The 68,011-nt window shown below is 53.4% G+C and overlaps 6 protein-coding genes and 1 pseudogene across 6 annotated transcripts; 5 read left to right on the forward strand and 2 right to left on the reverse strand.

The window, feature by feature from the left end:
- The first annotated feature begins 2,502 nt into the window (after window positions 1-2,502).
- Window positions 2,503-7,549, forward strand: ACY3 (aminoacylase 3). The gene is given in 8 exon segments (XM_033206562.1): window positions 2,503-2,614; window positions 3,066-3,321; window positions 4,238-4,433; window positions 4,737-4,830; window positions 4,964-5,071; window positions 5,246-5,334; window positions 5,337-5,360; window positions 7,166-7,549. Coding segments are annotated over 7 exon segments (963 nt in total). The 5' UTR covers window positions 2,503-2,614; window positions 3,066-3,085; the 3' UTR covers window positions 7,382-7,549.
- A 2,937-nt stretch (window positions 7,550-10,486) lies between these two features.
- On the forward strand, window positions 10,487-19,060 carry TBX10 (T-box transcription factor 10). Its single transcript, XM_033206563.1, has 8 exons — window positions 10,487-10,680; window positions 15,067-15,334; window positions 15,417-15,518; window positions 16,009-16,180; window positions 17,247-17,402; window positions 17,681-17,748; window positions 17,943-18,037; window positions 18,469-19,060. Exons 1-8 carry the CDS (start codon window positions 10,674-10,676, stop codon window positions 18,756-18,758), a joined length of 1,158 nt encoding a protein of 385 aa, XP_033062454.1. The 5' UTR covers window positions 10,487-10,673; the 3' UTR covers window positions 18,759-19,060.
- Window positions 19,061-20,313: 1,253 nt separating this feature from the next.
- NUDT8 (nudix hydrolase 8) lies at window positions 20,314-22,348 on the forward strand. Its single transcript, XM_033206566.1, has 4 exons — window positions 20,314-20,579; window positions 21,240-21,372; window positions 21,893-21,970; window positions 22,042-22,348. Exons 1-4 carry the CDS (start codon window positions 20,386-20,388, stop codon window positions 22,336-22,338), a joined length of 702 nt encoding a protein of 233 aa, XP_033062457.1. The 5' UTR covers window positions 20,314-20,385; the 3' UTR covers window positions 22,339-22,348.
- Window positions 22,349-22,488: 140 nt separating this feature from the next.
- On the forward strand, window positions 22,489-29,418 carry LOC117081007 (double C2-like domain-containing protein gamma). The gene is given in 10 exon segments (XM_033206565.1): window positions 22,489-26,056; window positions 26,224-26,303; window positions 26,380-26,451; window positions 26,656-26,765; window positions 26,848-26,983; window positions 27,113-27,163; window positions 28,428-28,585; window positions 28,682-28,763; window positions 28,899-28,995; window positions 29,071-29,418. Coding segments are annotated over 10 exon segments (1,164 nt in total). The 5' UTR covers window positions 22,489-25,809; the 3' UTR covers window positions 29,202-29,418.
- An 82-nt stretch (window positions 29,419-29,500) lies between these two features.
- Window positions 29,501-35,456, reverse strand: NDUFV1 (NADH:ubiquinone oxidoreductase core subunit V1). The gene is made up of 10 exons (XM_033206564.1): window positions 35,237-35,456; window positions 33,854-33,936; window positions 33,610-33,780; window positions 32,698-32,881; window positions 31,460-31,649; window positions 30,822-31,034; window positions 30,473-30,639; window positions 30,064-30,145; window positions 29,777-29,922; window positions 29,501-29,670 (listed from the first exon to the last, which is right to left on the reverse strand). Exons 1-10 carry the CDS (start codon window positions 35,306-35,308, stop codon window positions 29,584-29,586), a joined length of 1,395 nt encoding a protein of 464 aa, XP_033062455.1. The 5' UTR covers window positions 35,309-35,456; the 3' UTR covers window positions 29,501-29,583.
- A 2,809-nt stretch (window positions 35,457-38,265) lies between these two features.
- Window positions 38,266-39,021, forward strand: LOC117081009 (annotated as a pseudogene).
- Window positions 39,022-54,092: 15,071 nt separating this feature from the next.
- GSTP1 (glutathione S-transferase pi 1) lies at window positions 54,093-57,178 on the reverse strand. The gene is made up of 7 exons (XM_033206568.1): window positions 56,890-57,178; window positions 56,570-56,605; window positions 56,166-56,272; window positions 55,964-56,051; window positions 55,495-55,598; window positions 54,539-54,646; window positions 54,093-54,360 (listed from the first exon to the last, which is right to left on the reverse strand). Coding segments are annotated over exons 1-7 (633 nt in total). The 5' UTR covers window positions 56,891-57,178; the 3' UTR covers window positions 54,093-54,171.
- Between the last annotated feature and the right edge of the window lie 10,833 nt (window positions 57,179-68,011).

Raw genomic sequence — 68,011 nt, forward strand, 5'->3', positions numbered from 1 at the left:
TTAGCCAGGACTTTCACAGCGTGGAACCAAGGCCCAGAGAGGGCACTGAACCTCTCCAGGTCACACAGCCTGTCAGGGAGGTGGGGTCAAATCCAGGTCACACGTGTGCACACACACACATGCATATATGCTCACATACATGCACACACACTCTCAAGCACATGCACACATGCGCACACACATGCACACACATTCTCATACATGCACACATGTATACACGCGCACGTACACACATGCACACACATTCTCATACATGCACACATGTATACACGCGCACGTACACACATGCACACACATTCTCATACATGCACACATGTATACACGCGCACGTACACACATGCACACACATTCTCATACATGCACACATGTATACACACGCACGTACACAATGCACATATGCTCACACACATGCACACACTCTCAAGCACATGCACACATACACGCACACACGTTCTCATGCACACATGTACACGCACGCACACGCACACACATGCACAAACACAATACTCTCTTGCACATGCACACACAGGTACAGACTCATGCACACATGCATGCTGTCACACACGTGCACGCACACATGCTCTCATGCACACGCACACATTTACAGATGCACACATGCATGCACCCGCATGCACACATGCACACACACTGCTGGGACTGGGGGCTGCTGTTTCTGAGGGCTCCTGCAGGGGCTCCTGGCCCCCTTTCTGTTCCATAAACAGTCACTGAAATGCAGAAGCTGGACCCCAGCCAAGGGAAGTGAAACTTTCCAGCATCCCTACTGCTGTCCTCCCCAAAGTTGGGGACCCAGCACCTCGTGGCAGGAAGCACCCTGGCCCCCAGCAGCCCCCAAAGTAGCTAGGTCTGCCAAGCAGGCCCTTCCTTCCTGAGAGGCACCACACCGAGTCAGCAGGATCCCAGCCTCTGTGGGGGCTGGGGGGGCCTTCCAACAAAGACCATGGCCTGGGACTCGTGAAGCAGCTTGGGAGTCCCTGAGACCCCTACCCCAAGCAAGGAGGGACCAGACCCAGGCCGACAGGCTCCTCTGCTGACTCCCTCTCCCACCACCTGCCAAGGACTCAGTCGAGTCACCCAACCCCTAGAGCTTCAGTCCACACCTGCAAAATGAAGCCAGTGACAGCTGCCCCCAGGGCTGGGTCGGATACAGGAGTCGATGGCATGGCATGGCCCCCTAATGGCAGTCTCTGCCCTCCCTTTGCTGAGGCTCCAGGTGCCAGGAGGAGTGGTCCCTGGAGGGGGCTCATAGGGAGCCCCGGCCCGCTGGGGGCTCAGCCTCACACTCCATCCACCCCTCTTAACACCCTGTCAAGGTCCCAGCTGCCCTGATGGAAGCCAGGATGACAAATCCCCTGTCCCCACAATCCGTGTGCTCTGAGCGCACGAGCCCTGGGTATGGAGGGCAGGAGAGCCCGGGCCACAGAGTTGAGTGTCATCTGGGGCAGCTTCTGAGAGGGTGTCACTTAAGAGGGTCCTGGCCACTCAGAGCCCCCCAGGCTGGTGGGCCTGGCATCTGGAGCAGGGCTGGACTGGCCCGGGGAGACCAGTGTGGTGGTAAAGAAGGCCTGGGATTGGATGCCTGGGGGAGGCTCCAGCTCGGGGTCCCAGCACCTGGCATCCAGCAGGCCCTGGCAAAGCGGCTTGCCTCACTCCCCAGTGACTTCTGAACTGGCCTCAGCTCCTCCCAGCAGATAGCTGAGCCTGGTGGGAGGGAGAGGCCCCAGGGCTGAGTACAGGGGACCTCACCTTCATCCTTCCCCACTTTGCTCTTGAGAGGCATCAGGAGGGGATGGAGCCAGATTGGACGCCCTGAGTGCCACCTGCAGCCCGCCTCTAGGGCTCTGTGTGCCCATGGGCAGTCTACCTCTACCACCTCTAGGGTTCTGTGTGCCTGTGGACATCTGTCTGAACCTCAGTTTTCACATCTATAAAATGAGCCTGAGGGTCGTTTCCAAAACAGAGCAAACCGAGTCATCTGAGTTACACTGTCCTTGAAAATGACTGAAATTCCGGATCAAACATTTTGAAATTTTGCTTAAAGCAACAAAGAGCTGTAAAACTGGGGCTCCCCTTGGCACCTTTGGGTAAGGGCGACTCAGGAGTGACCACAGCCCTCTGGGGGCTGCAAGGACAGAGGCATGCTGCCGAGGTGGCGAAGGAGGAGCAGCTTGTCATCTTGGTGGCCATCAAGGTGACACCTCTACAGTAACTTTCAATAGCCTGCTCTGGTGGTGACCAAACCCGAGTCACCACCCCACTGCGGGTGTACCTCTTAGTGGTGTTAAGGAAGGTGGCCCCTCTGGGGACCAGCAGAAGGACAAAGGGCAGGGGCAGGAACTTGCCTGCAGGACCTGGACTCAATGGACCGTGGCAGCACAAGTAACAGAGTGGGGAGGGCGGGGCAGGGGCAGTGGAACAGACCCCAGCACTCTGACCTTTGGCTGCGTGAACCTCAGCCCGTCCCACCCGCCAGCTGCTCTCTGCTAACTTGCCACAAAACTTCCTGTCTGTGGATCTCCAGGCCCGTAAATACCAGCCTGTCTGCGAGTTAGACGCCAGTCCTGGTGGCCCGGGAAGCCCAGATTCGCATCAGCAGGCAAGTACCCCCTGCCCTAAGACCCCTGCACCAGCTTGGAGGAGCAAACAGGAGGGTCAGGAAGGCGAAGTTGTTGCCTAGAACCCAGACACTCCACAGCTAACTCCGGTGATGCTTTCCACTCCCCACGCTGTGCCTCAGTTTCCCTGTCTATAAAAAGGAGCACAGTCCTCTTTCTATAGGGAGTGTGCCTTGGTGAGCCCATCTTCCCGAAGAGTTGGGCCCTTCTTCTCAATTTAGGAAAAATAAACTTTTTTTCTCCAAAGGAGCAGGAAAATTGTCTCCTCAGAGAAAAAGCCCCTGGGGGTGCAGGGGGGACACAGCTGAGACACTCCCGGCCAGTCACACCTCTTGACAGGTGGTTGCCCTGAGGGGCCTCCCACCGCCATCCCCACTCTGTGCCCAGGGCCCTGCATCAGGGCCGGGGTCTCCTAAGTATGCCCACCCCCAGGTGCTGCACCCCACACCAGCATGTGCTCACTGCCTGTGCCCCGGGAGCCCCTGCGTCGCGTGGCTGTGACCGGGGGCACGCATGGCAACGAGATGTCAGGTGTCTACCTGGCCCGGCACTGGCTGCAGTCCCCTGCGGAGCTACAGAGACTCAGCTTCTCCACTGTGCCTGTGCTGGCCAACCCGGCAGCCACAGCCGCCTGCCGCCGCTACGTGGACCGTGACCTCAACCGCACCTTCACCAGCAGCTTTCTCAAGTGAGTGCTCTTGCCTCCAGGCTGGCCCAGGCAGTCAGGCACCAAGTCCCCACCACAAACCTTCCCTCCAGCCACCAGCAGGGACCTCCCTGTCTTCACTCCTGCTTCCCCTCTGCCTGTGTGACCCATTCCACCACGGGGACAAACTGAACATTTAGAGAAACCCAGATTGATGTCACCTCCTCCAGGAAGCCCTTCCTGACTGCAGGTTGGGTCAGGACCTCTTCTGGGGATCCCAGACCCGGTGCTTCCCTCAGATTAGCCCCACAGGCCATGTTTACTTGTGTGCCCTGACCACTGTTTATGCCTTCTTCCAATGAATAGTCACTGAGTCCTATCTCCAGGCCAGACTCTGGCCAGCTCAGGTGAGAGAATGGGGAATAGGGCCAAGGTGTTGGCTTCAACCTTAATGGGGAGACAGAGAAAGAACCGGGCAACCATAACCCAGGAGGCTAAAGGCAGGGCCAGTGGCTACACAAGGCAGCTAACCTGGCTGAGAGCAGTCAGGAAAGACTTCCTGGAGGCAATGGTCTATCAGCCAAGCCCCAAAGGCTGAGTAAAAGCTAGCCAGGGGAAGAGAGGTGAGAGGGAGTTTCCAGTGGAGGGCCAAGCACAGCACAGGCCTAGGGGTGCGACCAGCATGGTTCTTAGGCTGTGTGGTTGCAGTGAGGGCAGGAGAGGCAGGCAAGTGGGCAGGCAGGCAGGAGGGCGGGCCAGGCTGAGGGTTTGGATTTTACTGGGAAGTGCAGAGCCAAGAGGGCCATGGGCAGGAGCGGACACAGCCACATTTCCGCAGGAGCGGAAGAGAAAGCCCTCGCGCTGCTCAGAGTAGCTCCTGCGTTGCCCCTTCCCCCTTAAACCACTGAAGACTGACTGAGACTGTGGGGGTCGCTGTCACCCATTCCCATCTCCACAGTTCCAGGCCCACCCCGGACGACCCATACGAAGTGACGAGAGCCCGAGAGCTGAACCAGCTGCTGGGGCCCAAGGCCTCAGGCCGGGCCTTTGACTTTGTCCTTGACCTACACAACACCACGGCCAACATGGGCACCTGCTTAATCGCGAAGTCCTCCCATGAAGTCTTTGCCATGCACCTGTGTCACCACCTGCAGGTGGCCCCAGCCCCCAGCACACAGCCTCCCAGAGGGGAGAGGGAGGGCAGGGCGGGACAATGCCGGAACCTCCTTTGCTTAGCCCCTCTTCCCCGGGCCGAGTTTTCCCGGGCTTCAGCCCCTGGGGTCTGCCACCCGCCAGCACTCCAGGCCCCTGGTACCCCCTCCCCCACCCTGCCAGAGAGCAGAGGGAGACCTGGCCAAGGAGGGTGGTGCCCTATGTTTCCTCCATGCAGCACCCTCCCACCTCAGTTTCCCCTCCCAAGTAGGCCTGGGCCCCTAACCTGCCTCTCTCGCCCCCAGCTGCAGTACCCCGAGCTGTCCTGCCAGGTCTTCCTGTACCAGCGGTCTGGGGAGGAAAGCTACAACCTGGACTCCGTGGCCAAAAATGGATTGGGTGGGCCACAACCTTCTGAGAAGTGGGCGGGCCAGGAGGGTTGGAGGGGCGGGGCCAGGCACCAAGGGGTGGGGCCTCCTCAAGGAGTATATGGGTCCCGCGCCTGCCTAACCCCTTGCTTCCTGGTCCCCAGCTCTGGAGCTGGGCCCCCAGCCACAGGGTGTGCTGCGGGCTGACATTTTCTCAAGGATGAGGACCCTGGTGGCCACAGTTCTGGACTTCATTGAACTCTTCAACCAGGGTGAGACCCCAGGGGACTTTCGGGAAACAGGTCTGGGGAAGAGCAGGCCTGGCTGAGGGGTTGGGGAGCCAGGCTCACAGGCAGGCTGGATCTAGCCCTGAGGTTCCCCCACAGCCCACTCTGTCCCCTAGCCTGGAGGGAGGGATAGGCTCACAAGCCCAGCCTCCCACACAGGTACGGCCTTTCCCGCCTTTGAGATGGAAGCCTATAGACCCGTGGGCGTCGTGGACTTCCCTCTCACCGATGCCGGGAACCTGGCAGGCAGGCAGCTGTGCATCCTCAGCTGCAGGTGGGTGTGTGTGTGGTGGGGGGTGATTGCTGGGGCCACAGCCTTGGGGAGGGGAGTTGTCAAGGAAAACTGAGCCCCAGAGGGTGCAGCCAAGCCTCCCATGAGCTCACCAGCATCTGGGGTTGAGGAGCAGGATGGGAGGCTGGGCTCCACCGTCCCACTTCCCCTAGCCCTGCTGCCTTCCCTGGAACCCCACATTCAGGCCTAGCACAAGAGGCCACAGTGATCCCCATAGCTCCTGTGGAGGGCATGATGGAGACAACCCTGCCCTGGCCATAAAAGGCAGAGGGAGGGGACGTGGAGCAGGCATGACTCAATTCACCTGCTTGGAGGTGCAAATACAAAACTGTCTTCTGATTTTCAGTTGAGAGCATCGCCATGCCTGTTGGCAGGTCGTCCAAGTCTCTCTCGCTGCAGGCCTTCCCTTCTGGAATGTTTCAGGGTTGGGCAATCCTGCTTTGACACCTTTCTCTTGGGTGCCTGGGAGGAACCCACTGGCTGCTGCTCTGCTCGCTGCCACACGGGTCATTTTTGAATAGGGTCTGGTGCAGTTTTGTGGCCTTTTGTACCCTGAAGTTTCCTTTTGAGGAGTTACCTTCTTACAAATGGAGGCAGCACCATCCTGTCCGTGTTTAGGGCTAGACAGTCTTAATCCAGCCGTGCCCAGCTACCTTGCAGATGTTAAGTAGTAACGGTCACTTTGGGTGGCTCCTCCTACAATTCTAAAATTTATTTTATTTTTTATTATTTATTATTACTTTTGAGACAGAATCTTGCTTCATCGCCCAGGCTGGAGTGCAGTGGTGCAATCTTAACTCATTGTGACCTCTGCCTCCCAGGTTCAAGCAGTTCTCCTGCCTTAGCCTCCTGAGTAGCTGGGATTACAGGCACTCACCACCACACCCAGCTAATTTTTGTATTTTTAGTACAGACAGGGTTTCACCATGTTGGCCAGGCTGGTCTCGAACTCCTGACCTCAAGTGATCTGCCCGTCTTGGCCTCCCAAAGTGCTGAGATTACAGGCATGAGCCACTGTGCCCGGCCTTAAAATTTATTTATTTATTTATTTGAGACAGAGTCTTGCTCTGTTGCCCAGGCTGGAGTGCAGTTGCATAATATTGGCTCACCATAACCTCTGCCTCCCAAGTTCAAGCGATTCTCCTGCCTCAGCCTCCCGAGTAGCTAGGATTACAGGCACCCACCACCACACCTAGCTAATTTTTGTATTTTCAGTAGAGATGAAGTTTCACCATGTTGGCCAGGCTGGTCTTGAACTCCTGACCTCATGATCCACCAGCCTTGGCCTCCCAAAGTGCTGGGATTACAGGCATGAGCCACTGTGCCCAGCCAAAATTTATTTAATAAAGAATCATATTGTACTTACTGTGTGCCAGACATGCTTTAAGCACTATTAACCTGTTTAGTTTAAACTTCAGAATGATAGGAGGAGATATTGTAATCCTTATTTTACAGACAAGAAAGCTGAGGAACGGAGGTTAAGTGACTTGCTCACAGCCACACAGTTAGCAAGGATTTGAACTCCAGCTTCAATACCTGTGACCATGTCCATGAGGGTCCACTTCCACATGGGCACATGCCTCCCCAAGGTGACTTGTGCCTTCATTTCTAGACACAGAGCAGACTGGCATCTCACCAGACCTGCTGTCTTATGGATTGAGGAAGTGAAGCGTGGGTGGGAAAGGCCACAAATGAGGGGCATCTTTTGGGTGCCAAGCTGGGGTCACCTCCCTCTGGGGCCAGGGCAGAGGTGGCTCCAGCAATCTTGGACTTGGCTCTCCTCCCAGGACCGAGACTTCCAGCCGCTGCAGCCCGGTGCTCCCATCTTCCAAATGTTCAGTGGCGAGGACCTGCTCTATGAGGGGGAGTCCACAGTGTACCCCGTGTTCATTAACGAGGCTGCCTACTATGAGAAGGGCATTGCCTTTGTCCAGACTGAGAAGTTCACATTCACCGTGCCTGCCATGCCTGTGCTGAACCCTGCCCCGAGCCCAGCTTCCTAACCCAAGCCACACCTCCCCAACTTCAGTCTTCCCAGCTGAACGATGGGTCCTGAGGCACAGCTCTGAGCACAGAGGTCCCTTTTGCCACCTACCATGTACCATGTTCCTTGCCAGGCCCCCCAGCCCCTCGCCTCAGTTTCCCATTCTATAAAATGGAAGATGTCCAGAGGTCCATGGTTTGTGTCCTCTGTCCTGCACGGCTCCTGTCTGGCTGGGGAAGTGGATGGAGGAAGGGAGGTTGACCACAGGATCTGGGGGAGGTCTGACCAGTGCAGCCTTGGACGCACAAGTGTCTTGGGGCCAGTGGTGGCTGCCTCTGTGCCCACAACTGTCCATCCATGCCCGGAGGAGGATCCCAGAGTGTAGGAGGAGAACCTGGAGAATTTTGCTCTGGATCCAGCAGAGGGGCTTTCAGAGGAGGCCACAACCCAGAGGGGGACCCCCCAACCCTCCTCCAGTCCTGGGGCCAGAGGGTGAGTGTGGCGAGCGCAGAGCCGGGCCCATGTCTGTGCACACGTGTGTGTTTGTCCATGCATGGCGCCTGCCCTGTGTGCTCTTTGGCGTGTGTCTGTGCGTTTCCCACACACACGTGTTTCCAAGAGCCTCAGTTGCTTGGGCATTCTAAGGGGATCTCTATGTGGCCAGATGTGCATTTCCAAGTGTGTAATGAGCCCAGTGCCCATAGTGGCTCAAGCAGGGAGTCAGGGCTGGGGGAAGAGCCACAGCAAGACAAGGCTGTCCCCATGCAGGACAGCCTGTCCAACTGCAGAGACGCAGGGAGGAGGTGACTTGGGTCAGGGTAGACAGACTTCCCAGCTAATTGGGAAGCCATCATTTCCACCATCCCCAGGACACCGCGCACTGATGTCGGGCAAGCCGGCACGAGGCCTGCTGCTGAGGGCCCCTCTGTCCTGATGCTGGCACCCTTCAGGGTGTCATGGCAGGACAAATAGGCAGGGCTACATGAGACCTGGCTGCAGCCTCACTGACTGCACCTGCCTGAGCCTAACGGACTCTTGTTGGACAGCTGGAGCTGCTGGAGCCCAGAGTCCCCTTGCAGTGCCACTCCCGCAGCCCTCTACACCCCCGCGCGGCCCATCCATTTCCCTGCAGCCACGGCTGCCACACCACCTCCTGGTATTGAGCAGTGAGATGAGAAGGTGTGAAGGATATGGGGGCACCAGGGACAGGCTGGCAGGCAAGATGGATGAGAGGGCAGGGGGCCAGCAGGCGCCTCGGGCAGGCAGGGCAGGCCAGCCGGGGAGGGGTGTGCAGGGAGGCCTGCCTGCGTGTGTGCATGTGCATGCCTGTGTCTGTGCACGTGCCGTGTGGTAAGTCCATGCGCACAGAGGCTGCACGTGTGTGCACTGTGTGGTGAGTCAGCAGGCTCTGAGTTCATCCTGTGTCTGCGTGTGTGTGGGTTCGCATGTCAGTGTGCTCATGTGTGTGAGGGAGCGGCTGTTTCCCATCACACAGATCAGAACTGCACACGCACACATATCAGGGGCCACTACAATCCCAGCCTGGCCCTCCCTTGGTTATCTCGGTGAAGGGGAGCCACCAGGACTGGAATGGATCCCCCAACTCCCTCCACCATCTCCCCACTTCCCACCCACCATGCCATGGCCAGGGCAGATGACTACACCTTGTTGGATAGCCCCAAGGGGCTGCTCAGACCCTCCATCTCACACAGATCACCCCCATCTTGCCTGGCAGCAACTCCAGAGCGCTGACAGCCTCCTCTGACACAGCCGGGCATGGGGTTGGACCAGGGGCCGGCCCTCCTCCCTTTACATGCCCCCAGAGCCAGCCCACCCTCTTCGTGTGGGGTCCCATCCAGCTCTGCAGGTTGAGATCTGAGACACAAGGGATTGTGCCACAGGCATCTCTGAGCCTGAGCGGCAGGGAGGAGCGCCCAGAACATAGCGCTCAGGAAGAAGCAGCCCTGCCACCCTCCAGCCCCTCCGTGCCCCGTCTTAGGAATCAAGGTCACTGTCAACCCAACATCCCCAAGACAGGATTCTGGCGGAGGTGTGGGGTGCTCCCGCCAGATGACCCACTCTGTGCCATTGGGCAAGAGTCAAAAGGCCAAAGAGCACTCTCAACCAAGGGACTGGCATCAGCTCAGGGGGACCTCCGGGTTCTGCCTCCCTGCAGATGACCCATGTGTGTCCCCTGAATGCCCAGCACAGGCTGCAGGCAGCCTGGAGAAGGTGCCCGGTTAGGCCAGAGAGAACAGACAGACCCACAGGCAGAGTGGAAGCCCACTTCTCACCTGGGCCAGCCTCACCATTTTCACTCATGCCCAGATGGAGGCTATATGGGCACTGTCAGCCAGGGCACTGCCCCTAGTGCCAGGCGGGATGGGCTGACCGCTCTCCAGGCTGGGCTAGACCATCACAGGCAGTGGAGATTATGTGCTTAGGTTAACTGGGGAGACTGAGGCACTCCGGAGACTATAGGACCTGCCAGCGTTGCGCAGCTCCCTGAGTTCATCCCCGTGTCTGTGTGTGTGGGTTCGCATGCCACAGGACCTGGGCTTCCCACCACCCGGTCTGGGGCTCTATGCTGACCACACTCATCGCTGCTGCCCCCTTGTGTTTCCTGCTCACACTCCTCCTGACCATTGCGCATCTGCCGGCCGGCTGGGGCCAGCCTCAGGTCAGGGGTCTGGGTCTTGGTGGGAGGGCACCTCCTCCGCCATTCAACCCTCAATCTGCTGCTCCCACTGTGCCTCCCAACCCCTGGGGCCCAGCCCCTCCAGTCAGCCAGGCCTGGACCCCTGCAGATGCCCAGCCGTCCTCAAGAACCACCCTCCCACCCACTCACCCCTGCCACGTCTGGGCCCATCGATCAGGAGTAGCTGGGGGGCTCTTAGCTAGGGAAGGGAGGGGCCTGAAGAGGGAGGACAAGGAGGGAGGAAGGGGGGCTCTGCAACGTCAGAACCTGCCCACCTGCCCTCCTCCCACACAGCCTTGGACAGCACAGCCAAGAGTGGCTTGGAGAAGGGCCCCTGCACGCCCCAGAGTCTGCATCTCACCTTCGGAGACCAGGAGTCCAGCTCAAGTGGGAAGACCACGACCTCGGGACGTAGACGAAGGGCGATCGAAGACGCAAGGACAGTCCTGCCGAGAGAATACAGCCTGTGTGAGCACCTGAGGGCTGAGCTGAGGTGCTGAGTGGGCGAGTGGTGACCACTCCTCCCGGCAGGCAGGGTCCCCTTGGGTGGCAGCCACAGCCCAGCCCCAGCCAAGCAGTGTTTCTCCAGGAGCCGGACAGCCGCTCTGTCTCCATGGCAGGTAGGCTACGTGAAGCAGAGGTGGCCTCATGGGTCGGGCTCAGGTTCCAGGGTGGGTGGGCAGGGTGGGAACCAAGGCAGCCCCGCTGAACCCAGGCCCTGTGCAAGAGGGTGGGGCAGGGGCACCCCAGGCTAAGGTCTGAGATCCCCATGGGACAGGGCTCACGGCTGCCCAAGTGCAATGATGGGAGAGGCCAGGGACCAGGCTGTTCCGGGAGATGAGCGCCTCACTGCGCACATGTGACCTCAGGCCTCTCCCTGAGCCCCAGCTCCTTCAGTATCAAAGTTGGGGGCTGGACAAGAAGGCTTAGCTTCCCTTCCAGACTTGACACTCGATGCTTCCGGCAAGCTGTCATCTCTGGGCCCTAAGGAGTGCTGGCTTCTAGAGGGACTGAGCAGAGGACAGGCTCCCTCCCCAGAGTCCCTAAAAGTGTCAAGCGGCAGCACATTGGCTGTGATGGGCAGCGGGTGAGCCCGTAGAGGACTTGGGAGCCAGTGACGACTGGCAAAGCCTCCAGGCCCAGTGAAGTCATGAACCCCACCCCTTGGGACCCATCGCCATGGACGCAGGGGGTACTGGCATCGCCTGGATGACGTACCCGCCCCAGCAGGGCAGCCGGGTGACAAGCAGTTACCCTTCTGATGGACTGGCCGCAGGGGCAGGGGGACATCAGCCCATCTATCCATCCTGCCCAGGGTCCTCAAACCTGATGTGACCCATTGCTATCACAAAGACGCCCCCTCCTCTGTGAGGCTGCAGAAATCCCAGGAGCTTTGCATGCAGCTCTCAGGGCTGCTGAGGACGCGGCCATGGCCCTGGGCTCCACACTCTCCCCAGGCACCTACTAAGAGCTCACCCTCGCCAGGTGCCGTCCACCTGGTACCTCAGTAGATGCTATGCCACCCTGGGAGCCTCCGTCACCCGCCTATCTGCCAGTTCATCCATCTCTGCAACACCTAGCATACCCCCTCTGCTCCAGGCATCCCACGGTTTTACAGTCATGTAAATGCCCCAAAGCCACTCGGGTGGGGACACAGCTGGGAATAAAACCTTGTCCCCGGACTCCCAGCCACTGTGGCTTCCATGGCCCCTCCAGCTCCTCAGTCCCTTATGGGGCTGCGATAAAATAATAGTTCTGTTTTTCAGGATTTTTTTTTCCATTTAAAATATTTTAATTGTAAAATATACATAACAAAATTTACCATCTTAACTTTTTTTTTTTTTTTTTTTTAAGACACAGTCTTGCTCTGTCACCCAGGCTGGAGTGCAGTGGTGCAATCTTGGCTCATTGCAACCTCCACCCCCTTGGGTTCAAGTGACTCTTGTGTCTCAGCCTCCTGAGTAGCTGGGATTACAGGTGCCTGCCAGCACTCCTGGCTAATTTTTGTATTTTAAGTAGAGATGGGGTTTGCCATGTTGGCCAGGCTGGTCTCAAACTCCTGACCTCAAGTGACCCGCCCGCCTCGGCCTCCCAAAGTGCTGGGATTACAGGCACGAGCCACCGTGCCTGGCCCACCTTAACCATTTTTAAATGCACAGTTTTGTGACATTCATTACATTCACATTGTACAAGTAGAGGTTCCTCTTCAAAGACTTTCCTCCTATATAATTAGGAATAAACAATAACTTCTCTTCGAAACAAAATGTATTCAAAGACCTATGCTAACATTCTTAAATATCTGCTAGCCATAATTTAAAAAAAATCAATATACTTTATGTTCTTAGCTCCCACAATTTAGCCTAAACATTTGCCCTGGCATGCTACAAGTTTTCCCTCCTTCTTTGTTCTCCTCTGACTTTGCTTCTTTTAAAAGTTCTAAGTTACTAGGCAATCAGGACAAATACAGAATGCGAGGTCCTGTTCCAGCCAATGAGAACTGGGCCCTGTCTCCTTTGTTCGGTGCACTCTTGTGGCAAAACTGCTGGCGAGTGGACCTTTCTGCAAAAAGTAAAAAAATGACCTTGCTGAGGAAATTAAATTTATGTTCAAGTGCTATTTCTTTTTTTTTACTTTTTTTTTTTTTTTTTTTTGAGACGGAGTCTCGCTCTACTGCTCAGGCTGGAGTGCAGTGGCATGATCTCAGCTCACAGCAAGCTCCGCCTCCTTGGTTCATGCCATTCTCCTGCCTCAGCCTCCCGAGTAGCTGGGACTACAGGCGCCCGCCACCACACCTGGCTAATTTTTTGTATTTTTAGTAGAGACGGGGTTTCAGCGTGTTAGCCAGGATGGTCTTGATCTCCTGACCTTGTGATCCACCCGCCTCGACCTCCCAGAGTGCTGGGATTACAGGCGTGAGCCACTGCACCCGGCCATTCAAGTGCTATTTCTTTACGGCACCAGAAAACAAGCATTTCTAACAACGTTGTTGTGCAACCATCATTCGCATCCATCTCTAGAACTTTTTGCATCTTGCAGAACTGATATTCTGCCCTTATGAAACAACAACTCTCCATTTCCTCCTTCCCAGCCCTTGGCAACCACCGTTCTACTTTCTGTTTGTATGAATTTGGCCTCACCAGGTACCACCTATGAGTAGAATCATATAGTATTTGTCCTTTGGTGTCTGGCTCATTTCACACAACAGTGTCTTCAGGGCTCATCCATGTTGTAGCATGTGTCAGCATGTTCTTCCCTGTTCAGGCTGGATGCTATTCCCTTGCATAGATGGACCCCACTTTGTTCATCCATCCATTCTCCGACGGACACTGGGTTGCGTCCGTTTCTTGGCTATTGTGAATCATGCTGATATGAACATGGGTGTGCAAATATCTGTTTGAGTTCCTTCTTTCAATTCTTCCCGGTATAGACCCAGAAGTGGAATTGCTGGATCATATGGTAATTCTAGGCTGCGCATGGTGGCTCACGCCTGTAACCCCAGCACTTTGGGAGGCTGAGGTGGGCAAATCACCTGAGGTCAGGAGTTCGAGACCAGCCTGGACAACATGGTGAAACCCCATCTCTAATAAAAATACAAAAACTAGCCAGGCATGATGGTGCACACCTGTAATCCCAGCTACTCGGGAGGCTGAGGCAGGAGAATCTTTTGAACCAGGGAGGCAGAGGTTGCAGTGTGCCGAGATCATGCCACTGCACTCCAGCCTGGGTGACAGAGCAAGACTCCATCTCAAAAAGAAAAAAGACAAATATATATATGTTTAGTAAATCCAGTTTTAATTTTTTGAGGCGCTACCATACTGTTCTCCCCAGCAGCTGCACCATTTTACATTCTCACCAGCAGTGCACAAGAGTTCCAGTTTCTTGAGGCCAGGCATAGTGGCTCATGCCTGTAATCCCAACACTTTAGGAGGCCGAGGTGGGAGGATCACTTGAGCTCAGGAGTTCAAGACCAGCCTGGGCAACATAGGGAGATCCTATTTCTACAAATAAATAAATAAATAAAAATTTAAAAATAGCCGTGTATGGTGGTATGTGGCTATAATCCCAGCTACCTGTAAGGCTGATATGGGAGGATCACTTGAGGCCAGGAGGTCGAGGCTGCAGTGAGCTGACTGAGCCATTGCTACACTCCAGCCTGGGCAACAGAGTGAGACCCTGCCTTAAATAAATACATAAATAAATAAAAAGAAGTTCTAATTTTTCCATCTCCTTACCAACACTTTTTATTTGCTGGTTTCTTTTCTAATAGCCACCTTAATGGGTGTAAAATGGTATCTTATTTAGCTAAGTTTTTTTTTAATTGGAGGGGTGAAACGTGGCAAAGCATTTGGCCAAGACTTGTGCCAGGATTGCAGATCAAAAGACAAGATGTTTAGAAAAGGGTGCAGAGGCCAGAGAAAAAGACGGTCGGATGGGCTTCTGGAGGCAGGCTCTGGGCGGGCTGTCAGGGTCAGGGATGGGCAATTAGTGCTGAATGGGGGACTCTTCTTGGCTCAGCTCTCCTTCAGCAGCACCGGGAAGCATCGTCCCAAGGAGCTGGGGAAGACCCTGGCCCCCTCCCCCCGCCACACACATCATCTAGAACAGGTGCTGTTTGTGAAGGGCCCCTTGTGCACCAGCCCCTTCGTGTGGTCACTAATCCTCACATCAGCCTTGTGAGGCAGGTATAAAGAAACCCTTCCAACAGATGTGGAAACTGAGGCTCCAGGGGTGAAACAATTTGCTTGAGGCCACATAGACACAAGATGGCCCAAACATTCTCTGGGGAGCAAGACAGGCCCTGACACTACCCTCAAGGAGCACGCTGGCAAAAAAGACTTTAAGTGAGCATTTACTTCACAGAGTGATGCTAAGTGGGGGATCCTGTGAGAACACAGCCCTGGCAGTCAGGGAGGGCTTCCTGGAGTAAGAGGCATATAGGTGCAGCCTGAAGGAGGAGAGCTGGCCGGGTGATGCATGAGGCCCACGCCTCCGTCCTCTCTCTGCAGCCTTCCTGTCTGCTGGCTTCGGCATACTTGCACCCTCAGAGACCTACCCACTACCCACAACCAGCTCTGGCTGGGAGCCCTGGCTGGGGTCGCCATTCCCATCAGGCCCTTGTACCAGCTCTACTGGGGCCCAAGCTGTGGCCGAGCCCAGTGGGCAGGGCCCCAAGAACCCACGTGTGTCCAGTGTGACGGTTCAGTTGGAGATGAAACCTCTGTGGGAGGAATTCAACCAGCTGGGCACTGAGATGATCATCACCAAGGCAGGCAGGTGTGAGCAGCAGGGGTGGGGCGGGGCGGGCAGGGGCCAGGGCTGGAGCCGCATCCGGCTGCTGAGCACCTCCCTCCTGCAGGAGGATGTTCCCTCCCTTCCAGGTGAAGATCCTGGGCATGGACTCCCTGGCCGACTACGCCCTGCTCATGGACTTCATCCCCCTGGACGACAAGAGATACAGGTGCGGGGACCGGCCTGGGGCGCAGGCTCGGGTCTCAGGTGCTGAGACCAGGAATTAGACCCTTCCTGCACGCCCAGGTGAGGCAGGGGCCTGTCCAAGCAATGTCAGGAAGGCCCAGCATAAGGGCAGGACGACAGACAGGCAACAACAGCCTGAGGGCAGGAGGGAGCCCAGCTCAGGGTACCCGGCAGACTTCCATGGGCAGTAGGCTAGCCTCGGGCAGGCAGCTTTCCTTAGGCAGTGGGCTAGCCTTGGGCAGGCGGAGAGGTCTAGCCCAGGGCAGCAGGGGTTATCCTGTCATCCACCAGGCGGGTGCAGCCACAGGGAGCTCAGGTCTCAACAGGCTTCTCTGAGCCTTGGGTTCCTTAGCCAGGTGTCCACAAGGTGGGCTGGGCAGTGCTGGAGTCAGCAGCAGCCCCCGCACCCCGCCCGTATTGTTCAGGTATGACTCTGGTTAGCGCAGCCCTCACCAACTCGCTGTGCCCCCCAGGTATGCCTTCCACAGCTCGGCCTGGCTGGTGGCGGGCAAGGCAGACCCAGCCACACCCGGCCGCGTGCACTTCCACCCTGACTCGCCGGCCAAGGGCGCCCAGTGGATGCGCCAGATCGTGTCCTTCGACAAGCTCAAGCTGACCAACAACCTGCTGGATGACAATGGCCACGTGAGGCCCGGGCCATGGTGGGGACAGAAGGGCCTGGATCAGGGCTGGTGGGGCCCTTGGTGCCCAATGGCCTTGGTGACCATCACCTAGGCCTGCTGCTGATGGCCAAGGCTGGGCGGGGAGTGGGGGTGGTGAGCTCACCTGGCTGGGGGTGGCACAGCAGGGAGGGCTGTCCAGGCAGGTGGAAAAGGGGGTGGGGGCGGGGGAATGTTCCAGCATATGTTGTCCCCCGCAAGGAGAGGGAGGATAATGTATGGAACGCCCAGCCTAGGCCGGGCCGCTGTATGTGTGGACACAGCATCATTGACACTTGGTCAAACAGCCAACAATCCCTGCCCTCACAGAGGTCACTTCCTGGGGCAGGGGCAGGGTCCAGAAGACACTGTGTCCAGCATCTCAAATAGGGACAAATGCCAAAGAGAAAGTGGAGCTATGGAAGGGGGCAGAGAAAGGGTGCTGCTGCTCTCAGGGGGTGCAGGGAGCTGAAGACCTGAAGGAGGTGGGGATGGAGGGGCCTGTGCCGGCCAGAGGGGACAGCAGGTGCAAAGGCCCTGAGGCCGGAGAATCCTGGGCCCACAGAACTGCAAGAGGCACCCATGGGGCCGGAGTGGAGCCCCAGGAGGGGAAGCCAAAGAGGCGAGTGCCTGAGGGGCCAGGGCTGACTGCTGGGGGCTCTGGCTTTTACCGTGTGGGGTGGAAGTCGCTGGAAGGTTAGGAGCAGGGGGCTATGCGATATGGCTTCCTAGGCAGCTGTGTGGAGAAGAAACAGAGGGGTAAGGCGGGGACAGAGGACAGGCCAGGAGGCAACCGAGGAAACCGGTGAACGTGACAGTGGCAGATGGCAGCTGTGATGTGGGGTGTGAGAGGACACGGAGGCAAGGATCCTCAAACACAAGGGGCCTTTAACACAGAACCACAGCCTTTCCAGCTCAGACCCTGCGCCACCATGAAAGGAACAGGGCAGTAGGCCCGGGGCAGGCCTCCAGCTTGGAGGGAAGGAATCCAGCCTCAGGGAGTCTGCTGCAGCCTGCCTCACCCCTGTACCCCTGCTCTGCCCCTTCCACAGATCATTCTCAACTCCATGCACCGCTACCAGCCCCGTTTCCACGTGGTCTTCGTGGACCCACGCAAGGACAGTGAGCGCTATGCCCAGGAGAACTTCAAGTCCTTTATCTTTACGGAGACCCAGTTCACAGCTGTGACGGCCTATCAGAACCACAGGGTGGGTGAACCAGCTCGGGAGCACCCACTGCAGGCCCATTTCACAGGGCTGGAGACTGAGCCCTGAGGATTGCAGCCCTCACTGGCACAGACTACTGCCCTCCCCACTTATCCTGAGCATCTGCTGTCAGTCAAGGCCCTGCCCGCACTCCTATCAGCTCAGAGTTCCTGGGCCAAGGGGCCCGGGTGCCAGGGCCTCCCGACCCAGGGTTCCCAGGAGGACAAGGTGGCTGAGCCTGGCTCAGGGCCAGCCCCACAACTGCACTTTGTCCCCTGCAGATCACCCAGCTGAAAATCGCCAGCAACCCTTTCGCCAAGGGCTTTAGAGAGAGTGACCTGGACTCCTGGTACTGTCTGACCCTGACCCTAGCCCCTCACTCCCAACCCTAGGCATATCCTAAGGCCTCAGTTCCTGACCCTTGTTTCAGGGTCACACCCTCTGACCCATCCTGGGGCCCCACCATCTGAATCTGGCCATGATCCCTGGCCTGGGTTCCTCCCCTTGATCCCCTCCCCCAATTCCTGCTTGCTCCATCTTCAGGCCTGTGGCCCCACAGCCCCTGCTCAGTGTCCCAGCCCGGAGTCACAGCAGCCTCAGTCCCTGTTTGCTGAAGGGCGCCACAGAGAGGAAGAAAGGTAAGGCTCCAGGCCTGCAGAGCAGACATAGTGGGACTAAGGCGTACACGGTGGGCGGGAAGCAAAGGGACAGGACCTCCAGGAAGGGGCTTTAGCAGCTCAGCAAACCCACAGGGCCCCTGTGTGGACACAGAGGGGGAAGCAGACATGCCTAAGACAATATGGGGCTCAGAACAGAGAGCACAGGCAGGGGGTGCCAGGCGGGCCTCCTGCAGGAGGTGGCTCCCAAGCTGGGCTTTGGAGGACTGGGAAGCGTTTGGACAGAGGGAGAAGGTGAAGAAGAAATTCCAGACAGAGGGAAAAGCAAGGGCAAAGGCTGAGAGGTAGGTAACTTGGGAAGGAGGAGCAGGAAGGGACCAGGGCAGGCCTGGGATGAGGGCTGAGGATATGATGCGAGGCCCAGAGTCCACTCAGACCATTTCCTCCCTCAGACCCCAACAAAGCTTCAGCTTCCACTTCCAGGACCCCTGCTCGGCTCCATCATCAGCTGCTGCCCCCACCTGAGGCCCTGCTGGCCCCAACCACCTACAGGCCTGTCACCTATCAGAGCCTGTACTCTGGAGCCTCAAGCCACCTAGGGATCCCAAGGACCCGACCGGCACCATACCCCCTCCCCAACATTCGGGCTGATAGGGATCAAGGAGGCCTGCCTCTCCCAGCTGGGCTGGGGCTCCTGTCCCCCACTGTGGTGTGCCTGGGGCCTGGGCAGGACTCCCAGTGATGGCAGAAGCCCTGTGGGGAAGCCCTGCTACCCTGGACCTTACGCCGGGTGTGGGAATCAGCCTCTGCCCCACCCCGTCCAGCCCCACCTCTGTCTCAAGGACAACAGAGTAGGTGAAAGTCTAGAGAAAGAGACTACCTGCCCAGGGTCACAGCAAGGCTGGGACCATGGCAAGCTTGGAACCAGGCCTTCTACCTCCCAACCCCAGCAGCCTGAATACTGTGCCCTCTTGCTTTGGGGGTAACTCCCAAAAACCCTGCCTTACCTCTCTCTTCCCCCGAACATTAAACTATTTGGCATGAGTGGTCAGAGCACTTCCGTCCTCGTGGTCAGGGCGGGGCCCTCAGGAACTCCCAGACCCATTACAGTCCCCACATCAGCCCTGTGTAGGCATCCCGAAGCTCTGCTCAGTGCCGTCCGCATCCCTGGGAGCACACAGTGATATTAAAAGTGGTGGCTCCAGCCCAGTGGCAGGGCTGCACTTGCCCAGATGAGGATCAAAACTGGCGCTCAGAGAGGCACGGGACCTGCTCAAAGTCACACAGCAGGGCATGGCGGACACCCGCCACCCCACGTTTAAATACTATGTGCAAGGCTGGGGTCATCTGGTCCCCAAGCCCAGGGTCTGGTGGAAGGGTGCGGAACCACGGTGGTCAGTGATCACAGGAGCCGAGGAAGGGACGGGGGAGGGATTTGGGAATCCGGTCCAGACTCAAGGCAGGGAGAAGAGCTCTGGATGCTGGGACAAGGAGGTCAAAGGCCTGGGGCTGGAGTCCGAAGGAGCCTGAGGAGAAGACAAGACTGGGAGCGGCGCACGCCACTCAGCGGCACCGGGAGGGAGCACCAGAGGGAGGGCTAGGCCGGACGCTCCTCTCGTGCACCGATCGACCTCGGGGTCCTAGAAGGGCGTCCCCGTGGAATCCCGGCTCCGCATATCCTGGAGCCCCTAGGGGAGGGACGGACCAGCGGGGACCGGCGAGGCCTCATCAAACACCCCAACACCAGGACCCAACGGGACCGAGGACGGTCGCCGGGCGCTTCACGGTTCGCGCGGTTCCAGGATCTCGGAGGACACACCCCGCAGGTCCTCCAGCTCCGCGCCCACCTCCCTCCCCGCGGCCACGCCCCCGGCCCCGCCCTGCCGGAAGCACAGTCCGCCTGGACACGCCTTTCCGGCCACGCCCCCACCTCGAGCCGCCCCCCTCGCTCCCCCTAGTCCTTATTAGCAAAAGCTCCGGTCTAGGCCCCGCCCCCAGGCCGCCCCAGCCTCGATTGCCTACAAGACCCCGCCCCTTAACAGACCCCGTCCCACCGAGGCCCCGCCTTCAAACAGGCCCCGCCCTCGAACAGACCCAGTCCCACCGAGACCATATCTCCGGACAGGCCCCGCCCCCGAACAGACCCAGTCCCACCGAGGCCCCCCCTACTGCCGCCGCTCCGCAGCCCCCCGGGCTGGACGCGTCGGGCGGGTGGCCCCTTCTCCCTCTCAGCTTCCGGAGGGACCCGGGCTGATCGCCCCGCCCCATCCTGACCCCCCCCGCCCCGCCCCATCCTGACCCCCCCCCCGCCCCGCCTCTTCCCTCGCTCGACCCCGCGTCCGCCGCGTCACGGCCGCGCAGGACTCGGCATGCTGCCCGACTGCCTGTCGGCCGAGGGCGAACTGCGCTGCCGCCGGCTGCTGGCGGGGGCCACGGCCCGACTCCGCGCACGGCCCGCGTCGGCCGCGGTGCTCGTGCCGCTCTGCTCAGTGCGCGGGGTCCCGGCTCTGCTGTATACGCTGCGGTCCAGCCGCCTGACCGGGAGGCACAAGGGCGACGTCAGGTACAGCGGCCAGGAACTCCTTGCCCTTTGCCGGAGGCCGCTGCTGGCAGGGACCTCGGGCAGGGCACTTAGCCCCTTCGAGCCTCGGTTTCCGCCTCCGTAAAAAGGGTCTGGGGAGATCCCCTACGCCCACGGGCTGCGGCGAGGGATCAACGATCCGTGTGGCTTGGCTCCAGTGCACCTGCCCGGGCGCCACGCCCTCACCGCGTAGACCCCTCGTGCTCGTCCCTGCGCGCCCGCCTCAGCCAGGGACACCCCTCTGAGCTGTTTCCCGCTAAGAAGGCGGACGCCGCCCCCTGCCGGCGACTACGGAGAGGTTCGGGCCTCTCCCGGCGGGATTTGAGGACATAGTCCCCGAGGACAATGTCAGTGCTACTGGGGCCACCATAGGCCGAATTTGGGTATCTGAGCCCCAGGATCTTCTTGCTCCTGCTGCAGACTCTCTTATCCTGCGCTGCCGCGGGCTTCTCTTCCTTATCCCCATTGCTCAGGGAGATAAACTGGCCTCCAGAGGTCGTGTGGCTTGCCTGGGGCCTCCCAGCAAACTAGGGGCAGAGGCAGGCGATGCTTTGGTGGGCCACTGGCCCCCCCGCACTACCGACACCCCGACCTCTCCATGGCCCTAAGAGTCCAAGGACCAGACTCCCTGTGTCTGTTTAGTTTCCCAGGCGGCAAGTGCGACCCCGCTGACCAAGACGTGGTGCACACGGCCCTGCGGGAAACCCAGGAGGAACTGGGCCTGGCAGTGCCCGAGGAGCACGTGTGGGGCCTGCTGCAGCCTGTGTATGATCCGGTAAGCCAGTTGGCTGAGGCCACCGCCCCCTCATTCACTAACTCTGTGCCTGCCCTGGAGCTAGGCCCCCATGGACCAGGAGAGTGGTCATGGACACCCACAGGCACAAAGTGTGGAGGGGTGCCCCTAACCTGCCTGGTCACATGCGCCACCCCACACAACCCCTTGGGAAGAGATTGGGGAGGCTCTGGTGTCCTGAGTAGAGGTGGCCCAGGGCGATGGGGTGGGCCAGCTCTGCTCAGCTTGGTGCATTAGGGCCAGGGAAGCTTCATGGGGTAGGCAGGGATTGAACCTGGGCTTGAATGCCAAGTGGGAGATTGTCCTAGGCAGAGGGAACAGGTCTAGTGCATTTGAGGAGACCTGAGTCAGTCGGCACGGCTGGAGGACACAGGCAGGTGGACCTGAACATGACTACCTAAGGCTTGTGCATGGCAAAGGGGGTCTTCCTCTCACACTCCCCTCCCCAGCCTTCAAACCCAACTGAAGCCATGCTTCCCTGACCACCTGCCCTCTTCCCCAGCAAAAGGCCACCGTGGTGCCAGTGCTTGCTGGTGTGGGCCCACTGGATCCCCAGAGCCTCAGGCCCAACTCGGAGGAGGTGAGCTGGGGTATGTGAGGGGGTGGGACTGTTCCAGTTCTCTGTCTACCCTCTGTGCCTCCTGCCTGCAGGTGGATGAGGTGTTTGCACTGCCCCTAGCCCACCTGCTGCAGACGCAGAATCAGGGCTATACCCACTTCTGCCAGCATGGCCACTTCCGCTACACACTACCTGTCTTCCTGCATGGACCACACCGGGTCTGGGGCCTCACAGCTGTCATCACCGAGTTTGCCCTGCAGCTGCTGGCACCTGGTACCTACCAGCCCCGCCTGAGCTACCCAGGGGCTGAGGGCCTGGCCCACCCTCAGCAGCCCCTGGTTTCACCCTGCCAGGCCAGCTCCACTTCAGGACTGAATAAAGGCCTTTGACAGCTCTAGAGCTCCTGCTTCTCCTGTACTGGGGCCTTGACATTGGGCAGACCACTCCAGGCTGCTGGTTGGGGCTTCTCCTTCCAGTCACGCCGTTCCCCACAGCAGTGGACACTTCCTGGGTGCCAAGTACTCGAAGTCAATTCATCTCACCCTCACAACAGCCCATAAGGCGGGGCCAACACTGTCTCTGGCTGGTGAGACTGCTTTCAGGGGGGATAGACACCTTGCCTAAGGGCCCCAGGCTGGGATTAGAACTAGGGCTGTCAGACTCCACAGCCCAGACTCTTAGGCACTGCACTACCGGTGTCTCAGCCCACACCTCCTGTTCTCTGCTGTGCCTGGCTGATCCTGTGCTGGGCTCTGGGATCCCAGAGAGGAGTAAGGTGCACGCATGCCCCTGGGTGTTACTGTAGGGGTCTAACATACAGAGCCTCTGTGTGTGCCAGCTGCTATGTGGGGGCCACAGCTGTGGACCAGTCAGATGCTGGCCTGCCCTCCAGAGGGGATGCTCAGTCTATGGGAGACCTCAGACCAGGTCACACAGATAATCATGTGGTTCCACATTAATCACAGATAATAGTGGAATTACATAGGATGTCAACTAGGTAGACCAGGGTTCTGTGAAAGAGTTGAGGGAGTGGGTGGTCTGAACTTGCCATGGCAGGATGGCTGGATCCAGGGGCTCAAGGGCTCTCTTCTTGCTGTGCTTTGCACTGTGCTGGCCTCAGCCCTGGGGAGGTTGTCTCTAGTGCAGAGTGTGAGAGGTTGAGGAGAGGGCCAGCAGCATCCATCAACAGAAAACATGGCCACTCCGCCCGGCCAGTCTAACCCAGAAGTGCACCTCACTGGCCTGTCTTGAGTCACATGTCCTTCCCTGAGCCTGTCACATGGCCAGTTGGATTTACAATACATTGATAGATAGAGTCTGGGATGCTTGCCTGGGTAGGAGGGTGAACTCCCTGGACTGAGAAGCAGTGGTTCCCAAAGAACAACTGAGGTTCACACCTCATACAAAAATCAACTCAAAATGGGCTATAAAACCTGAAGCGAACAACTGGACTCCATGGCTCATGCCTGTAATCCCAGCACTTTGGTTGGCCAAGGCGGGCCACCGTGACTTCAGGAGTTCAAGACTGGCCTGGCCATATGTAGTGAAACCCTGTCTGTACAGAAATACAAAAAAAATTAGCCAGGCATGGTGGTGCACGCCTGTAGTCCCAGCTACTCAAGAAGCTGAGATGGGAGGATCGCTTGAGCCCAGGAGGCAGAGGCTGCAGTGAACTGAGATTGTGCCACTGCACTCCAGCCTGGGCAACAGAGTGAGATCCTATCTTAAAGGGGGGGGCGGGGGGGGGACTAAACCTGCAATGGTAACACTACTTGAAGGAAACATATGGGGAAAGTTCTAGACATTGGTCTGGGCAATGATTTCTTGGCTGGGACCCCAAAAGCAAAGGCATCAAAAGCAAAAATAGACAAATGGGATGGCACCCAACCAAAAAGCTTCTGCACAGCAAAAGAAACAACAGAAGAGAGAGGCTACAGGATGGGAGAAAATCTCTGTAAACCAAACACCTGATAAGGGGGCTAATATCCAAAAGAAACAAGGAACTCAATAACAAGAAACAAATATCCCAATTTAAACACGGGCAAAGGACCTGAACATACATTTCTCAAAAGGCACATGAAAAAATGTTCAACATCGCTAATCGTGCAGGAAATACAAGTTAAAATCTCAATGAGATACCACCTCACACCTGTTAGAAAGGCTACTACCAAACCATAGGAGATAACAGATGCTCGTGAGGATGTGGAGGAAAGGGAAGCCTTACGTGCTGTCGGTGGGAAGGGAAATGAGCGCAACCATTTTGGAAAATCATATGGCAGTCCCTTAGAACACCAAAAATAGAGGTACCATGTGATCCAGCAACCCCACTTGTGGATAGTATCCACGGGAATTGAAGTCAGCATGTTGAAGTGGTGTCTGCCTCCATGTTCAGTGCAGTGCCATTCACAACAGCTAAGACACGGCAGCAACCCGACTGCCCAGCATCAGACGGATGGATAGGATGGCGTGTCTACACTGTTCAGCCTTAACAAAGATGGACATTCTATCATTTGTGACAACATGGATGAACCCAGAGGACAATATGCTAAGTGAAATAAGCTAGGCACAGAAAGACGAATACTATATGGTCTGATTTTTATGTGGAATCTGAAAAAGTTGAACTCCTAGAAGTAGAGAGAATGGTGGTCACCAGGAGCTGGAGAGTGGGGGCCTAGGGATGGGGAGAGGGGAGACATTGCTCTTAGGGTACAAAGTTCCAGTCAGGAAGAGTAAGCTGAAGGCCCTATTGCACAGCATGGCAAACATCCCTAACAATAGCACCTTGTCTATTTCACAATTGCTTAAAGAGTACATTTTAAGTGTTCTTTTTTCATTAGCTTGATTGAATCTTTCTACAATGCATATTGTAGAAATTACATTTCTACACATATCACATCAGAACATCATATTGTACCCCATAAATATCTACGGTTATGTTGATTAAAAATTAAAAGAATAACTGGGGAGAAGAGAGGAGAGGGAATGCCGGATGGTTAAAACCAGCCAAGATCCCCTGCAGGGGGTGACCCAGAAACCAAAGGTGAGTAGGAGTGGCCCAGTTTGGGAGGGGAGTGGGCCCTCACTGTGAGATGCCAAGGGGACACTCCTTGGTGAGGTGAAAAGGGGTCGTGCCTCTTCAAAGGGTTCGGATTTTATTCCAAGCAGGGGTGGAGGCGGGATGATCTGGTTCATGTTTCAGAGTGTAAACTGGCCACCCCCGCAGGGCTCAATCACAGAGGCCCCTTCCTGTGGCTCCCCTCCTCTCCTCCCCAGACCTCTCTCCCCTCCCACTTTCCCGTGCACCCTCTCCCCTCCTCCTATGCGCTCCCTCCTTCCCACTAACCACTTATCACCTCCACAGCCCTCTGTCACCTCCTGGCCTCCAGCCTCCTCACCTGGGAGCAGGGCCACATGATGGTGGTAAAAATAACTCCCTTTGACAAAGTGTGAAGGGGGCAGAGGAAGGAGGGAAGCTGAGCCCCAGTGCTAGGAAGGAGCTCTGGGAGGGTTCTGAGCTCTGGGTCACCCTCGCTCACTGGGGACACAGCAGTCACGGGCTCTACCCCCAAGAGTGCACACCCATTGCCAGCAGCAGTGACTAACACTGGGTGAAGTAGCTCCCAAAGCGGTAAGGACTGGGAGCTGGACTGACTCCCGACACACCCAGTCCCCTCCAAAGCCTGCCACGACCCTCCAGGCTGGGGACTCCCCCGGCCCCTCCCCCAACCCTGTGCTCTGTCCTCAGGTCCCCTGCATGGTATCAGCGATGCTTCTTCACCCCATCTCCGAGGCCGGGTGTGTTCCCCCCAGCCCCAGTCCTCAGGCATTTCTCTGAGTCCCCGCCCCCCGTCGGGGTCCCCATGGCGGGCACAGCAGCAGCAGGTGGGCGGCCTCCCCGGGTGAGCATGCAGGAGCACATGGCCATCGATGTGAGCCCGGGCCCCATCCGGCCCGTCCGCCTCATCTCCCACTACTTCCCGCACTTTTACCCTTTCACGGAGCCTGCCTTGCACCCTTCGGACCTGCACCCCGCAGCGGCGTCCACCATCCACTCTGCACCCCAGCCACAGCCCGACCCAGAGCCAGAGAGAGACTCAGACGACAGCAGTGAGTAGGGGCAGGAGGAGGGGACACCCTGAGCTCAGTCCAGCCAGGAGGGGCATTGGGGTGTCCCTGCCATCTGGCTGTGGAGGGGCAAGGCAGGAGGCATGTGCCATGGGTGGGGGCCGATTGAGCTGAGGTAGGAGGTGACCCTGCCTGCCACCTGCCTTTAGCTGCCCTGGGCACCCTGGAGTTCACACTTCTTTTTGATGCGGACAAGAGTGCCCTGCACTGCACGGCTCATCATGCCAAGGTGAGGATGGGGGTGGGCGTCCCTGGGACAGAGGGTTGGGCCACAGGCCTGTCTCATACCCACTGTCTGTTCCCAGGGCCTCAAGCCGTTGGCCTCAGGCTCCGTGAACACCTATGTCAAAGCCAATCTACTGCCAGGGACCAGCAAGGTGAGGGCAAGCCCCAGGCCCCCACTGCTGCCCTCTGGTGGAACATCCAGCCTGGCTCTGCTTGGCTCCTCCCCACCCCGCAAGGCCTGGGTCCCAGTTGCTGGGATGTGCAAATAGTGGGGGGTCCTACCAGGGAGGCAGGGTGGGGGTTTGGAGGATGGTCTTAACCCTAGGAGGCCCTGACCCACCCTGCTTGGGCCCTAGGCCAGCCAGCTTCGGACACGCACCGTTCGGGGCACGAGGGTACCTGTCTGGGAGGAGACACTCACCTCTCACGGCTTCACCCGCCAGGATGCTGCGCGCAAGACCCTTAGGTGAGGATCTGGCCTGGGCCACCTGGGGGTGGAGCAGAGGGATGGGGCTGGTCTGGCCAGGTCTGACCTGGGCGGCCACCAGGCTGTGTGTGTGTGAGGACCCATGGCTGTGGCGACAGCGGCGGGCGCCTCCCCTAGGGGAGCTGCAGGTGCCCCTGAGGAAGCTGGTGCCAAACTGAGCCAGGAGCTTCGACATCTATCTGGAGAAGCGGAGGCTGGTGAGTGGGGCTGGAGCACAGGGTGGGGCTGCAGGGGCCAGGAACCTTGTGATGGGAGCTAGAGGGGAGAACTAGGGAGGGGGACCTGGCAGCATCTGGCCAGGATGACCGGGCTCTCTTCCCTTTCAGGCCAAGAGGCCCAAGAGCCTGGACACAGCCCGCGGCATGTCCCTCTATGAGGTGGGTAGGACAGCTGGGCTGAGCAGGGATGAGGGGGCAAGCCTGGTGGCAGGGGCGTAGGAGGCTTGGAGGAACCTGAGGCCAGCTCTCACAGGCCCTATGAGCCCTCATTGTCCCAGGGGACAGCCAGGTCCCCAGTGGCAAAATGAGGGTGACTCCCTCGCCAGGGCAGCCCAGAGGAGCGGTGGGGCACTGGGACAGGCAGACACCTGCCTTGAGGCAGAGGCTGCAACTGGCAGCATTTATCCATGGCCTGAGATGGGAGGCTGGGCAAGGTGGAAGAGCAGACAGACGGGCGGGGCTCCCTGGCTGGGGTCTGGCCCTGAGGGGAGTGTGGGGACCACTCCTGGGGTAGGCTGTCCTAGACAGGCCCTTGTCCGGAGGCACTGAGGGTGACTGCAGGGGTTTCTTTGATGCCACTGGAGACCAAAGACCTAGCTAGAACCCCTGTGGTCAGTGGGGGAGGCAGCTGGGATGCTGACAACAGGGCCCCTACCAGCTCCTCCCCAAAGTGCCAGGTGCCCTGCCCTCTGGTTGAACCACAAGTTGCTGCAGCTGTTGATTAGCTAAGCCCAAGTGGCTGAGGCCTACCAAGGTGGCACGGACAGGCCACTTCTCCCAGCGCCAGCCCTGTGTACCCTCTGCCCCAGATCCCAAGCACAACAGCGCCCGGAGCATGGTGGGTGCTCACAGAGCACTCCCGCATTCCTGAGAGCCGCCTGTGAACAAGGTGGCGGGGCTTTCTGCAAATGGAAACCCCATCCTGCGGGTGAGAGCAGCGCATCCTCCTGGGGCTTCCTCCCTGAGCCTGTTCAGAAGCACCAGGGCCCAGAGTGTGGCAAAGGACACGCAGAATCTGGTCCCCAGGGAAGTAAGGGGTGAAGAGGGTAGGGTTTTGAAGAGATCTGCTTCTCCTTGGGAAGTGCACATCCTCTCAGAGCCACTTGCCTACAGGGATGGCTACGGGCACCGGATGGGAGACCACTTAGGGAGCTACTGGCATGTCAGCCAGTTCCCTTCCGCTCCGTGACAGACGTATCTGACTGGTCATGTGGTCAGCAAGCCTCGCCTTTGGTCAGGCCCTGGAGGGTACAGCTGACCCACAGGACCGCTTCCACGGCACTGTGCAAGTAGCTGTATTAGGAAAGGAAGTCATTGCCCCCGATTTCTTTGGGGCCAGGTTGCTCTTCCCTGCCCAGAGCGTGGAGGCTAAAGGGGGTGGGCTTTGGGCTGGATGGGGGCTGACCTCAGCCTACACCTGCAGGAGGTGGTGGAGACAGAGGTGGCCTGGGAGGAACGTGGGCGTGTCCTGCTGTCACTGTGCTACAGCTCTCAGCGGGGTGGCTTGCTGGTGGGTGTGCTGCACTGCGCCCACCTGGCCCCCATGGATGCCAATGGTTACTCGGACCCCTTTGTGGGCCTGTGAGTGAATGGGGTGGGCAGGTGGGAGGTGAGGACAAGACAGTGGCTCCTCACCTCTCCAGGGCCACACCTAACCTGCCAATCCTCCCCGATCAGTTTCCTGCATCCAAATGCAGAGAAGAAATCTAAATTCAAGACCAGTGTTCGCAGGAAGACCCTGAACCCCGAGTTCAATGAGGTGAGCCAGGACCAGGCAGGTCCCAGCCAACCCTGGCCTTGACATGCTGAGCCACTTCCCTGCTGAGGCCTGCTTCTTAAGCTTTGGGAGAGCCAAGGCTGCCTCCTTCCCGCCTCTCTGCCTTTCTCCCTGCAGGAATTCTTCTACTCAGGCCCACGGGAGGAGCTGGCCCAGAAGACGCTGCTAGTGTCCGTGTGGGACTATGACCTGGGCACAGCTGATGACTTCATTGGTGAGTGGGAACATGAGGAGCTGGGGTGGGGGCCCAGTAGGCTCCTGGTGGTTCCTGACCCATCCCCCATGGCAGGCGGGGTGCAGCTGGGCAGCCATGCCAGTGGGGAGCGCCTGCGGCACTGGCTTGAGTGCCTGGGCCACAGTGACCACTGCCTGGAGCTGTGGCACCCGCTGGACAGCAAGCCTGTCCAGCTCAGCGACTAGCCCATGGGCCCTGTCTACCGCCCCTCCACTATAGCTGCTTGAAGCATCCTCACAAAAATGATGGAGGTTGGGGCTGCCTCACCCATCATGCCCCCCAGTGCCAAGTCAGAGAGGTGTTTCCTCTCTCCCCGCTTTCACATTCACCCCACCCCAAATCATAGAGCCAAAATAAACATCTCTCTCAAGTCAGACGAGACCCTGTCCTTCCTCTGGCCATGGGCCAGACTGGGCCCTGTTCTCCCCTCCCACCCTTGAGGATCCTGTGCTGGGTAAAGGGTAAAGAGCACAGTCACAGCAGCTGCAGCGGGAGGGTGGGCAGCACTCGCTTTATTGTCCAGCATTCCAGACGGACAGACACAGGACAGCAGGCCAGGGTGGTGGGCTAAGAGGCAGCCTGCCGGGCCTCATGCTGCTGGGCAAACCGCTGCATCCGTTCCTCAAGCTCCGGCCGAAAGTGGCGGATCAGACCCTGGGGTTGGTGGGGGGACTGTGTGAAACAGAGTCCAAAAATCCCCCAACACCCTGGGCCCTTGACGCCACCCACCCTCCGCGCTACGCAGAAGGGCGGTGAATACCTGCACAGGCCAGGCGGCCCCGTCACCCAGAGCACAAATGGTGTGGCCTTCTATCTGCTTGCTGATCTCCCACAGGGAGTCAATCTCGGCCGGCCGGGCGTCCCCCCTCACGAAACGAGCCATCACCTTGTTCATCCAGTCCACACCTGCAGCCACAGCCACAAGAGAGGGCCTGATGATCTCCCCAGCCAGGATGTGGGATGATGCTTGAGGGGTGCAGGCCACATGATGGGGTGGAGGTTAAGTGAAGCCATGGCAAGCAAACCCCCAGCCTGCCCGCTGCTCACCCTCGCGGCATGGGGTGCACTGGCCACAGCTCTCGTGCTTATAGAACTCAATGAGGCGGGCGATGGCTTTCACGATGTCCGTCTGGGTGACAAGGGGCAATTAGCAGGCACCCACGGCCAGACAGAAGCCTGGGCCTCAACCCCCTAGTGACAGCCCCTCCCCCAGTTCCAGAAGCTCTTCCCAGCCCACCCAGCATTCTGGCCTCCTCCAGCCTCCCTGGGCCCCCTGTGCTGCCCAGACTCTGGGGTATTCTCCTCAGAGCGGCCTTCCTCCCTCCTCTTCCACCTTGCTTTATCTCAGGCTGCAGGAACTGAGACCCGAGTGCTGGCAAGAGGGTTTTCTGGGAGGCCCAGGGAGGAAGACAGCAACCAGGAGGGCAGGGACCGGGGCTGGTGTGTGAACCCTTACCGAGCGGTCCATGACGATCACCGCAGCTGTGCCCAAGCCTGTCTGTGCCTGCACCAGCGCGTCGAAGTCCATCAGCACCGTCTCACACACAGACTTGGGGATCAGTGGGGTAGACGAGCCGCCAGGAATCACAGCAAGGAGGTTGTCCCAGCCGCCCGTGACACCCCCTGGGGCCCCAAGTCAGTCCCCAAAGGGATGCATGGTCAGGGCTGGGGCCGGCACACCTGCCTAGTCCTGACCCCAGGCCCTTAGTCAGCCCCTAGACCCAGCCCCATCTCCTGAGCCCTCCCGCCCAGGCTCTCTTCATGGACACCTGCCCACCTACATCCTGGCTGGCCCCAGGCCTTACCAGCATGCTTCTCAATCAGTTCTTTCAAGGGCACAGACATCTCCTCCTCCACAGTGCAAGGATGGTTGACATGGCCAGAGATGTTGAACAGTTTGGTGCCTGAGTTGCGCTCTCTGCCAAAGCCAGCAAACCAGGTGCCCCCACGGCGGCAGATGGTGGGGGACACTGCCACTGTCTCCACGTTGGCCACAGTTGTGGGGCAGCCAAACACTCCTTCAGGGAAATGGGAAGACAACTGGTGGCTGCTAGGGGGTGGGGCAAGTTTCCTGGCAGGGAGGTGTGTCCCAGGGTCCTGCTCCCATGGCAGAACCCCTGCTCTAATATCCCCTTATCATTCTTATCCCTGCTGGACCCCAAACTCCAGAGATGCCTCATTGCCTTGTTCATCACCATGCCCTTAGCCTGAGAACAGGCACTGTGAAGGTGGAGCCACAGAGCAGCACGGGTGCGGGGGGACCGAGGCAGGAGGAGGGACTACAGGCAGCCCTGGGGGAGCCTGTGTATTGTTGCCAGCCTACTCTTTATCTGGCCCCAGCCAGGAAGGCACTCAGAAATGCATAAGAACAATTCGAAGGGAACCTAGCCAGATCTCGGGTGTCACAGGACACAGTCTGACCCAGGGTTACGCCAGGCCTTACCCACGTCTGCAGGGAAGGGGGGCTTCAGGCGGGGCTTGCCCTGCTTGCCCTCGATGGACTCGATGAGTGCTGTCTCCTCTCCACAGATGTAGGCCCCAGCCCCGCGCACCACAAACACGTCAAAATCATAGCCAGAGCCACAGGCATTCTTGCCAATCAGACCTGCCTCATAGGCCTCTCGGATGGCCACCTGCAGGACAAAGGTGTGAGTTTCCCAGCCGGCCCCCAGCCCAGGAGTCAGCCTATAACTTCAGGAGTCATGAAGCCCTTGAAGGCCTCCTACGGTGAGGCTCCTAATGCTCCTGGTATAAAAAATTTTGCTAACTTAGTAAAACGAATTGGAAAACTTGACTATAATCTGGAACAGATATGCAAGAAGGAACACATAAGCTGCTTTGCTGCCAGGAAAATAAAAGTGAAGTAGCTATTATCAGGTCTCCTAACTACCCCAGTTTGTAAGGAAAAATAAAAGTCTTTATAAAATTAAAATAAAAATGGGCCGGACGCGGTGGCTCAAGCCTGTAATCCCAGCACTTTGGGAGGCCGAGACGGGCGGATCACGAGGTCAGGAGATCGAGACCATCCTGGCTAACATGGTGAAACCCCGTCTCTACTAAAAAATACAAAAAACTAGTGGGGCGAGGTGGCGGGCGCCTGTAGTCCCAGCTACTCGGGAGGCTGAGGCAGGAGAATGGCGTAAGCCCGGGAGGCGGAGCTTGCAGTGAGCTGAGATCCGGCCACTGCACTCCAGCCTGGGCGACAGAGCGAGACTCCGTCTCAAAAAAAAAATTAAAATTAAAATGTAATTGCCTATATCCTTATTGCCTTAACCTATTTTATTTTTCTATATTTCCTACAGATATAAGTATTATTCATAGTTCCAAGCAATGAACATAATGTATTTTCTCCAAATAGGAATTGTTTATATTCATAATTATTCAGCTCTCTTGCTAAACACATAGTTCCACTTAGGTTCTTCTTGCTACTTGTTGTTATAATAAATACTATTATTTTTGAAGCAAAAAAAAAAAAAAAAATTATACCAGCAGCATTAGGAGCCCTGGAAGGTGGCTTTGGGAGCCAAGTCCCATTAGGGATGCATGCAAGACTGGCCACCACTCCCCCAGTTCAACCATTGCGAGACCAGGTGCTAACACCTCAGAACAACTGTGCTGGGTGAGGGGTGTGTAAGTGCACACTGAGCACCTTCTCATCTGCCCACGTCTCTCCCTGCCCACCTGCAGATTGGAGGCCTCATTGTAGAATTCCCCTCGGATGTAGATATAGGCGGCACGGGCGCCCATGGCCCGGCCCCCCACCAGGCAGCCTTCCACCAGCTTGTGAGGATCATGGCGTATGATCTCCCGGTCCTTGCAGGTGCCTGGCTCCCCCTCGTCTGCGTTCACCACCAGATACTTGGGCCTGCAGGGGCCCACAGGTCAGACAGGCTACAGGGCCACCAGGACTGGGTCTTCAACTCCATGCCACCCCACTCCACCCAGGGAGGCCTCAAAGATGTCTCCTCAGACAGCCAATCCTTCACTGCCCTCCCAACGTCCCAGGGGCTCTGCTTGCTCACCACCAAATGACAGGGAGCTCACTGCCTATTCTATCTTTGGGCAGCTATAACCACAAGAAAGGTCTTCATTCAGCTCATCCAAACATCTCTCCTTGTGTCTGCCCCTGACAGCCAGATTCCGCTCTTGGTGACAAAGAGCATTCCTCAAGCTCTACCACCAAAAGGAGGTAAAGCAGGTGACATTTATCATTTGCTTTATGTGCCAACCAGCGTACAGGCCAAAAGCTGTATGAACATTATCTCTTTAATCCTTGCATGGTATCACTGTACCTATTTACAAAAAAGCAGCTAAGGTTCACAAAGGCCGAGAAATTGCCCAAAGCTCTATGATTAGGAGGCAGAGCTAGAATTTGAACAAAGTCTGCCTGAGTCAAAATCATGTGTTGATTCTGCTACGTAAGTCTCCCCTGTGGAAGTCCACAGAGTAAGTCCCATCCATTTAAGGCCCGGGAACATGTGCCCCCCTCGTTCATGCTAAGTTTCTAACTAAAGAGCCCAAAGGCCCAGGGAAGCCCCAGTCACCCCTAAGGTCTCTCCCACAGCCACATCTGCCCCACTCCCCAACACACACCTGCCATCTGAGGGCTTATTCATGAAGCTCCACTTGAGGCCAGTGGGGAAGCCAGCGCCTCCGCGGCCCCGCAAACCCGATGTCTTGATCTCACCCAGGATCCAATCGGGCCCCTTCAGCAGGATCTCCTTTGTCTTGTACCAGTCACCTCGACTCAGGGCACCTTTCAGCCTGGACAGAGTAGGGAAGGCAGTGAAGGGGACGCCTTGCTCCGGGACCCAACTCACGAAGGGCACTGTCTCACCTCCAGTCATGGCGGCCATACAGGTTGGTGAAGATCCGGTCTTCATCCTTCAGCGAGCCAAATGAGGTTTTCTTGGGTGCTGTCTGGGGAGACAGAGGGTCAGGAGGCCCAGCAGCGCTCTGGGGCCATGAGGGATTGGGCCAGAAGCTACAGAATCTTGGGTCTCCCTATTTAGGAGGGGCTGGGTTAGGGCTAGGGGAGCATCCATAGCATCACAGCTACCACTGCCACTTAGTAACCTTTTTTTTTTTTTTTTTTTGAGACAGACTTGGTCTGTTGCCCAGGCTGGAATGCAGTGGCATAATCTCAGCTCACTGCAACCTCCACCTCCCAAGTTCAAGTGATTCTTGTGCCTCAGCCTCCGGATAGCTGGGATCACAGGCATTCAACACCACGCCCAGGTAATTTTTGCACTTTTAGTAGAGATGGGGTCTCACCATATTGGCCAGGCTGGTCTCCTGACCTCAAGCGATCCGCCTGCCTCAGCCTCCCAAAGTACTGGGATTACAGGCATGAGCCACCGCGCCCAGCCATTAGTAAGCATTTTGTTTAGCAGATACTGGATGGAAGCACTTTACATTCAAAATCCCATTTAATCCTCATAATAACTCTGAGAGGAACGATTTTCTCTATTTCACAGAGGAGAAAACTGAGGCTCGGAGCAAAAGGAACTTATGGAACGTCTCACAGTCAAAAGCAGCAGGTCGAATTTGAGCCCAGGTCTGTTGGTAGCCAAAGCTCACACCTGCCTCACGGCACCGCACCGCCCCACAAGCCCAGTGTGGTGGCATGGCCCTTTCCTGGCCTGGCTTTGGGTAGGCCAGGGGCCTTTTATATTCCTAACTCGGCCGAAGAGGCGAAATGTGTTTACTGATGGGAAAGAAATGGCTCCCTAACACACACATGATGGAGCGGCTCACTTAGGATGAAAATGAGGAGCCCCACGACCCAGTGGACAGCGCCCCAGCTAAGGGCGATGGGATTCCCATCCGTGTAAGAGCACTTTTCAGCCACTTCAGGGTGCAGAGCAGTGGACAGGAAATCAGGAGGTGCGCATCCCTAAATGGGGCAATGACCCCTTCACGCCCTACAAGGCTGTAACAAGGCAGGAATGAAAACAAGGGCGCTTCATAACCTGCAAAACTTCCGCCAGGCCGAGGACTGTGAAACAAGGGAAGCCAGCAAGGCGGCGGGCCAAGGGAGTCGGCCCCGCGATAGGACCCGTTCCCCTACTTCAACCAGGCCGGAGCGGGAGTCTTCCCTCCTGGTCTGGGGAGAAGGGCTCTCTAGCGGCCACTACAGACCCCAGGGACTGCTCGTGCACAGGCGCGGCCGCGACACCGGGCCCCGAAAACCCCTGGCCCCAGCCAGGCCGGGCCTCACCGTGTCGCCGCTGAAACGCACAGATACCCGCGAGGGGAGCGACCCGCCGAGCAGCCGCCGTGCTACCAGCATCGCGGGGCGCCAGCTGGGTCACCTCAGGCTGTCACCTTCACAGCACTCAGGCTGAGGAACTGGCGCGATAGAAACGCTAGGTGGCGCACAGGAAAGACGTCACGCTCCCGACGCCGGCGCCGCGCACTGGCATCGCTGCGCCCCTTCCGCTTCGCCCGCGGCCCCGCCTCCTCGGGGGAGGGCGGAGAGGCCAATGCCTTGGCGCCGGGGCTTCTGGGAGATGTGGTCCCGCCGGCCTAGGGCCCACCTTCCTCTCTCCGCCGGGCTGGCATTTAGTGGCGGTGTCCCCCCCCCGCTCTTTTGCTCCTTGCTTGGCCCGCTTCACTTCGTGGACTACGCCCGCTGGCTCCCAGCCTTTCATGCCACGAGTAAACAAAACTTGCATGTCGCCTTCTGCTGGGTCCTGGTGTGTTCCACTTTCTATAGATTTGACGTTTAGTGTGCGCCTGCTGTATGCATCGGTGTATCATGGGAGGAGGGAAAAGTCAGGCAGGCTGTGAGCCCGATCCTCATGACTACGTTGCAGTTATTCTGCCCAGTCTGAGCCCTGCCAGACTGTGGACTTCTCCACCCCGGGCGTCCGTGTGCTTGGGGAAGGACTGAAGACTCCAAGTCAGGGGATTGTTCGCAGAGGTCTCCCCGGAGAGCCTCTCACAGAGTCCTAGGCTGGGGTGAGGCAGAGAGGATGCAGATGGTCAGTGCATGGCACATCCTCTTGCTGGCGCAGCTGTGTGGGCGGCAAGCCACCCAGGTGCCGAAGTAAGAGACCGAGGGCACGAGCTGTTCCAGTATAATAAAATATATAAAATAAGAATCGTTATACTAGATATAGATCATAGATATGATTATGTATGAATATCATTAATCGTTAGTTTGTTGTAATTACTCTTTATTCCAATATTATAATAATCTTCGCTCTACAATCATAACCTAGAAAAAACCAGGCCATACAGAGATAGGAGCTGAAGGAACATAGAAGTGACCAGAAGACAAGAGTGTGAGCCCTCTGTCACGCCCAGACAGGGCCACTAGAGGTCTCTTTGGTCTAGCAGTAATGCCAGCGTCTGGGAAGATGCCTGTAGCCAAGTGGACCGTGGTCTAGAAGCAGGGTCAGTGCCAAGGAAAAACACCCGCTAGTTAGCAGAACGGGAAAGGAAGACTGACCAGGAAAGGGAGTCTCCCTTTCCCCGGGGGGAGTTTAGAGAACACTCCACTCCTCCACCTCTTGTGGAGGGCATGACATCAGTCAGGCCCCCCCACAGTTATCCGGAGGCCTAACCGACTCCCTGTGATGCTGTGCTTCAGTGGTCACGCTCCTAGTTCGCCTTCATGTTCCATCCTGTACACCTGGCTCTGCCTTTTAGATAGCAGTAGCAAAATCAACGAAAGTACTAAAAGTCTCTAATATGCAGAAATAATGATGTAAGCTGTCTCTCTCTGTCTCTGCCTCGGCTGCCAGGCAGGGAAGGGCCCCCTGTCCAGTGGACACGTGACCCACATGACCTTACCTATCATTGAGACGGCTCACACTCCTTACCCTGCCCCTTTGTCTTGTATCCAATAAATATCAGCGCAGCCAGGCATTCGGGGCCACTACCGGTCTCCGCGTCTTGGCGGTAGTGGTCCCCCGGGTCCAGCTGTCTTTTCTTTCATCTCTTTGCCTTGTGTCTTCATTTCTACAACATCTCGTCTCCGCACACGGAGAGAAAAACCCACCGACCCCGTGGGGCTGGTCCCTACACCTCTGAGTTCTCTCAGCCCTTTTCAGGAGAGTCCAGCACTTTGTGCTTCTGCCCAAAATCCTGGCATGGGTCCCTGCTGCCTTTGGAATCAGCCACTGGTCCAGGATTTAAGGGGTTTGCAACCCCGTCCTTCGCCAAGGTCATCACGCCCAGGCCACTGCAGTGAACCCCACCCCCGTCCCCCAAGACCCCTTCCTGCCATCATTAGACTTTAGGGCGTTTCTGTCGCTGTCACCCTCCCTCGGTTTTCCCCTGACCTGGGGAGGTCCCTCTGTCCTTTGCCTTCCCAGGAGGACTTGGAAGCCTGATGAACTCATCTTTTTCAGTTTCCTGGAACCCTCTGCTCTGGTCCTCATGATGAGAGTGACCTTTCTGGCCTCTTCTCCTCAGCTGTTTTCCAGTCCTCATGGAAGGAACCATCTCTGTTCTTTTGTGCTGTATGCTGTAATCATCTTTCTGATCTCTCTAAAATGTGCTATTCACAAAACTCCTTTGCAGCTATTTTTCTCACATACCCCACAGCAGCCCCACAAGGTGTTCACTCCATTTTGTCCATGAAAAAACTGAGGCTCAGGGGGATTTTATCCTTTGTCTGTGGGCATGAAGCTGCTGAGTGGTGGAGCTGGACTGGAATCTAGGCCTTTCTTCCCTCCCACAGTGCCCCGCACAGAAAAACCCACAGAACCACTGACGCGCCTGTGACAGTCACTGTGGACGTCAGTGACATTCCCAAGAGAGGCACCAAGAGCATCTCTCCCCTGTCTGAGGTTTCCCAGACAGGTAGGGTAGTATCAGGCCCAGAGCCCAGGAGTCCTGGCTGCCAGCCCCAGGCCCCCTCTCTTGGGCAAGGAAAGAGGTTGCCTGGGCAAAGCTGGGGATTACACAGCTAATCCGGGCTCAGACCTGAGTCCTCGGATCCCTCCCTTTGGGGCAGAAGAAGGGGGGCAGGTTGGAGCCAGGGGGTGGATTCCTTCCTCATCTCTCTCTAACTGGGTCAAAGGAATACAGGCTGAGGGAGAGGCAGGTTGGGGATGCTGGGGACAGGAGATGGGAAATGGAGAGTGAGGGGCAGGATCCTCTGTTCATTCAGTGGCAGGCTCTGTGCCAAGCACTTGCCATGCGTTACCTCCTTAATCCTCCAAAACTCCAGCCTCAGGAATGATGAGCCCTGTTTTCAGAAGCAGAGTGTCAGCATGGCTGAGTAGCCCGCCTAGGATGACACAACTGCCAGAACTCGGCCTGAGGTCTCCTAATGACAAATCCCCCACTGGTCCCCACGCACTGGAGCACCTGCTTGCCAGGCTCCTCAAGTGAAGAAGGAGATCCACTCTGATGTCGTCTCCCAGGAGCCTCCTCTGCAGCGTCTCAGGTCCTGGCTCTTACCTCCTCAGCACCCATCCCATCCTGTGTCACTCTGTGTATCAGCCTCCCCCACCAGCCTCCAGGCCACAAGCCACGGGGTATCAAGGGCTTGTTCCTGTTCCACTGACCCCACATCCACTGTGTCTATCTGGTCAACTTTACCTTCCAAACATTCCCAGCACAGTGAGAGATGGCTGTGGCCCTGTCATCTCTCACCTGAAATTAACAATGTGTCCTTGGGGTCTCCCACCCTCACATTTTGGCTTCTCCAGCCCCTTCTCTGCAAACATGGAACACTGGGATTATTATAAATCTCAGACTCGTTTTGCCCCTTTCCTGCCTGAGAGTTTTTGTGGTTCCCCACTGCCCTCAGAACAAAGCTCAAGACCCTTTGGCCTGGCATTCAAAGTCCTTTGTGGCTGCTACCTGTCGACCTCCCCAGTTCCAGCTCCTTTGGTTTGCCTATACAAGCTGGATCTGCACCAGAGGATCTGTCTTCCTCCCTACTTGGCCCTACTCCTCCTAGGAGCCCTTTGGACATCACTTCCCCCAGGAAGCTTTCTGCAACCACCCTACAACCATCCCTATAAACTTTATAAAACCAATTAGGGAAGAAGTAGGAGGGAAAGATGAAAATAAACCAAGCCTTCAGCACACTCAGCATTCATCATGAGGTCAGCTGCTCTCTAACCTGCTTCCTCATGGCTGTTTGGTGCCTGTTGTCCTGGGGTCACAAAGACCCTAGATTATAGCTGCCCTTAACTGCTGTATAAATAACAACTTGAACATGAAATGTTAAATTTTCCTCCAGGTCCTGCATGCTGATAAAACTACTGACTCAGCTGGTCCCCATGAAGAGCTGGCTCACCTAAGGATGCGGTTTCCAATCCCAACTATTTCATGCCCCTTGCTCGGATAATCAACAATCCCAAATATCCAGCCCTTTGCCCTCCACAATCTCCTTAAAAAACCCAGCCCAAAACTCCTTGGGGAGATGGATTTGAAGGTCTCTTCCCATCTCCAGACTTGGTGCCTGCAATCATTAAACTCTTTCTCTGCTGCAAACCCTGCTATCTCAGTGTAATTGGTCTGTTACTGCATACATATGGGCATACAAACCTGCTAGTCCTACAACAACCCCATGCAACTATTTTGAGCATCTATTGTCAGGCCCAGTGTGAGGAAGGCATGATCAGATCTTCCCCAACCCCCAGCATAGAGCTTCTCAAGGGAAGGACTTACTCAATATTCTAATCAAATATTATATTTGGAAAATGAAAAACATCAATTTTTTCCTGCATTTGAAATTGAATACCAAAAAAGCAAGAAGAAAGTAATAACATATTATGACCGTCCTGACAATACCTGTTACTGTTTCTATGTGATTTTTTAAAAAAAATATTTATTTATTGACATAGAGTCTCGCTCTTGCCACCCAGGCCAGAGTGCAGTGGTACAATCCGCTTGCTGTAAACTCCGCCTCCTAGGTTCAAGCGATTCTCCTGCCTCAGCCTCCCAAGTAGCTGGGATTACAGGTGCACACCACCACACAGGCTAATTTTTGTATTTTTAGTAGAGACAGGATTTCACCATGTTCACCAGGCTGGTCTCAAACTCCTGACCTCAGGTGATCCACCCACCACAGCCTCCCAAAGTGCTAGGATTATAGGCATGAGCCACTGTGCCCGGCCGGTTTTCTAGGTGATTTTAAAACACTTCACGGTAGCATATTAATATACTGGTTCTTAAAAGTTTAGACCTTTACCAAAAAACTATAAAGTCCCCTCCTGCCATCTTGGAGCCAAATGCTGTTGAATCTGATATAATCTTCCAATCCTTTTAAAAAATTACTTTACTTGTGCATATATTTACCCACAGAAAATATGAGTGTTTGGTGTTTTTTATTTGCAGTAATGGCATTTTGTACGTTTGGTTTGAGACAGGTCTCACTCTGTCACCTAGGCTGGAGTGCAGTGGCAAGATCATGGCTCACTGCAGCCTTGACCCCCCAGCCTCAAGTGATCCTCCCACCTCACCCTCCTGAGTAGCTGGAGCCAAAGATGTGCATCACCATACCGGGCTAGGTTTTTAAAATTTGTATATACAAGGACTCTCTATGTTGCCCAGGCTGGTCTCGAACTCCTGGGCTTAAGTGATCCTCTGGTCTTTGCCTCCCAAAGTACTGGGCATACAGGCATGAGCTGCTGCACCCAGCCTAGTATTTCGACGTAATGAGTCTACACCTTGCTTTTTTCATTCAACACAATGTTTTTGAGATTAGTCCACGCTGGCACAAATAGATTTAGAAACATGATTATCTGCAAGTGACATCAAAGCTTCAAGGTTAAGGGCTTGGATTCAAAATCCTGCTTCTGTCACTTCCTACCAGTGAGATTTTATGACCCCTGCTTCAGTTTCCTCAAGTGGAAAATGAGGATAACATATACCCTAAAGGAGTGATTGTTAGAGTTACTGAGAAAGTGAATGAGGTGCTTGTAAAGTGCTCAGAGCCATGCCTGACACACAGCAAATGTCCCAAGAGTGTTTAACTCCGTGCACAGAATTCTAAATGAATTCAGAGAAGAACCATGTCTTTACAATCATGCATCTTCCCATCCAGGGAATGATCACTCCCATTGTTTCAGATCTTTTAGCTCCTTCCCTAAAGATTTAGAATTATTTTTTAATTCTGTACTTTTTTAGTGCAGGAATTTTCTGTGATATTTTTGTGGTTTTATGTTTTTGTAATCTCTTTTCTGATTACATTTCTAATTGGTTGTTGCTTGTGAGTGGAATATTATCGATTTGCCTGTTTGATATTGTATCTAGATCATTTAATGGACTCTGCTATTACAAAAGTTTATCCAGGCCAGGTGTGGCAGCTCACGCCTGTAACCCTAGCACTTTGGGAGGCTGAGGCAGGAGGATTGCTTGAACCCAGGAGTACAAGACCAGCCCTGGCAACAGAGTGAGATCCCATCTCTACAAAAAAAAAAAAAAAAAAGTGAAAACTTAGCCAGCCGTGGTGGTGCACACCTATAATCCCAGCTCCTTGGGATGCTAAGGCGGGAAGATGGTTTGAGCCTGGGAAGGTGACACTGCAGTAAGCCATGACAGCACCACTGCGTTCCAGCTTGGATGAGACAGCGAGACCCTGTCTCAAAATCAAAACAAAGAAAACTAACTAAATAAATGATTTTTACTTTATTTTATTTATTATTTATTTATTTATTTTTGTGGGGGAGGGGAGTGGAGATGGAGTCTTGCTCTGTCGCCCAGGCTGGCGTGCAGTGGCGCGATCTTGGCTTGCCCGAATAGCTGGGACTACAGGCACCCGCCACCACACCCGGCTAATTTTTTTTGTATTTTTAGTAGAGACGGGGTTTCACCGTGTTAGCCAGGGTGGTCTCGATCTCCTGACCTCATGATCCATCCGCCTCGGCCTCCCAAAGTGCTGGGATTACAGGCGTGAGCCACTGCGCCCAGCCAATAAATGATTTTTAAAAGGCTACATCAGCGTAGTGTGGGAAGTAAAAAATAAAATAAATAAAATGGTACCCAGTCAAGCTTTTCTTGTTTTGTTCTTGTTGTAGCTGTTGTTTTTTGAGACAGGGTCTCACTCCATCACATAGGTTGGAGTGCAGTGGCATGATCACAGCTCACCACAGCCTTGCCCTCCCAGGCTCAGGTGATTCTCCCACCTCAGCCTCCCAAAGTGCTGAGACTGTAAGCTTGAGTCACTGCGCCCGGCCTGCTTTTCTGTTTTCTCTGCTGGTGATCAGAGTCTCATCAGGCTGGTCTCGAATTCCTGACCTCAGGTGATCCACCTGCGTTGGCCTCCCAAAGTGCTGGAATTACAGGCGTAAGCCACTGTTGAGAAACAGTAAGGATAGTGTCTCTTCCTTTCTAATATCAGGTGTCTCGTTTCCTTTCATTATTGCACCAACTAAAAACTTCAGGATAAGGCTGAATAGTGGTGATAGCAAGCTTCCTTATCTGGGGTGTGACTTTAATGGAAATGTGTAAAGGTTTGATATTATAAACCAAAAGGAAAATTCTAAGCCCCTCACCCATCCGAGTGGACCCCTCCTCTCAGCAAGGGCTTTCCAAAGTTAAGCTGAAAAGCTAGTTCAGGCCACAGTGAAAAAGGGAGCTGGACATGCCTCATTACACCCTCCTCTCTTTCGGAATTACTGATAGAACAGACTCTTACGTCTGACAAGGAACATTGATGATCTATTCTCTCCGAAGCCTGCTACCTAGAGGCTTTATCTACATAATAAAACTTTGGTCTCCACAACCCCTTTGTAACCTAGACATTCCTTTCTTTTGATCACTCTTTCAACTGATTGCCAATCAGAAAAATCTTTGAATCCACCTAGTACCTGGAAGCAGCCCCCAACCTGCTTCCTATGTTTGGAATCTTACATGTATTGATTGATGTCTTATGTCTCCCTAAAATGTACAAAATTAAGATGTGGCCCAACCACCTTGGGCACATGTTCTCAGGATCTCCTGAGGGCTGTATCACAGACCACCAGTCACTCACATTCAACTTAGAATAAATATCGGCTGGGCACAGCGGCTCATGCCTATAATCCCAGCACTTTGGGAAGCTGAGGCAGGCAGATCTCCTGAGGTCAGGAGTTCAAGACCAGCCTGGCCAACATTGTGAAACCCCGTCTCTACTAAAAATACAAAAAATTAGCCAGGCGTGGTGGTGCATGCCTGTAATCTCAGCTACTGGGGAGGCTGAGGCAGGAGAATTGTTTGAACCTGGAGGCAGAGGTTGCAGTGAGCCGAGATCATGCCATTGCACTCCAGCCTGGGCAACAGAGCAAAACTCTGTCCAAAAAAAAAAAAAAAAATACATCTCTTCAAATATTGTACAGAGTTTGACTCTTTTTGTTGACAATATTAAGGTCCTCAGTTCTACTTAAAAAATTTTTTTAAATATCTTTTCATATCAAATGCCTTAGGCCAGAAGTTTTTCACTGGATGCTCAGAAACAGAATTCCTGTGAGTGGGTTTCTGATTATATTCCCGCTAACTAGTAGTAGCTACTTGTGAAAAATAAAATAAAGACAGAGTAACTGCAGAAAAGAACTGTCAATCCAGGTGCAAAGGGAGAAGAAATTCTCAACAATAACACTTTAAACTTTATTAGATAAAGCTGGCAGCTGGAAACATTCACCAGTCTCTGGTTTATTCTCTTCTCTGACATCCTTTTTTTTTTTCACCCTCCCAAGTAGCTGGGATTACAGGTGCATGCCACCACCTCCAGCTAATTTTGTATTTTTAGTAGAGACAGGGTTTCACCATATTAGTCAGGCTGGTCTCGAATTCCTGACCTCAGGTGACCCACCTGCCTTGGCCTCCCAAAGTGTTGGAATTACAGGCATGAGCCACCGCACCTGACCTCTGACATCTTTTATTGTCCTTTTCTGCTATATGTCTTCTCCCCCAGTCACCCAGAGGTTTCCTTCATGACACCCACTGCATTCTTAAGAAAGTACCTTTAGCTTCCAAATGGCTTGCTTAAAAACTGGGTTTGTAGGCTGGGCACGGTGGCTCATGCCTGTAATCCCAGCACTTTGGGAGGCCGAGGCAGGTGGATCACGAGGTCAGGAGATTGAGACCATCCTGGCCAACATGGGGGAAACACCATCTCTACTAAAAATACAAAAATGAGCTGGGTGTGGTGGTGCGTGCCTGTAATCCCAGCTACTCGGGAGGCTGAAGCAGGAATCACTTGAACCAGGGAGTTGGAGGTTGCAGTGAGCCGAGATGGAGCCACTGCACCCCAGGCTGGTGACAGAGCAAGACTCCTCTTAAAAAACAGAACTGAGTTGTAAGTAATTGTAGTTCAGGGCTATAAAATTCCATTTGCCCTAACTGATCTGGGTGTGGCTTGCCTGGTTGCTCAGAGGCATCTTGGAAACGGGCCTCTCCTCCTATTGGGCATGAAGGTAAAACATGCTGAGAACTCTGGCCTATTTATCTTTAAACAATTAGTGTGTGTGACAATCGTCATAGGAACCAGTAAGTAAGAGGTTTGCTGAGGCTTTTGGCACAGACCGTGATTATGTTATGAAAACTCCCTTTGAAAAAAATAAAAATAAAGTAAAACAAAAGAAAAAAAAAGAAAACTCCCTTTGAGAACACAGTTCTATCATGAAGGTGTGCTGAGTTTCATGGAAGGCTTTTTCTGCATCTGAGATGATGTTGCTTTTCTTCTTTAATCTGTGGTTAATCACATCAATCATTTTTCTAATCTGTTGACCTAACAGGGCGGCAGAGTACAGTGGCCGAGAACACAGAAGGAGGCCTCTCTGGACTTAATATTGGATTCTTCCACTGAATCAGCTGCGTGTCATGGAGCAAGTTCCTTGACCTCTCTCTCTTTCAAGGTGGTGGTGTGACGATTACATGTTTTCATCTCCGTGTAAGTGCTTGCTATTCTTATTTTTTCTTATTCTGGGTATAAACACCAATTGGTCATGATGTAATATGATTTCACCGTCCTGCTGCATTTGTTTTGCTAACATTTTACTCAGTTTTTACACCAGTGCTCACAAGAGAGAGTAGCCTCTAGTTTTACTTTCTCTGGGGCATATTGTTCAGTTTTGTTCAAGATTATGCTAGCCCCTTAAAATGAGGTAGGCCACTTCTCATCTTTTCCCACATATTGGAAGAGTTTGCTCAGGTTAAAAATTATCTATTTCCTGAAGCATGTCTATAACTTATTGTAAAGCTATCTGGAGCTGGGACCTCTGCTTGGGGGTGATCGAAACACTATTTCCATTTCTTTTTCTTTTTCTTCTTCTTTTTCTTTTTCTTCTTCTTCTTCTTCTTTTTTTTTTTTTTTTTTTTTTTTTTGAGATGGAGTCTCGCTCTGTCGCCCAGACTGAGTGCAGTGGCACAGTCTCGGCTCACTGCAACCTCCACCTCCCAGGTTCAAGCAATTCTCCTGCCTCAGCCTCCTGAGTAGCTGGGACTACAGGCAGGTGCCACCACACCCGGCTAATATTTTGTATTTTTGGTAGAGATGGGGTTTCACCGTGTTAGCCAGGATGGTCTCAATCTCCTTGCCTCATGATCCACCCGCCTCAGCCTCCCAAAGTGTTGGGATTACAGGCGTGAGCCACCATGCCTGGCCTCCATTTCTTTTATGGTTATTTATCTATTTCCTTGAGCCAATTTTGATCACTTATAAAGAAAGTTTTCTTGATGAATTGTTAATTTTTGTATTTTATTTGATTTTTTTTTTAGTTTTTTGAGACAGAGTTTTGCTCTATCACACAGGCTGGAGTGCAGTGGTGTGATCTTGGCTCATCGCAACCTCCACCACTTGGGTTCAAGTGATTCTCGTGCCTCAGCCTCCTTAGTAGCTGGGATTACAGGTGTGCACCACCACACCCGGCTAATTTTTGTGTTTTTAGTAGCAATGGGGTTTTGCCATGTTAGCCAGGCTGGTGTCGAATTCTTGGCCTCAAGTGATCCACCAGCCTTGGCCTGCCAAAGGGATTACAGGCATAAGCCACCGAACCTGGCCAAATTGTTACTTTTTCTCAAACTCATGACCTCTCAGCTCACTCATGTGCCACCACGCCCAGCTAATTTTTTTTTTTTTTTTTTTTTTTTTTTAGTAGACACGGGGGTTTTCCATGTTGGCCAGGCTGGTCTCGAACTCCTGATCTCAGGTGATCTGCTCACCTTGGCCTCCCAAAGTGTTGGGATTACAGGCATGAGCCACTGCGCCTGGACATATACTATGTTTTTGTTTTCGCTTCATATTTAGGAAGGGGGATAGAGATATTAATTAGCTTTTGCTTGGACATGAAATTTAGGTATGATCTAAAAATTTAAGAGTGACCACTAAAGATAAAAGTAAAATTTGGGCCGGGCGCGGTGACTCAAGCCTGTAATCCCAGCACTTTGGGAGGCCGAGACGGGTGGATCACGAGGTCAGGAGATCGAGACCATCCTGGCTAACACGGTGAAACCCCGTCTCTACTAAAAAATACAAAAAACTAGCCCGGCGAGGTGGCAGGCGCCTGTAGTCCCAGCTACTCGGGAGGCTGAGGCAGGAGTAATGGCGTAAACCCAGGAGGCGGAGCTTGCAGTGAGCTGAGATCCGGCCACTGCACTCCAGCCTGGGTGGCAGAGCGAGACTCCGTCTCAAAAAAAAAAAAAAAAAGTAAAATTTGTAACTTCCAATAGTATGGGGAGAAGAGACTAGAACAAAAAAACTCAATTCAACTGAAGACAGGAAAACAGAGTAAAGAAGAAATACAGGGAAAGAATGCTAAATAGGAAATACAGGCCATGTGCGGTGGCTCACGCCTGTAATCCCAACACTTTGGGAGGCCGAGGCGGGTGGATCACTTGAGGCCAGGAATTTGAGACCATCCTGGCTAACACGGTGAAACCCCATCTCTACTAAAAATACAAAAAATTAACCGGGCGTGGTGGCAGATGCCTGTAATCCCAGCTACTCGGGAGGCTGAGGCAGGAGAATTGCTTGAACCTGGGAGGCAGAGGTTGCAGTGGGCCGAGATCATGCCATTGCACTCCAGCCTGGGTGACAGAGCGAGACTCCGTCTTAAAAAAAAAAAAAAAAAAAAAAAAAAAAAAGGTTTTTCCAGTCTTTCTTCTCTGGTCTTGATGTGTTTGAGAAAGACATAGTGGGTTTCAGGTTGCATCCTGTCGATCTGGAAATCTTTTTTTCCATGAATTTAAACTGGAAAGAGTAAAGTCAATCAATCACGGCCAGGGGGGCATGCAAAGGACGAGGTGAACGTATTGAAGGCAAGCAGCACAATGAATGATGTATCTGATCCAGGCCTCTCTCCCTGCTGGCCCAGCTCGGAGGCCGTGGAATACCCTCCGCACTGCCGTCCTGGTGTGGCCACTCTCCATCACTCAGCCAAGATCTCAGGGTCCCTCTTCAGCATATACCATCCTGACACATTGGGCATAGTCTGCAGTTTCCATCAGGGAGGACCAGGGAGGTCTTGGGCATGCACAGACCCCAGGTACCAGTATCAGTCCCCTGGGTCCAGTCCTGCTGGCACCTCCCTGCAGCAAACTCACATCCGGAAACCCAGAAGATCAGGTCTAGGTAACGATTGTTTCTGCACTGGTCTTTTGCCCATCCCCCTGTTGTCACCTGAAGTCTTGCCTACACCCTCTTTGTCCCTTAACACAAAAGCTCTAGTCTCTTCTTTTTCGCTCCTCATAGTCCTTGATGGCTATTTGGGATGACAGACACCAGGAAGAGCTTACACGCCCCTTCAACGCCCCTTCTAAGCTGTTAGAAATGTGAAACTCGTCTTCCCCATTCCTCAAGGGTTCAGGTTTTAGAAACGCCAGGCCTCATCTTATAAATCAGCAAAAAGAAAAAGACTGTTGAGTTTTTATGATCAAAAACAGGTTGAGCAGTTGTCTTCCATTACATTTTCTTCCTCCTGGGGCCACTTTGCACCTGCAAAGACAATTTCCTCCCACGATGCAAAACTCAAAGCCACAAAGGACATTGAAGGGGACCTCTGTGGCTGCAGCAGGTCATGAGGCCATGGCCAGTATTTATGGCTTCCTTCCTTTATCGTGCACCCACAGTCCCCTCCAGTCGGCCCCTCAGCTGCTGGGAGGATGGGGGAGCCAGGCTGGTTCACAGGGCTTTCACCAGGTAGATGACTTAATATCATAAAGGTGTCACATCTTTTCAAATTAATCTACAAATTCATGCAAATTCCCATCAAAAATCCCACCAGGGCTTTTCTCGTAAGTGCGAAAGCTGACACCAAAATGTATACGGAACAACAAAGGGCCAAGAACAGCCAAGACAGTTTTGAAGAAGATCGGGTGGGGGGTGGGTTTTGCCCTGGCAGATAGCAAGACTGATTCTAAAGCCATAGCAATCCAGTCAAGTAGACCAATGGTTCTGACATATAGTGCATCTTTATCATCACTCGCTACATGTTGTGCAATTTGGGTTTTGATTTCTTCTTTGACAGGAGTCATTTTAAGAAAGATTTATAAATGTTCAGGTGTTAGGGAGATTTGGTTTCCTGGTTTTGTTATTTTTCGTTTTATTGCCTCATAATGAAAGACTGTTGTCTGTACTATTTCTCTCCCTCTCCCCACCCCCTCCTAATCCCTGGAATGTTCTAAAACCTCCTTTAAGGCATAATACATAATTATTATTATTATTATTATTATTATTTTGAGATGGAGTCTTGCTCTGTCGCCCAGGCTGGAGTGCAGTGGCACAATCTCGGCTCACTGCAAGCTCCACTTCCCAAGTTCAAGCAATTCTCCTGCCTCAGCCTTCTGAGTAGCTGGGATTATAGGCGCCCGCCACCACGCCCGGCCAATTTTGTAATTTTTAGTAGAGATGGGTTTCGCCATGTTGGCCAGGCTGATCTTGAACTCCTGGCCTCCGGTGATCCGTCTGCCTCAGCATCCCAAAGTGCTGGGATTACAGGCATGAGCCACCGTGCCCAGCCAAGCTTATAGAAACTTGAACCTTCTCTGGCTTAAGACTCTTCCATTGTTATTGCTTAATTCACATTGTACCCCAGTTCAACAACATCAGCTTTCTTTTTTTGAAATAACAGGAAGGTCCATGTTCCTGACTGCAGGAGTCTATGAGCCAGCTCTTCTTAAAAATGCTATACTTCATGAGTGCCAGGACCTTATAAAGCTTCTCACTTAAAAAAAAAAAAAAAAAAATTTAAATTAATGAAGAATTCTTTTAAAAAGCAATCTCCCTGGAGACAGACATCAAAGATCACAGCTTCCAACCTGGAGATTTTGTTTATTGGAAACATCATCAAATAAAGTACTCCCCAACCATGTTGAAAGGGATCATGTCATGTATTGTTAACCAATCCTTGTGCAGCTAACATCAGAGGCATCGACTCATGGATTCACATTTCCTTTTCACTTTAAAAACGCAGCCCCACCTGAGTGGACATCTTTCATCACCAGAGATCTCGCGCCAAAGCTAACCACAACCAGTCACCTTGTTCTTTTTCTTTTTTTTTTTTTTTTCTGAGACGGAGTCTTGCTCTGTCATCCAGGCTGGAGTACAGTGTCGCGATCTCGGCTCACTGCAAGCTCCGCCTCCCGGGTTCACACCATTCTCCTGCCTCAGCCTCCCGAGTAGCTGGGACGACAGGCTCCTGCCACCACACCCAGCTAATTTTTTGTGTTTTTAGTAGAGACGGGGTTTCACCGTGTTAGCCAGGATGGTCTCGATTGCCTGACCTTGTGATCCACCTGCCTCGGCCTCCCAAAGTGCTGGGATTACAGGCGTAAGTCACCGCGCCCGGCTCACCTTGTTCTTCAAACCTGGATGAGAAGTGGAAACTCAGTTTGGAAGGATCACTCAAGAGGATAAATGGCTGCAAGCTGTCAAAAAGCCAAACCCATTACATGATCTATTTGATTTGTTACCTTCACAAATAAGAACACTTTTCAGATCTGGATTTCAACTTGTCTTGTTAATAATTGTCTTTATTTGCATCATATTTTTTGTTCTTTTTTTTTTTTTTTTGGATAGTTTCACTCTTGTCGCCCAGGCAATACAGCGAGACTCCATCTCAAAAATAAATAAATAAACAACCAAAAAAACAAAACAAAAAAACCTTTGTATCTGCTGATAATCAGAACATATATTCAGGACAGCTTGAATCCCTATCTCTACAAAAAATAAAAAACTAGCCTGGCAGGGTAGTGTGTGCTTATGGTCTCAGCTACTCAGGAGGCTAAGATGGGAGGATCGCTTGAGCTTAGAAGGTCGAGGCTGCAGTGAACTGAGATCACACCACTGCACTCCAGCCTGGGCGACAGAGCAAGACTCAATCTCAAAAAAACAAAACAAAACAAATAAAAAACAGTGCAGTGGCACGATCTCGGCTCACTGTAAGCTCCACCTCCCGGGTTCACGCCATTCTCCTACCTCAGCCTCCCAAGTAGCTGGGACTACAGGCGCCCGCCACCACACTTGGCTAATTTTTTTGTATTTTTAGTACAGACAGTGTTTCACCGAGTTAGCCAGGATGGTCTCGATCTCCTGACCTAGTGATCCGCCCGCCTCAGCCTCCTAGAGTGCTGGGATTACAGGCGTGAGCCACCATGCCTGGCCAAAAGTTTGTGTTTTTTCTGGCCTATATATGGACCAAATAGGGGCTTGTGGACTTTGGCTATTGTCCTCAAAGCAATACCATTCTGCTCTTGCATCCAACTTTGAGCTTCCTCAGGTCCTATCCACATATGTGTAACTAGATTACTGAGGTCAGGGTGGAGCCCATTCACAAATAGGGCAGACAAAGCATTATCTATGCCGGACCGGAATACCTTTCATTATTGCTCTGAGCTTAAGATTTTAACCACGGCATAAAGGCAGTTAAAGAAACAGACATGGTTGATTTGACAGCCCAACTTTTATAACTTATCTAGCTGGGTTTTTTTCATTGCATCGTCAAGGTGGGAAAGTAACCAAGCAAAGAAGTCAGCAGATTCAGAGGAGGCAGAGGAGGCTAGTGAGAAAGATGGAGAACTTAGAAGCCTCTGCTTGCCAACCAAAAATACATCCCATTATTTCTGGGATGTTTGGGATCCCCCTTTTTTTTTTTCAATGCAGTCTGGAGATCAGCAGTTTTGTTCAGGTTAAAACTTCCTGCTGTGGCCCCCAAAATTCTAAATTATTTTTGGTAAGATTCACTCATGTCTCTAGAAGAGCACGAGTCCTGCGATGGAGTCCCAGACCCCCTGGACTTAAATGAACCCAGAATTGTTTGTTTTCCTGGAACCTTACCTATTAGAGGTCTTTTACTAAAACCATTTCAGTTTCTGTCTGACCCAGTCAGACACCTGAAGCCTCCCTACAGGATTCGTTAAACTTCTATCACAACTTCCAAACCCAGTCCAGATCAGCAAAACTCAGAGAACTCAATGAAAGTTCTGGAGTTTGTATGTGATACAGTTTGGTTTTGTCCCCACCCAAATCTCATCTTGAATTGTAATCTCCACGTGTTGAGGGAGGGGCTTAATGGGGGGTGATTGGATCATGGGGGCGAATTTCCCCCTTGCTGCTCTCCTGACAGGGAGTTCTCATGTGCTCTGTTGGTTTAAAGCGCGTGGAACATCCCCCCTCACCTCCCCTGCCACCACGTAAGACATGCCTTGCTTCCCATTCGCCTTCCACCGCAATTGAAAGTTTCCTGAGGCCTCCCCAGCCATGCAGAACTGTGAGTCAATCAAGCCTTATTACCCAGGCTGGAGTGCAGAGGCATGATCTTGGCTCACTGCAGCCTCTGCCTCCCGGGTTCAAGGGATTCTCCTACCTCAGCCTCCTGAGTAGCTGTGATTACAGGCATGTGCCACCATGCTCAGCTAATTTTTTTGTCTTCTTAGTAGAAATGGGGCTTCACCATGTTGGCCAGGCTGGTCTCCAACTCCTGACCCCAAGTGATCTGCTCACCTCGGCCTCTTGAAGTGCTGGGATTGGCTGGGTGCAGTGGCTTACGCCTGTAATCCCAGCACTTTGAGAGGCCAAGGCGAGTGGATCACCTGAGATCAGGAGTTTTGAGATCAGCCTGGCCAACATGGTGAAACCCTGTCTCTACCAAAAATACAAAAATTAGCCAGGCGTGGTGGCATGTGCCTGTAATCCCAGCTACTTGGGAGGCAGAGGCAGGAGAATCACTTGAACCCATGAGGTGGAGCTTGCAGTAAGCTGAATGGTGCCACTGCACTCCAGCCTGGGTGACAGAGTGAGACTCTGACTCAAAAAACAACAAAACAAAACAAAAGTGCTGGGATTACAGGTATGAGCCACCACACCCGGCTTAGCCTCTTTTCTTTATAAATCACCCAGTCTCAGGTATTCTTTACAGCAGTGTGACAAGGGACTAATACAGCTGAGTGGGAATTACCAGTGATGACCTTCAAATATGCTGCGGGAAGCAGCATGCAGGGGGCTCAGTGAAATGCCTACACCTGTTTGCTCATTGCTCCTGGAGGCCATCACTAGGCCCCGGATGGGGAGAAATCCTTCAGATTCTTCTGATGTCCTTCTGAAGGATCCTACTTCTGACATCAGATCTGCTGAAATATAAACTTAAGCCCATTTACATTTTAAAGAGTTTGAGCATTCAGTGACACATGGATTAAGATGGCACCAGATCAAAGCAGCTAGTGCCTCTCTTAGACAGGAAGCGAAACCTAATCATGGATTTGCAGAAACCAAAGAAAACAATTTTGACTGGTTAGAGTGAAACGTCCCCAGTTAGAGGTTAGCTGGCAGTTTCTGATTAATATAGTGTATTAGGCTGGGTGTGGTGGCTCACGCCTGTAATTGCAGCACTTTGGGAGGCCAAGGCAGGTGGATCACCTGAGGTTAAAAGTTCGAAACCAGCCTGGCCAACATAATGAAACCCCACCTCTACTAAAAATACAAACATTAGCTGGGCATGGTGGTGGGCACCTGTAATCCCAGCTACTCAGGAGGCTGAGGCAGGAGAATTGCTTGAGCCTGGGAGGCGGAGGTTACAGTGAGCAGAGATTGCACCACTGCACTCCAGCCTAGGCACCAGAGTGAGACTCCATCTCAAAAACAAACAAAACAAAACAAAACAAAACAGTGTATTAGTCTATTCTCACACTGCTATAAAGAACTATCCAAGACTGGGTAATTTATGAAGAAAAGAGGTTTAATTGATTCACCGTTCTGCAGGCTTAATAGGAAGCATGACTGGGAAGCCTCAGGAAACTTACAATCAGGTGAAGGGGAAGCAGGCACATCTTTATCAAGGCGGCAAGAGAGAGAGAGCAATTCTCCTGCCTCAGCCTCCCAAGTCGCTGGGACTACAGGTGCCCGCCACCACGCCTGGCTAATTTTTGTATTTTTAGTAGAGATGGGGTTTCACCATGTTGGTCAAGCTGGTCTTCAACTCCTGACCTCAAGTGATCCATCTGCCTCAGCTTCCCAAAGTGCTGGGATTACAGGCATGAGCCACAATGCCCAGCCTAGATAAATTTCAATGCTTTTCTCCTGCTCAAGTCTTTAGTTCTCAGGCCCAGCCAAAAAACCCTAAAAGGACAGAGACAAAATTTTGCCTGCCCTACAGTATCTTACTGGCTTTGTTTCTCTGGAGAATGCTAATAATCCTAATGTCATTGCTTGCCTAGGACACATCAAAACTCACAATTCAGCAGGAAGCCAGGAGAGCCCCCATCCAAGCGGAATGACCCTCCCATCAACTTGGGCTGCTTGGAGCTACTCAGCTAATCCTCCAAAGTCCCAGGACAGGGAACTCCTCACATCTCTCCTTCCGAGAACCCCTCATTGCCCTCCTTCCTGGAGTCTGTCCCTCTGACAGGCATCTGCTGGGCCTAGAAAGCATGTTTCTATGCGACGTTTCGCCTTCTCTACACTGTGTGGTGCTCCAGGACGGTGACCATGGTTATTTCTCTTTGTTTCTCTCTCTCTCTCTTTTTTTTTTTTGCAATTCCGGTTTGTGAGGTTCAGTAAACACAGCCAGGCTGAGGGCTCCAGGAAGCCACTGACTATGCTAGAGCAGCCGTTTTCTAGCCCTCTGCCCTGCCCTCCCCCCGACCTTGAGGCTGAGAGCCGAGAACCCCTTCCCAGGAAAGACAGTGCTCACAGCAGCTTTCTTAGAAATTGTATTGGTCCTGGAGAAAGGGAGGCAAGCAGCCCCTGCCTCCCGCTCAGAGTGCCCCCAGCCCTCACTGTTTCCCGTTGCCATTGATGGGGAGGTTCACGTGCTCAGGGGAGGCCAGGAAAGCCTTGAGCTTAGGCCGGGCACTGAGGCGCGCCACATAGGCCGAGAGCAGGGGGAACGCATCCAGGCAGCCGGGGGCCAGGACCTCATGGATCAGCAGCAAGTCCAGCAGGTTGTAGTCAGCGAAGGAGATCTGCAGGGCAGGGGGGCCGGGGACTCAGCCAGTGGGAGCAGGCTGGGGAAACTGGGGGCAGAGGGCCTAATCCCATCCCCTAGGTCTGCCCCACTTTGCTTGAACAAATGGCTCACACCTGTGTCCATCTGTAAGCAGACGGTGGCGAGGAAGAAACAGGATGGGGCCAGATGCTCACCTGGTCTCCCACAATGAAGGTCTTGCCTCCCTGGTTCTGGGACAGCAGGGTCTCAAAAGGCTTCAGTTGCCCGGGCAATGCCTTCACATAGTCATCCTTGCCCGCCTCCTGCCAGACACCACCATGTATCATCCTCCTACTCTCATCCCTCCCAGCCCCTGAGACGCCCCCTTTCTGTCTGCCCCAGGCCAGAGACCAGAGTCTCAGATTCTCCTCTGCTCGCTCCCCACAACCAGGCTAGTACCAAATCCTGTCCATTTCAGCTGCCAGTTCATCTCCATTCCACTCTGCCTGTCCATCCTTGCTGGGATTTCTCACCAGATGATTGCAAAAGCTTCAGAGCTGGCTTCTCTGGAGGATCCTTCCAGACCTCACATTCAGACATAGCCCTGTTCAGACTTCTCCATGGCCCCCATGGCCCTTAGGAGACTCCAAACCAGTGGATTCAAGGCCTTCGGGACCTGGGCCTGCTCCCCGCATCTCTGTCTCTTTACCCACCCCCGACACACAAGGAAGTGTACACATACACACACACGCACGCACACACATACACACTCTGCCTCTGCTAAACTGGTCCCAGGTCCCCAGATGTGCTCTGTGTCTGCATACTTTGCTTAGCTAAAAGTGCCAGCACCTCCATCCAGAAACTGGTGACAGATCCTCCTACGCCTCTGGCTATTCCAGGAAGCCCTCGCCACCCCAGGAGATCAGAAACCACCAGTTGCTGGAGGTCTCTGTGCTTGCACTCTCCCCCACAACCCGTTACCTGACTGGTTCATGTCCCAGGCAATGAGGGTGCAGGTTGTGTCTTGCCCCTGGCCCAGAGCTGACCCAGCCCCTGCACCCTGACCCAAGGAGGGGTCAGCCCGAGCCACGTGAGGGGAAGGGGGGTGAGGGCAAAAGCAGCTCCTTTCTTTGTTCAGCCCCCAGTGCCCAGCCCTGGTGCAGATGCTCACGTAGTTGGTGTAGATGAGGGAGAGGTATTTGCAGCGGAGGTCCTCCACGCCATCATTCACCATGTCCACCAGGGCTGCCTCCCGCTGGTCCTTCCCATAGAGCCCTGGGGTTGGGTAGGGGGGAGCAGGCAGCGTGACTGGGCGCCTGATCGACACCTAGTCACCGGGGATGGGCCAGCCACGGGGCTGTCTGTGAGCCCCAGCCTGGGAGGAGGGGAAGAGGAAGTGCGTGGAAGGATGGGAGACTGCCACACAGGAGGTGCTCAGAGCTCAGCTGGCACCTAAGAGGCAGCCTGGCACAGGGGAAGGACTGCAGGCACCCAGGCTTGACCTTGGGCAAGCTACGTAACCTCAGTGGGTCTCAGTTTCCTCCACTCCAGAGGGCTGCGGGGCAGCTGATGGAAATAAAAGGGCTCCAGGGGCAGAGGCTTGCCCACTCCTGCCCTGGACTTGGAGGTTCAAGACTCACCAAGAGTGCGGCCCAGGTGACGCAGGAAGGTATTGGACTGGTACAGGGTGAGGTCTCCGTCCTGGAACTTGGGGAGCTGCCCATACAGCTGTGTGGGGAGGCATGGCTCAGTGAGGGGCACTGAGCTTGGCCGTCCCCCGATCCTAGTCACAGCCCTCTAAGGCGCAGCACCCCCTTCCCTTGCCCGGGCATGGTCACTTACGCAGGAGGCTTTGAGAGAGCCCTCTTGCCAGGTCTCCATTGTTACCACCTCCTCCTTCCAGCTCTGGCCCTGGTCTGCCAGCAGCATGCGCAGGGCTGCGCAGCGGCCTGCGGGGAGGGAGAAGCACGAGATGTGGGGACCGGGCAGACTCTGCCTCGCAGCAATCCGGAGGAGGGGTCAGGAGTGCAGGGAGGGAACAGGGGAACAGAGATTCCTCCGAAGATTTCACACAACACTGGGGAGGGGAGCAGGCATGGCGGAAGAGGCGGGGCACAGGGAAGGAGGCCTGGGGTAAAAGTCACACGACGGAGGGATAAGGGGGGGGTTCGGTTCTCTCCGCGTGGGCGAGGGACCGTGGGCTGCAGCCCTAGCCCCTGCCTCCCCTCCCTGCCAGAGGCTCCTACCTCGAACTGGGAAGTAGACCACGGTGTAGGGCGGCACTGCAGCGGACAAAGAAAGGTTTGCTGGAGCCCGGGGGAGGACGCCAAGGCGCGGTGCGCGCATCCTGCCCTCCCCGGGTCCCATCCCTGCCCGAGGCGCTGCGGACCCCTGAGAGCCGCTAACGGCACTGGGGACTTCCTGGGTACTCTGGGACCCCGTCCCGGGTCTCGAGGTGGGAGGGGGCCCTGCCGGGAGCCCGAGCCTGATGCCGTGGGTTGGCCCTGGGCCCCATGCTGGGAGATCCGAACCCCATCCCCCAGGGGCGCGGGCCGCGAGGACTCACTGATGGCACACGCGGCGACGGCGACGAAACTCCAGCGCAGGCCTTGCGGCCTCCGAGCCTTATAAAGGTGGTCCCGCCCAGCTCCGCCCCAGTGCTGAGTCACGGCGCCGGCCGCGCCTCTGGAGGGCCCGGCGGCCGCTGCACCCCGGGCGTCGGCCGCAGAGGGGCGCCTCGGAGCCCCCGGAGTCGCCGCGTAGCTGGCCTGGGAAGCGTTTCTCTCTTCCCCAGGTCCCCAGCGGGGCCCAGGGGGTAAACGGACAGCAGGAAGAGGACCGCAATGAAGTGCGCACAGCTACTGGCGCGTCGGGGCATCGCGGGGGGAGATTCCCTGAGAACTCTGCGATCCCGGAGCTTGCACACGCGATTCGCGGGGCAGGGGAGAGGGAGAGGTGGAGGTCACTTAGGGGAGGGGAAATGGCTTTTATTTTATTTTATTTATTTATTTTATTTTATTTTGAGACGTAGTCTCACTCTGTCGCCCAGGCTGGAGTGCAGTGGCGCGATCTCGGCTCACTGCAACCTCTGCCTCCCGGATTCAATCAATTCTCCTGCCTCAGCCTCCCGAGTAGCTGGTGTATGCCACATCTGACTGATTTTGTATTTTTAGTAGAGACGGGGTTTCACCATCTTGGTCGGGCTGGTCTCAAACTCCTGACCTCAGGTGATTCGCCCGCCTTAGCCTCCCAAAGTGCTGGGGTTACAGGTGTGAGCCAACGCGCCTGGCGCTCCTTCAATTTTTATTTAAAGTTCTGGGGTACATGTGCAGGACGTGCAGGTGTGTTACATAGGTAAGTGTGTGCCATGATGGTTTGCTGCACATATCATCCCATCACCCAGGTATTAAACCCAGCATCCCTTAGCTATTCTTCCTGGTACTCTCCCTCCCCAGCACCCCGCTCAACAGGCACCAGTGTGTGTTGATCCCCCTCCATGTGACCATATGTTCTCATTGTTCAGCTGCCACTTATAAGTGAGACCATGTGGTCTCACTGATTTTCTGTTCCTGTGTTAGCTTGCTGAGGCTAATGGCTTCCAGCTCCATCCATATCCCTGCAAAGGACATGATCACGTTCCTTTTAGTGGCTGCACCTTAGGCTATTTTCTTTGGCTTTAATGCCTGCTTTCTGTTGATTTGCAGATCTTCGTTTATTCTAGATAGTGATCTCTTGTTGGCTTTCCATATGACAGACAGCTTCTCCTACTCCATCAACTGTCAAGTTTGTCCAAGGAGTCTTTCATTAAACAAAACTCCTAAATTTAAGTGGAATCAGATTCATCAGGGGATTTTTGTGGTGGGGAAGGGGTTGGTGTTTACGTTTTGTGCCTTTAAAACTTCATTTAATGCAGCCATAAAAAAGAACCAAGATCATGTCTTTTGTGGGAACATGGATGGAGCTAGAGGCTATTATCCTTAGCAAACTAATGCAGGAAGAGAAAACCAAATACTGCATGTTCTCACTTGTAAGTGGGAGCTAAATGAAGAGAACTTATGTCACAAAGAAGGAAACAACAGACACTGTGGTTTACTCGAGGGTGGAGGGTGGGAGGAAGGAGAGGAGCAGAAAAGAGAACTATTGAGTACTGAGCATAATACCTGGGTGATGAAATATTCTGTACAACAAACACCCATGACACGAGTTTAGACACGAGTTTACTTACGTAACAAACCTTCACATGTACCCCCAAAACTCAAATAAAAGTGAAAAAAAAGAAATTTCCTTTAAAGTCTTTTTCTTTTTTAAGAGCTGTATGTTGCCCTGGTTGTTCTCAAACTCTTGGTCTCAAGTGATCCTCCTGCCTCAGCGTCCCAAAGTGTTGGCACTACAGGCGCGAGCCACAGCCCCCGGCCTTCAAAGTGTTTTTTGACTGCCCTGGGTCACAACAGTATTCTCCTGTGTTGTCTTCTAGTAACTGTGTCTCTTACCTTCACATTTTTTTCTTCCTATTTAGAGGCCACTCTAGCATGTGCTGTTGGCTAGGAAACCACTTTTATTTTTCTCTAAGTAAAGAGCCATTTTCTCCAGCACCATCTACAGAACAATCTGATCTGACTTACGTGTTTTTGTTTTGTCTGTGTGTCTTTTAAGACAGGGTCTCACTCTGTCACCCAGGCTGGAGTGCAGTGGCATAAGGACAGCTCACTGCAGCCTCAACCTCCTGGGCACAAGCGATCCTCCCACCTCACCACTCCCTGCCCCGCCCTGAGTAGCCAAGACTACAGGCCCAGCATGCCACCACGCCCAGCTGAATTTCTGTTGTTTGTTTGTTTTGAGATAGAGTCTCACTCTGTCACCCAGGCTTGAGTGCAATGGTGTGACCTCAGCTCATTGCAACCCCCACCTCCTGGGTTCCGCCAATTCTCCTGCCTCAGCCTCCCAAGTAACTGGGACTACAGGCATGTGCCAGCACACCCAGCTAATTTTCGTATTTTTATTAGAGACAGGGTTTCAGCGTGTTGGTCAGGTTGGTCCTGAACTCTTGACCTCAGGTGATCCAACCACCTCGGCCTCCCAAACTGCTGCGATTACCCCCGTGAGCCCCTGCACCCAGCCTTTTTTTTTTTTTTGTAGAGACAGGGTTTTGTCATGTTGCCCAGGATGGTCTCAAACTCCTGGATTCAAATGATCCACCTGCCTTGGCCTCCCAAAGTGCTGGGATTATAGGTGTGAGCCACCGCGCCCGGCCTCCTGCGTTGAGTTGCCGTAGGTAACTGGGTCTGCCTGTTGGTTTTCTGTGCTGTTGTATTCATGGTCTATTTGCTCTGGTGTCTGTACCACATTTTTTTTTTTTTTTTTGTAAATCACTATGGTGTTATAAATCTGGTCGGGAAAAGCACACCCTCCAGCTTCTTTTTCCTTTTCTTTTTTTGACTTTTTCTTTTAGTTATTTTTGGATCTTTATTCACCTACAAAAATGTGATAGTAAATGTATCAAATTTCTTGAGAAAGTCCAACATTTTAAAAAATGCTGTTAAAACCCAGACAAGGTGGCTCATGCCTGTAATCCCAGCTACTCAAGAGGCTGAGGCAGGAGGACTGCTTGAGCCCAGAAGTTTGAGACCATCCCGGGCAACACAGCGAGACATCGTCTCTAATCTACCTGCATCAACTGTGTCTGTTGAGAAGTCTGATGTCACATGGAATCTTGTTATTCTGTGAGTCATCTGTTCTTTCTGGAAGCTTTTTAAAAATTATTTTCTCTTTTTTTGTTTTTTCATTTTTAATTTTTTTAGAAAAGAGAGACAGGGTCTCACTATGTTACCCAGGCTAATCTTGAACTCTTGGGCTCAAGCAATTCTCCTGTCTCGGCCCTCCCAAAGTGCTGAGATTGTAAGTGTGAGTCACCATGCCCAGCCTATTTTCTTTTCTTTTCTCTTTTCCTGTTTTTATTTTTTGAGACAGGACCTTGCTGTGTCACCCAGGCTGGAGTGCAGTGGTGGGATCATGGCTCACTGCAGCCTCAACTTTCCAGGCTCAGGTGATCCTCCTGCCTCAGCCTCCCAAGTAGCTGGAACTACAGGCGTGTGCCACCACACCCAGCTAATTTTTGTATTTTTTATAGAGATGGGGTTTCACCATGTTGCCCAGGCTGTCCTTTTTAATTATTATTATTTAATTTTCACCAATGAACTGTGATCACAAGGAAGATTTTATAATTTTTGTCACCTTGGGTTTTCTTTTTTTTTTTTTTTTTTTTTTGAGACAGAGTCTCGCTCTATGGCCCAGGCTGGAGTGCAGTGGCCGGATCTCAGCTCACTGCAAGCTCCGCCTTCCGGGTTTACACCATTCTCCTGCCTCAGCCTCCCGAGTAGCTGAGACTACAGGCGCCCGCCACCTCGCCCGGCTAGTTTTTTGTATTTTTTAGTAGAGACGGGGTTTCACCGTGTTAGCCAGGATGGTCTCGATCTCCTGACCTCGTGATCCACCCGTCTCGGCCTCCCAAAGTGCTGGGATTACAGGCTTGAGCCACCGCGCCCGGCCACCTTGGGTTTTCTTTAATTTCACTCTAATTGTCTAGGTTTGGTGCTCTTCCTGGCTTGCCAAACTCTCTCTCTGATTTGGCCTCTTGGCCCTTCGGTCTGAGGTTGGTCATCTTTGTTCAGTTTTGAGAAATGTATCTCCATTGTTTCTTCTGAGATTCCCTCTTCTCCATCTTCTTCCTCCTCCTCGTCCTCTTCCTCCTCCTCCTCTTCCGCTGCTGCTGCCTCTGCTGCCACCACCACTGCCGCCTCTTCTTCTTCTCCTCCTCCTCCTCCTCCTCCTCCTCCTCCTTCTTCTTCTTCGACTTGCACTATCTAGATAATGCCCTTCTAATCTATCACCTATCACTTTACTGCCTTTTTTTTTTTTTTTTTTTTAAAAACAGGGTGTTGCTCTACTGCCCAGGCTGGAGTACAGTGGCACCATCTCAGCTCACTGCAATCTCTGCCTCCCAGGTTCAAGCAATTCTCCTGCCTCAGCCTCCTGAGTAGCTGGGATCACAGGCTCCCGCCACCACAGCCACCTAATTTTCATATTTTTAGTAGAGACAGTGTTTCACTATGTTGGCCAGGCTGGTCTCAAACTCCTGACCTCAAGTGATCCGCCTGCCTCGGGCTCCCAAAGTGCTGGGATTACAGGCGTGAGCCACTGTGCCTGGCCACTTCACTGTCATTTGTGTTTCTTCTGGTTTATCTTTCCTGGGAGAGTTCCCCAGCTGATCTCGTCACTCACCTCTTCATCCTTAAGTCTCATACCTCGTATGATTCATCCCATCTGTTACTGACTTTCTTCGATTATTGTTTTTATATCTACTCTTTATTTTTGTTGTTTTTTGTAACTTCCTATTGCCAGTGCCTTTTCTCATGTCCTCGTGCATTTCTCTTGTGTGTATTCTCCGTCTGTGTGCTCCACTCATTCAGCATCACTGCAATGATGTCCTTGTCCCCTGAGATGTCTCCCCTGGAACCGGTGAGCTTGCGCCCTTCCCCTGGTGGGACTGATCATTCTCTCAGGTAATATGCCAGCCTGTGGTTTCAAAGTTAAGGAAGGAGATAAGCGCCACCAGACCACAGCCAACCTCTTCCCTTTGCTATCACTCTTCAAACAGAGCTTGAGGTCAGACCTTCCCCTTCCCAACCTTGGGAAGCAGCGCTGGGGCAGGTGGCTCCCCACATTCTAATGTTCTAGTGCTTGGTGTTTCCAGGGGAAGTGTGGGAGGGAGGGAGAAAGCCCACCCCAGTCAGTTCCACTGTTCTCCCCAGTGCCTCACCCAGCAGAGGGTAGCAGAGGCTAACTTCAGTTTAGCCTGCACCAGGGTCAGTGTTCAGCAGTGACATCCCCTCAACAACCTCAGAGAGTAGTAAGAAAGGAACTGAATGCAAACTCCTTCCTTCTGGCATCCTACCATGGCCACCTCCAGTCACGCTTAGCCTCCACCCACGCACACATCTCCACGCACATCTACTCACATCCGTGTACACCCAGACACACACAGGTTCACAACAGCCTGCAGCCTGCAGGAGGGGCTACATCTCACTTTGTTTAACTTTACTGTTTTCCTGAAATCTCTGTTTCTCTCTGTGGTTTCTCCCGTATTCCTACTGGAGAGGGAACTGAAAGCTCATGATGGTTCACCATCTAAATCAAGGGTTGGGACACTACAGGCCTTGGTTCATCACCTGCTTTTGTAAATAAAGTTTTCTTGGACCCCAGCCATGCTCACTCATGTGTGTGTTATCTGTGTTTGTTTTTGTGCTACAATGGCCCAAATGAGCGATTGCAACAGAGACTATGTGGTCCTCAAAGCTAAGAGATTTTCTTTTTTCTTTTTTTTTGAGATGGTGTCTTGCTCTGTCGCCCAGGCTGGAGTGCAGTGGCGTGGTCTCGGCTCGCTGCAATCTCTGTCTCCTGGGTTCACGCCATTCTCCTGCCTCAGCCTCCCCAGCAGCTGGGACTACAGGCGCCCGCCACCATGCCCGGCTAATTTTTTGTATTTTTAGTAGAGACGGGGTTTCACCATGTTAGCCAGGATGGTCTTGATATCCTGACCTCATGATCCACCTGCCTCGGCTTCCCAAAGTGCTGGGATTACAGTCATGAGCCACTGCGCCCGGCCAGCTTAAGATATTTTCTATCTGCATTTTTAAGAAAAATTTGCTGACCCCTGATCTAGACCAAGGTCCAGACCCTAGCTTCAGGAAAAGCTAGACTTCCAATGTCACCCATTTGACCTTCGCCAAGAGTGGCTCCATAGCAATGCCATCTTCCCCTTGCAGTGCCCAGTGCCTCCCTGATATCCTGGCAGCACAAGAGGGTTCCAGGCCGGGGTGGGAGCCATTGAGATGCTCCTGAAATGTACTGTGAGGAAGAGCAGATCTGGTCCAGCTTAATCTTCATAGTTCTGAACTCTTATCCAAGGGGAAGGTGCCCCAGTGGCCTCACTGAGCCCAGGCACAGGGATGGATGGGCCGCAGGCATGGGCTTGTGCTTCCCTGAAATGAGTTGAGGACGCCCATCTCAGGGCTGGTAAGGAAAGAGACCACTACTACCCCTGCTGCCCTCCTCCCCCGACCTTGCCTAGTTCACAAGACAGGAGGAAAGGGAGAAAGAAAAAGTAAGATAAATAGCCAGACAACCTTGGCACCACCACCTGGCCCTAGGAGTTAAAAAAAATAATAATAATAATAACATCAACCCCTGACCTAAACTACTTGTGTTATCTGTAAATTCCAGACACTGTATGAAAAAAGCTTGTAAAACTTTTTGTTCTGTTAGCTGATGCATGTAGGCGCCAGTCACGTTTCCCACGCTTGCTCGATTTATCACGACCCTTTCATGTAGACCCCTTAAAGTTGTAAGCCTTTAAAAAGGCCGAGGATTTCTTTTTCGGGGAGCTCGGCTCTTAAGACGCGAGTCTGCCGACGCTCCTGGCCGAATAAAAAACCTCTTCCTTCTTTAACCCGGTGTCTGAGGAGTTTTGTCTGCGGCGCGGCCTGCTACATTTCTTGGTTCCCTGACCGGGAAGCGAGGTAATTAACAGACGGTTGAGGCAGCCCCTTAGGCAGCTTATGCCTGCCCTGTAGAGCATCCCTGCGGGGGACTCTGGCCAGCTTGAGCGATGCGGATCCTGACAGCACTCCCGGGAAGGCAATGGCCCTGGTGGGATGCCTCGTCAGAGCAGTGCACAGCAGGCCCCCGCGGAGGCTCAACACAGTTGCTGAACACCAGGAAGGAACTGGCATTTTAAGTCCAGACATTTGAAACTTGTTAAGACTGGTCTTTGGAACTTGCTCACTCCATCTGAGTGGAAGCGTGGCCTGATCACCTACTGTGTGCCTGTACCGGCACTTTGGTTTTTGTTTTTGACTTGACTTGAATTAATTGCTTGATACTTTGGTTTTTGTTTTTGACTTGACTTGAATTAATTGCTTGATACTTTGGTTTTAGTGTTGATTTTGACTTGACTTGAATTGCTTGATGAACAGGTGTGTCTTTAACAACACTTTGGTTTTAGCTTTGATTTTGATTTAGTGTGAATTAGATGAGTGAGTGACCTTTTACCCTTTCCTTCTTGTAATGTGAATGTTGTTTTGTCTCAAGAGAAAAATAGGTCGGACACAAAGTAAACCCACTCCGCTAGGAACTATGTTAAAACATTTCAAAAGAAAAATTTCAAAAAGAAAAAAAGAAAGTCATCAAATCATCAAAACTTACTCTATTAAAATGCATGTTACAGAACCTTAAGAAAGGTTTTGCAGGAGATTATAGAGTTAACCCCTTAGAGGTTAAGATCTCTGTGTGAATTAAAACTGCCTTCTTTTGGTGTTGGGTGGCCCACTGAAGGAACTATAGACAAGGAACAATTGGCCATGTATTTAAGGTGGTGACGGGGTTGGAGGACAGCCAGTGTACCTAGATCAAGTTCCTTTATATTGACTCATGGTTAAATATAATATAGACAAAACCAGCATAAATTTAGCCCTGTTTAACAGCTTATTGCAAAAAAGCCAAAAGTAAAAGTAAGAGCAGCTTCACCAGCAGACACAGAGTTAAAAAAGGGAGTCCCAGAAACAGCAAGAGAAGCCAGTTTTGCAGGAGCTGCCAGAGATCATAGAAATTCTTTCTCCGTATGTCCCAGCCTACCCCGCTTTACTGAGGTCAACAGCCCCCTCAGAAACCAGATTCAGGAGCTAACACGCCCCAGGTCTCACCTCGAAGGGGAGGATCGGAGTCTCGAGACACCAAGGAAGCAAGTCGAGATAGTCAAGGGGGCCATCCCACATCTCGTCTTGCTCGAGCTGTGAAAATGCCTCCCAGGGAGATACGAGGACCTGTCTATTATAAGCAACAGGCCCGCATCCCGGGGTGGGGGTGGGGGAGCAACAGGCTTTCATCTATCTATCTATCAGCCCTTTTCAACCATTGATCTACTAAACTGGAAACGCCCTGAACCCACCGCCTTGCTCCCGGCAGCTAGAGCCCTGTCGAGCATGACTCTGTAGAGGTGTTCCACTCAAGTTTACTCTAGCAGACCTGACCTCCGGGACCAGCCTTGGGCATCAGTATACTAGGAGCTATACATGGACGGGAACAGCTTCATCAACCCACAAGGAGAGAGAGGTGCAGAATATGCAGTGGTAACCCTGGACACTGTCTTTAAGCTGAGCTCATTGCTTTAATTCGGGCCTTAGAACTCAGTGAAGGTAAGACTGTAAGCATTCACACTGCCGGGCGCGGTGGCTCAAGACTGTAATCCCAGCACTTTGGGAGGCCGAGACGGGTGGATCACGAGGTCAGGAGATCGAGACCATCCTGGCTAACACGGTGAGACCCCATCTCTACTAAAAATACAAAAAACAAGCCGGACGAGGTGGCGGGCGCCTATAGTCCCAGCCACTCGGGAGGCTGAGGCAGGAGAATGGTGTAAACCCGCGAGGCGGAGCTTGCAGTGAGCTGAGATCCGGCCACTGCACTCCAGCCTGGGAGACAGAGCCAGACTCCGTCTCAAAAAAAAAAAAAAAAAATTCACACTGACTCTCGATATGCCTGTTTAACCCTCCAAGTGCATGGAGCATTATATAAAGAAAAGAGCCTGTTAAACTCCAGGAAAAAGGGGAAAAAAAGACCCAGAGAATGCAACTCAGCTTCAGCATTTGCAGAGGTACTGAGAAGCACTTCTGCAGAGGCTAAGAGTTGGTAGAAAAAAGCAAGTAATATTAAAAAAGATTTCAGGAATGCTTCAAGGAGCTGACAAAAGCCTAAGTCAGTTTTATAAGAGACTCTTAAAGCATTCTGGCTTTACACCCCATTTAACCCTGAGGCTGCTGAAAATCAGTATATAGTGAATACTTCATTTGTAAAGCAAGCCCAGGGTAACATCAAGCAGAAGCAGATATGAATACCACCTAGTCTATAAAAGTGGCCACCAAGGTGTATGTTAACTGTAACCAAGGAACAAAACTGGGAAAGAGCAAAAGAAAAAGACTAAGAGTAAGTGTAAAAAAAAAAAAAAAAAACACATTAGCAACGTGAGAGGATGTGGACGTGGATGTACATGTGAAAGAAGTCAAGTAGGCAAGGATTCAAGAGCCAGAGAAGGCTAGAGTGAGATTCATGTGCAAGATGCAAAAAGAAAGGACACTAGAAAGGTAAATGTTCAAAAGGCAATAAAAGAAATGGCCAATGTCGCAAGACAAAGAGGCCATGGGCCAAGGGCTGCCGCACCTTGGCGGAACCAAATACTGATCTGAGCAGACTGACAGGAGCTGAAGAATGTAAAGACGAGGGCAGACCCGGCACCTTCTCATTAGGCTCCCAGGAGCCCATGGTCACATGAGAAGTTAAAAGCAGCAAGATTCTGCCGTATCTGGATTCCAATTTCTCACTGAAGGCTAAGCCACTAAATAGAGTTACAAAGGGTGGGGGGACGGGGAGAAGAACCCCTCCTCTAAGAAACTTAAACAGTAAAAAGAGCCATACCTTGTGAAAACTTGCTTATAGACTTTACAGAACTGTCCCGTGCTGGAGACTATTGGTACGTGCTAGTGCTTGTTTGCTCCTTTAAGACAAAATCAGATTTTTGCCTACAGTCCTCCTCCGAGTCAGGTGCACCCCACCAAACAAACTAGGTATTTGCCCTATAAGGTTGTGTTCGGTCGGCCACCCCCAAATCATAGGTCAAATTAAGGGTGACCTCCAGAAACTAAAGAAATTAACCTTAAGAAAGCAAATGCAGGCTTTAAAAATAGCCATACAAAGTGTTCATAATTAAATAAATGAAAATGCCTGTAAGCCTGACAACCCCTTTAAATCTAGTGACTCTGTTTAAAGTAAAATCTAATTTTTCTAGGACCCATATAGGATGGGCCCTATACTGTAACCTTTTCCAGTTCCACTGCGGTTAAAGTTGCAGGTGTTGTGTCTTGGATCCACCACAGTCAGCTAACACCGGCAGCTCAGGACAAGTGGACCAGCCAGCAGGACACAGACCGTCCAACCCGGCTGATCCTGAGACGAGACCAAGCTGCTGCTGAGGACGACAGCCCTGCTGTGGTCACTCTGGAGGCTGACCAGTCTATGCATGACTGAAGCTTGAGGAGACAACAAGCCCTGTTCTAGTCACACACCAGCAGCTGACTAGTCTACGCATGGCCGAAGCTTGAGGACTCGTCAAGCAAGTGAATATAGTTAAAAACCTTACGACTAATAGTTTTCCTGTAGTACTGTTTTCCTATTGTTCTGTCGCTGTATGCAACCTTTTTCCCAGGTAAGGACCTCTTTTTCCTTGCTGGAGATGAATATGCTGTACATTGTTTTGTTGTTGTTACCCCCCATCACCACGCTAGAAGTAACACCTTAATAAGGTATCCCCACTGCACACATACTGCTTAGGAAACCCAAGACTCGTCCAGCCCAGCAACAATTCCGAGTCTTGCAGTCAGTCTTTAAACATACAAACCAGAAGTTACCAGAACCTCTTCCTTTAGCAAAAACAGAAAAAACCTATTTGCTCAGTTGGCTGAAAACATTGCTGGCAGCCTAGATGTTTCTTTATGTAACGTTTAGGCTGACATAAGAGACCAATGGCCTTGAGAAGCAAAAGAGTTAATGCCTCAAGACTACTTTAACTCTTTCACCAAACA

Source organism: Trachypithecus francoisi, unplaced genomic scaffold (assembly GCF_009764315.1).
Source record: "Trachypithecus francoisi isolate TF-2019V2 unplaced genomic scaffold, Tfra_2.0 Lachesis_group8, whole genome shotgun sequence".
Lineage (NCBI taxonomy): Eukaryota > Metazoa > Chordata > Mammalia > Primates > Cercopithecidae > Trachypithecus > Trachypithecus francoisi.

Excerpts from the sequence above, each read along its gene's own strand:
- NUDT8 (XM_033206566.1), top strand. The coding sequence starts at position 20,386 with ATGCTGCCCGACTGCCTGTCGGCCGAGGGCGAACTGCGCTGCCGCCGG. Across the intron at positions 21,373-21,892 it reads TGCAGCCTGTGTATGATCCG|CAAAAGGCCACCGTGGTGCC; the intron begins GTAAGCCAGTTG and ends CCTCTTCCCCAG. Across the intron at positions 21,971-22,041 it reads TCAGGCCCAACTCGGAGGAG|GTGGATGAGGTGTTTGCACT; the intron begins GTGAGCTGGGGT and ends TCCTGCCTGCAG.
- NDUFV1 (XM_033206564.1), bottom strand. The coding sequence starts at position 35,308 with ATGCTGGTAGCACGGCGGCTGCTCGGCGGGTCGCTCCCCTCGCGGGTA. Across the intron at positions 32,882-33,609 it reads AATAAGCCCTCAGATGGCAG|GCCCAAGTATCTGGTGGTGA; the intron begins GTGTGTGTTGGG and ends GGGCCCCTGCAG. Across the intron at positions 31,650-32,697 it reads ATGAGGCCTCCAATCTGCAG|GTGGCCATCCGAGAGGCCTA; the intron begins GTGGGCAGGGAG and ends TTTGTCCTGCAG.
- TBX10 (XM_033206563.1), top strand. Across the intron at positions 17,749-17,942 it reads GAGAGTGACCTGGACTCCTG|GCCTGTGGCCCCACAGCCCC; the intron begins GTACTGTCTGAC and ends CTCCATCTTCAG. Across the intron at positions 18,038-18,468 it reads CGCCACAGAGAGGAAGAAAG|ACCCCAACAAAGCTTCAGCT; the intron begins GTAAGGCTCCAG and ends TTCCTCCCTCAG.
- GSTP1 (XM_033206568.1), bottom strand. Across the intron at positions 56,052-56,165 it reads GCTCTCTCAAAGCCTCCTGC|CTGTATGGGCAGCTCCCCAA; the intron begins GTAAGTGACCAT and ends CTCCCCACACAG. Across the intron at positions 54,647-55,494 it reads CCCTCATCTACACCAACTAC|GAGGCGGGCAAGGATGACTA; the intron begins GTGAGCATCTGC and ends GGTGTCTGGCAG.